Genomic DNA, 59,260 nt, shown 5'->3' with positions numbered 1-59,260 from the left:
TGTTTAGCAAGAGTTATTTAAAGAAAGACAGATCAATACTTGCACAAGTCAATACAGTGTTATCTGCCCTGGATCTGTTCATCTGTCTTGAAGACTTTCTTGTTTTGGTTCTCAGTGCACAGACTATCAAAGAGGTTGCAGTTTACTGTGGTTTTACTTGTTTTAAGTTTTGGCAACATGGTTTGAAAAGAGATTTTGGAGGTAGCAGGGCATTTTGTTTCAGGGAATCACAAGAGGACATTTTTATGATATGGCTACTTGTAGATACTTCTACTTTGTTTTGAGTTGAAGACAGTCATTATCCCAAGATATTGTTACATGCAAGGGTATCATTATTGTTTTTACACACACTGACTCATCAACTGACCTTTCAGCTGACCCACAAACTGTCATTTCTGTGTTTCGCAAATCCTGGCCTGGTTAAAAGGCTGATCAGCTGCTTTTATGTCTAATCTTCAGAGCTCATGTAGAGAACAGCTGTTAATAAAGCTATGGTTGGATGTCCATTGTTGGGGTCAAAAGGCCTCATACACCTAGCACAAATTGAAACTCTCAATCAAGCTACTTCAGCTCACCTTCATTCACACTGAAAACAGCTTTACCTTCATAGCTGCTAAAGGGTTCATTCCCATTTCAAAGTGGGCAATTAGCAGGTTTAGCTCAGTTAGAAGAACCCATGCTCGTGTACACAGGCTCCTCAACAGAACATCTCTGGGTTCAACTCTTTATTATATATTATATTTATATAATATATAAAGTAAGAGTAGTTGACATAGAGAGTAATGACTAAAACGTTTGTTGCAAATTGAATGTTTTTCGGCAACAAGGGGAAAGAGGGCTAATGTTTAGCTAACTATGACACATTTCTCTTGCACAGAAACAAATCACATTTTGGAAACGTGTACATTAAACAGTGACATGTTATGACCCAATACCTAAAGCACTGACACATCAGACATGTAGAAGTTATGTACAACTACAAGAGTAAACAGCCAAGTGATCACCTCTGCATTTTTAGCCTTTAGTCAGCGCTGAAGCTTTTCTATCAGCTTGTCTGTACATTTGCTTTGCGTGCTGAACCGCTCGCGCTCCCCTGCTGCAGCTCGGCTTTGAATTGAAGGCTCATGGAGATAAAGACATCAGATATTGTTTCGACTTGTGGAGCCTGCAGTGGTGTAGCCTGTCATGCATGTCTGCACATACAAATGATCTGCACATATACACACAAATCACTTATGTGTGAATAGAAAAGATGTGCACACACAGATAAATGCACTTTACATGTACAAATGGAAGCACAAACGTGTTCATATACATGTGCAGGCATGAGCACTTTTCTTTGTCATGGCAGGGAAATGTGCACACATTTCAGTACAGGTGCCCACATCATTACACGCATGAACACATACACACACTTGGCACATTGCCCAGGCCGTGTCATACCAATTAAGTTCAGAAACTAAAAGCGTTCCACCTGGGATTTCCACCCCCGCCCACATTATTAACCTTGTCCCAAACTGAGACCAAACACACACACACACACACACACACACACACACACACACACACACACACACACACACACACACACACACACATGCATGCACACAAACACGCACGAACACACACACTTTAACCTGCAAACAGAGAGTCCTTAGCAATGTTCGCCATGTGAGACAGCCACACACACACACACACACACACACACACACACACACACACACACACACACACACACACACACACACACACACACACACACACACACACACAATGTAAACCAGCCATCAAATTCATACAATTTACCACCTCAAACAATAACCTACTTTCCGCCTCACATGCACCCCTCCTCCAACATCACTGTTCTCCAAGGCAACCGTATCCATGATGACAAGGTACAGAGACAGGAAATAGCCCCATAAGGAGCAAAGACAAATATGAACCCAAAAGGACAAGATTGTAGAGGAGAGAGAGAAGGAGGCACACATATGAGCACAGGAACTTACAGTCTTTGTTCCCTGGACCTTTTCTAACAGTTGTTTAGACCTGAACTGGGGAAAAGGGCGTTTAAGTTTGCTGCTCCCATTACTTGGAACTAATTTAGAAAAAACAAGAAACTTTAGGAACTGGTCTAATTGTGTTTTTAAGGTGATTATAAATTACTTGAAAGCACGCACATCTGATGCTCTGCCTGGTAAATTTATGATTGTGGTGGATTTTGAAAAAGAAATCCAGGTTTTACTTGTTACTTCATGTCTTCTTAATGCTTCAGGCGTCTTGTATTATGCTTTTTAAATGGCTGCTTGTTGTTTGTTGCAAACATTGTACTGCTGCCTGCCTTGGCCAAGACACTCTTGAAAAATATATCTTAAATCTGGACAATCTTGAATAAAGCTAAATGATTGAACAAATGAGTAAATAAATAACTCTTTTTGGTGAAGTGACCCGTTAAAGAACTTGTTAGGATGGTTGTTTTCTGCAGGCAAATGGAGCTGAGCAACCCTGTCTGGCCAAATGACACCATCTGGCAGGAGGCTGGGACAGCATGGTCAGCCAGGGAATGTTTGTCTGTCAAGTATGTGTGTGTGTGTGTGTGTGTGTGTGTGTGTGTGTGTGTGTGTGTGTGTGTGTGTGTGTGTGAATGTGTGTATGTGTGTGCTCACGCCTGCATGTGTGTGTGAGTCTGTGTGCTTCTGTGGCTGTATGCATTATAAAGTATCTGATGAAAAATTATATTTGCAGTGTGTCTGAAAGATAAGTGAAGAAGAAAGAGTTTATGTGTAAAAATAATTAATTAAATTATCAATAAATGTGTGTTACTGTTTGTGTGTGTGTGTGTGCGTGTTTTCGAGTTTGACAGAAAGTGTTGCTCTGTGTCTGCCAGGAAGAGTTCTTTTTGGCAGCAAACATAGGACAGCTAAAAATGGTTTTGCAATATGTTCCACATCCATCACTTTGAAAGGAGAAACTATTAAGAGATCGCGACGGAGATGTTAACTTTTACCTTTAGTTACACAAACTGGAAAAGATGAAACATAATGTACAGTTAATCGACTTGTGTTTCCTAAGTGTGTTTGTGTTTTTTCACTCCAGAGTAAACTTAATATTTGCCTTCATTTTTATGACACATCGTCCTCAGTGACAGCAGCGTTCCCTGGGAGAGTAAATGTCAAAGTGACATTGAGCGAGCGTCGAGCCTGTGTGTGTCTGTGTGTGTGTGTGTGTGTGTGTGTCTCTGCATGTGTGTGTAAGTGTGTACGTGTATGTAGGTGTGTGTGGCAGAGAGTGAGAGAGAGTGTGTGACCTAGTATGAGCGTCCTCCGGGACTGGAGCTGGCTGGCTGACTGTTCCTAAGCTGTCACCAGACATTGACTCAGACCGTTATACACTCAGCATTGACACACTGACTCGCCAAGCTCCCTCCATCCATCCATAAGAAAGACGTAAACATAGTCACAGGAAGTCTGCATCGCACATTGAGCCAAAGTAAATTGCCTTTTCAGCTCCCACGACTGAATTATGTTAGAAAGCAATATTTTTCAAATCTCTTACCTGTTACGCCTGGAATTGGATTTGTTTTCAGGAAATATTTGCTTATTGAACTTTCTAGCAGGAAGCATTTGGTTCTATTAAGGTTTCAATGATTTCACTGGGAGCATTGTGCGTTAAAGCCACAAACATACACACTGCTGCAGCACTGCTCTCTCTCCATCTCGATCTAATAAATCATTGCTTGTTGTACACTTTGAGTGTTTCTTGATAAAGGTGATACTGTGTAACTCATATGAACTGTTCTGCATCACAAAAAGGTCTCCTATTCTTCAGTCTTATCTTTGGTACAGATTCTGAGTGCCACAGTATGCTCTAAATTAAGTGATTTTAACTGCCTACTTAAATAGACAGATAGATGACTTTATAAATACCCGGGTGAAACTAAGATTGTCACAGAAGCCAGTGACATTGTGATAAAAAGATCAACAAGAAAAAGGTGCAAAACAATATCCATAAGAATATAAAAAGTGTAAAGCTAGAGAACAATACTTCTACTGTCAGCGACTTCAATAGAATACAATCAAATAATACAATAAAAAAATTGGAATAGAAAATTAAACAAGGTAATAAAGTAAAATGGAAAGGTTTGGGGAAAATTGCCCCCATGTTGCCACTACATGGTTAATTTTCTGAACTTTATGGAGTTCAGGAGAATGGGTTTATGGATGCACACAGACTGTTTTTGTCAAAAACACTTCTGATAGTTTCTTACCTCTGTACACCTGGCCAGTCACTGTTTTCAACTCGTGATTGTTTAGCAAAGTCTCAGAATATGTTTGTCTCCCATTTCCAACTTATTAGAGGAGAGTGTTTCTGTTCACTTCATGCTGCAAGCGTCGTCAAATGGATTGCCAAAAAGCATTTCCTGATTACCTTGAGGGAGAGCATGTCCCATATCTCCTGTCAAACACCTTATTGAAAAGACCTGCGAAACTCATTCAAAAGAAAAACTTCTTGAAAGACACGAGGAAGGAAGCTTCCTCATGAAGGAAGGGTTTATTTTCATTTCACAACCATTCAGTGTGGCTGCTCAGTGTGGCTCATCAGGACATCAATCAAGACAGGTTTATGCTTAGTTCTAGAAATAAGTGTGTTGGATTTTGTGGTAGTCACGCACTCAACTTTACAATGGTAAACATTGTAAAGTTGCAGGTAAGCAGAAAAGTATCCCCCCTTTGCTCATTAATATTTACCTATCAGTCTAACCTTCAAGCAAGCGTCATTAACTTCATTTTCAGCCTAAGGGAAGTGTATGAGAACTTCCTCAAGTAGTTATTTTTCCATTTATGATAATGTTTGTTTTTCTTTATTTTTTTTTACCTCACCTGAACAAACCCTGGACACGTGGATGAATTTAGTATGTGTGGCTGACGCACAGTGCTAATCTCTCAAATTACTTGGTGTACCTTTTTTAAAAGTGTTTTTAGAGCCCAATCCCAGGCCTCCCGTTCTCCCAGAGATCTGTGTCTGTGTTGTTAAAACTCAGCAGACAGCACTGTACAAATATAGCTGAGTAACTAGGCCTACTGCAAATAGAACAGAACTGAATTTAATCAAATCAACACAGCATGCTCTATGTTCCTACATTCACCCTCTGGCAGCACCCCTCCTTCTGCTTCCTCTCCCTCTCACTCTGTTTCTCTCCCTTGCCTCCTTGCATTGAAACACACACGCACACATACACATTCAAGCACACAAACACATTACCTTATTTCCCACTTCCCCCAGTCTGACCCAAAAACTCTTATGCTAACTTTTTTCTTTCCCTCTTTCTTCATTTCTTTGTTCCTTTCTTTCTTTCTCTCTGTCATTTTCTATTATTCTCCTCATCTTTTGCTCATTAACCACTCCAGTGTGTGGAGATCTACCTCAGAGAAACTCAGGGCTAACAAATGAAACCAATGGGAAAGTGCTGTTCTCTAATTTGCCACTTGAGGCTGCTCTAAAAGGGAGTCATTCCCCTTTAAATCTATTATTAATGAGCCCAACTTTGAGCAGAAATATACATGTTTACATATGTTTTATAGTCATAACAAATTATGCAAAACTTGGGGCTTTGTGACTTTGGGTAACAGGTGTGTGTTGCTAGCTGCCCAAGACGTCAACAAAACTTATTCAGTCACTAAACTTGAACTCTTGGCTGTAATTTTGTGTTATAATATGGCTTACTTTGCATTTTGTATTACTAACAGACCATCAATGCAGTCGGTTCTCTGAATTGGTATCACGATTGGGTATTGTTGTTGTCTTTTCACTGCAGAGAAAACTAGTAGACTACTTTAAAGTCAGCGGGTTGTGCTGTTCACTCAGGTGTTTAGGGGAGCTTAACTATTTAATTCACCAGCTAATGAATTAGCCAAAGATGTACAGTTTAACTTGTACTCCTTTTCAGAGCCACAATCTATTTCCAATATGGTATTTTTTTTTCAACATGGCAGTGGCCAAACATCTATTTTCAGTCTTCAAAAAGCAGCTGATCATTTTGTGGGTAACGCTGTAGCGTCCTGGTCCATTGTGTATACAGCTCAACAAGGCTCTCTTACTAACTACAGACTTTTACCTCCCACAGTAGATGTTAGTTCCCGTCAGTCCAAGTCCTGAGAAGAGCAGCAGCATTGCGACACTGATGGCTGGCCTGTGTCCTCTGTGACACATGGAGATAGTTTATGACAGGCTTGTGGTGGTGGTAGTGTGCATTTACACCAATGCCTCATTACACAGCAGTCAGTCAAGCATCCGGCCAGGCAGCCAGACGGGTCCAGACGGGTTGAAACAGCAGCCTGCTAAGCAAAAAGAACCACAGTGGCAGAGCAAACAGACCACAGTCAGACCACATCACAACCACACAGCAGCCTGCCATCTACAGCACGGCATATGGACGTCTGCAGGGAGGGAGAGAGAGAGAGAGAGAGAGAGAGAGAGAGAGAGAGAGAGAGAGAGAGAGAGGGGAAAGGAATGATGAGCGATATTACAGGACTGAAGGGAGGGAGGACAGGTGGGAAGGTAGGTAGTGGGATTAAAGGAGCACACGTGAAAAGGAAAGGATGCAAGGCTGTAGGAAGAAAGGAAAGAAAAGAGGATGAAGTGCTGCTGTCTGAAGTCTGTCAAAATAAAGTAAGAAAGACAAGCAGAAACGTAAAGACAAAGGACGTAGACATTTACACAGGCTGAGAGCTCAATTTAAGTATTTTCATAAAATGTAGCCTTCCGTCTACATCCTGCGTGAAGGCTGCTATATTTACGACTGACAACTAAGTAATTCAGCTGACAGTGAATTCACCGTGGAGAAACGATTTATTGTAATAGCCACCTACATGCAGTCCTGACTGTTACATTTCACAGGTGAGCTATCAAGCTACATGAGCAGAACACTGCATTCATTTTTGATTTGATGGTTTCGGTTTCATGAAAATCTACAGAATTTAAAAGTAAAATATGTGGTTCAGATTTGGCACAATATAAATTCAGAAATTTGCTCTGGTGCTGTGAAGTCTCGCCCCATTTTGGCATCTCTCGCTGCCTTTTCGAGCGACCCCTCTCTTTGCAAGTATAAAATCAGATTCTAATTTCTAATAACTCAAATGAATAAAAACCCAGACATTCAACTATAACCTTAATAAAGTCTGTATTGTTTAGGTCATGAACTTGAATAATGATTTAAAGTTTCCCAAAAAATTATTCAGTGGTGCTGTTTAATATAGTTATTAAATCTTGTCAGGGACTTAAAACTCAGAGACATTAACCTGAGAGGGTGTGTCCCTTTATTATACAGAGAATAACCAACAACCATTCTGTACAAACGTGTTAAGGACAATAAAATATATTTTTAATTCAAACATCTACCCAAAATTTAACCAGCTATCCCAGCATTCCTCTTCTCCATACAGAAAACTATTAACCAGATTTCCATAAAAACCATATCCTACCGGGGCGCTGGTGATGCAGTGGTTAGTGTGCGCGCCCCATGTCTGGAGGCTGTGGTCCAGGTTCGAGTCCCCACCTGTGGGTCGTTTCCTGCATTTTCATTCCAGGGAAAGAGAGACTCCCTGATTTCCGACTCTATCCACTGTCCTATCTCTCCATTAAAGGAACAAAAGCCCAAAAATAAATCTTTAAAAACCAAAAAAAAAATAAACATATCCTACTGAATGTTTATCAAAGGGTTTTAAAAGATATTAAATCTGACGCAGGAACAAGAAGCTCAAATCTGATCTGACTAGCAAGCAATAATACCAAATCAGTGCAGATTATCTTTACATACTGGTTACATACTTATTATATTATAAAAGACCGAGGAATTAGCCTGAGTGGAAGTCAGCTCTCTCTTTTTTGTCCTTCTGTTATCTTTTCTGACAGTGAACATGAGCTGCATCAAAGGTCCCACTGTTGTGTGACATCAACTCAACCCCTAAATCAACTTCATGATCGCACAGGTCAGGGTGTCACCAAAGCTTTCCAATTCATCCTGATGATGACATAAATGTACCAAATGTGTTCTTCCATGGACAGCCAATACTATTAAGACTTCTCACTCAAAAGCATAACTGTGAACATCGTGCTGGTGCTAGAGGAAAAGTCCCAGGATCAACAAATTCATTACAGTTCATCCCTTTTACACGGTGGTTATCTGCACACAATTTCATTTCATTCAGCAATCCTTTTGATATTTGTTGAGTCATTTACTTCTGGATACATTTGGGGATCAACTGATCAACAAAAAGAAACACATTTAAATCCCTGGATTGGGATTGGTTGGGATGTGGGCTGGCAAGCTTACACCCAGATGACAGCTGAAAACACTTGTATCACAGAGGAATCAGCATTCTAACAACTGAACAATCCCTACATTTTACAGCATTAAAGACAGCCAGAATTTATGAAGACACTTAAAAGATTCTCTGTGCGTCACACAGGGATGGCAAAAATAAGACTCTTTAAAAAACATTGAAAGAAAATATTTCCTGTTGTGATATATACTAAAATGTAAAACATGGGCTGCAGTTCGGACTGTTTGTTGTCTTAATCCTTGTGCCACCCAGCGGTATAAAAAAATAAAAAAGCCACATACATTTTTAATATGAAAAAAAGAAGAAATAGAAGGCCACAGAATAAGATATTTAAAGTACATGTTGTGCAGAAATAGACTTGTGAAGCACACAGGCAGGACAAGAGGACTGAGCATTAGCATTACTGTGTTTAGGAGAGGAACTACAAACAGCCCATTATCTTGTCATTGGCACTCACTGTAATGTGTGCTTTTAGAGGAAACTTGAATTAATGGAGCCAGAAAAGAAAAGCAGGAAGTAGGAGAAGAAAGCAGCAACAGAGCATCATAGACAAAGATGAGTGGAAGAAGAGAGAAACAGAGACTGCTGAAGAGATATTGAAGAAAAAAGTCCAGTGAGGTGGGAAGATGGATTTTTCTTCAGGTATATCAAAGAAGCAAAGTGGGTTTCATGGCGCGAGAAAAGGAAGCCAGGCCACTATTGTTGTGAGATAGCCTAAGGTGTTTTCATACTCGAGCTGGCATTGATGGATGGAGGTCGTAAACGGATGAATTAGTGATGAGGATCGGGATGAAAGGGCTTTCCAGAAACAACAGGGTCGAGAAGACAGAGCTGGGGCACATGGGATATGTAGGTACGCCGGGGGTGTGAGGCTGGGGTGATAGACGAGATGAGGTCGGCCATGAACCCACGAACTGTCAACACACATCCCATATGGCAACAACTCTTCAGTACTCTATGTCGAGCTGTCAGTGTGAAGGGTTGCTCATTTTAATCCCATCTGTGTTTTCACTTTTCAAAATTTGATCTTGACTAAACCATCAAATCCTTAACTTGAGTTTCATACAAAGTTTTCAGCTTGAAATTGTCAGTTTTGTGGATAAAAAAGCACATTGACAGAGGAAAATAACAAAGCTGAAATGGTAAGAGAATAAAGGAAAGGGAGAATGGATAAAGAGATGCTAATGTAAAAATCAGATCCTAAAATGAGGATTCTGACCCAGGTCAATCTCTTTGAAAAAGTTGGCCCAAAGTCTAAAAGACCCTGAGGATGGCCTCCCAAGAAAGTAAACTGAATTGTTCTTGGACACATTTACATCAGAAGGGCCTGTTATGTCAATAATACGTTGTGCTCTGCTGTTTTTATTCCACTGACATTTTTAAAAAATGGTATAAAGCTCTTGATAAGTTCAGTATGATATTAAATATTGGGATTCGTTTTGGTTACCTTTTCACTGATTATACTACACACTGTTGGCCTTTCCACACATGCAAAAGACTGTGGGGAAATTTTCAGGATGAGCTGCAAACAGACACAAATACATCTCATATCAAATACGCAAAAAAGAAAAATCAAGGAGAAAGTGATGTTTGAAAGGTGAAAGAATTATCTGATAAAATTACAAGAAATATTGAAAATAGGAGAAAAGAACCTTTGTTCTCCTCCGGTGGCCACGAGATAAAGAGGAGGAAGAGGAGCAGGAGAAAGAGGATGAAGAGGATGAAGAGGATGAGGAGGAGCAGAGTGGCAGGCTGCAGGAGGGAAGAGGAGAGTGAGAGAGAGAGCACTCACTAAATGAATTTGGCTTTCAGCGACAGGGAGTCTACTCCACTGCTGTGCCGGTAGTGTGTGTCTGTGTGTGTGCTACTGTATGTGCTTTTACACACGTATGACTGCCATGAGTGTTAAAGTGTTGCATCCAAGTGTGTTGTATGTGTTTCCCTGCATGTGTGCATCTGCAGCTATATTTGTGTCTCTATATGTCTATGTGTGTGTGTGTGTGTGTGTGTGTGTGTGTGTGTGTGTGTGTGTGTGTGTGTGTGTGTGTGTGTGTGTGTGTGTGTGTGTGTGTGTGTGTGTGTGTGTGTGTGTGTGTGTGTGTGTGACCAGGATTGGTAGTGACAGGCAGGAAGTATCAGAGGCAGCTGTGTAACAGCCCACTAACCACACAGGGGAGTGCTCTACACTGAACAACATTAGCAGTGGGGGAAGAGAGACTGTGAATAGAGGAAGAGAGACCCGGGGTGGGGGGGGGGGGGGGGGGGGGGGGGGGGGGGGGTTAGATATCAAGAAGGAAATTAAATACAGATATATTAATATAAGCCTCTTACATTTCCTGTCTAAAGCCTGGCGTACACACTTTACGATGTAAGAAAGGTTGTTTTGGAATGTCAGCTCACAATGTACAACTGAATCATTAACCACATGACCAAAGCTCACTGTTTAAGCTGAGCATAAACTGTATGATTTCAGGCCAATTTTGACCGATTTTCTCAATCGTACGATTCATTTAGCAAATTCAGACCCAAGGTGGGACTTTTGGGCCTTTGTTACACCTGGTCTGCAAATGCATTATTATTGTTACTATTTTTTTTTATATCAAAACACACTCAGTCATATGTTATTCATAGCCGTGTGTTGGGAAAGCGTTACTGTAACGGCACTACAATTTGCTGTTACTAGTAGTTACAATTACAGAAACATAAAAAAACATTTGTTACTTTAGGCTACGTGAAATATCCTACAGAAGGTTAAGGCATGTGAGGTTATGCTAACGTCAGCACAGTAGCATGCTGGTAGAAAGAATGTAATGCTTAGTAAACAAACACACACACACACACACACACACACACACACACACACACACACACACACACACACACACAAACATGCTGATGATCATTCAGGCCTAAGATTTCTGTCTTGATTATAGCAACATTATTTTTCCCTGCTCAAGTAAAACAAAAGAATATAGTGGTGAGTTTTAGTCTGTGTGCAGGAAGGAAAACTTTGTCCTACACCACCAAGAATAGTGATGTCACCGTTGTATCATAGTTCGCTACAAACACATGTCCGTGTATAAGCTGGCGTGGACTGTGACAAAATACTCGGCTGTGCTTCCACTTTGTTTTTGGAGAAATGTAGCTTAGGACACATACACACTATTTGATGAATAAAACAGTAAAGCTACTGAAAGGCTAGGCTTTTTGTGCTGAGCTAACTCGATTTATATTTACGTTTGAGATATGACAGAAAAAAAAGAAAGAAAGAGACGAAAAGGAAAGCAATTAGGAAATAGGTTGAAAAAAATGAAATCCATTAGGCAAAAAAACAGGAAAGAATCCGAGACAAACACAAACAACACAGACCGCATGAAAGTAATAAAAGATAAGGCAAGAGGCTGTATCAGTATCAGTAAAACATGAAGAGTTGATTGGAGATGAAAAGACAAAACTAAAAAGAGACAGAGAGACAGACAGAGGAATGGGGTGAGATGATGAAGAGAATAAAAAAAGCGAGGAGGTGAAAGAAGAGAGAAACAGAAGGTTAGAGAAAAAATTTAAAAAGATGAGAATAGGAGAGAAAATAGACAAAAAGGTCAGGAAAAAAAGAGGAGAGGATATATAGAGGGAGTGAAGACGAGAGGGAGAGAGAGGCTAAACACACTGCATGTGTTTGTGTGAAGAGAGCGAAAAGATGAAATTAGAGAAGAGGTCCAGGAGACGGTTTCCCATGATGCCTATCTGGAAGCATCTGTATTAGGATGGCTTGTGTCAACACTGACTGCTCCTCCAGCTGAGACTCAGGAAGAGACATAAAGAGAGAGAGAGAGAGAGAGAGAGAGAGAGAGAGAGAGAGAATGAGAAAGAGAGGAGTCAAATTTGTGTTTGTTTTATTCCATTTCTGTGCATGTGCCTACACACAGGGAACGACAGGTCAATCTGAATGCAGAAAAAAAAGAGGATGAAGATAAAGAGAGGAAGCCTTTGAAGAGAAAAAGTGAGAGATGTATAAGTGAAAGAGTGTCAATGTGAAAGGAATGAGTGAGACAGAGAGAGAAAAAGAGGAAAACGGGTGACAGTGATGGATGAGACAGATAGTCGGATGGATGGATGGATGAAGAGGAGGGTGGAGGGTTAGAGGATGGAGAAGCGACAGACAGAGATTGACAGCCTACATTCCCTGGGAACGGATGAATAAACTAAAGCTGCAGAGACAGAAAAAAAAAAAAAAGATTGAGAGAAAAGGGAATGATGGGTGGAGGAGGTGGGGGAGGTAATGAGAGAGAGAGTACGTCTCTGTAATCAAGCCATAAAGGAAAGCGGGAGCGAGGGAGCGAGGGGTAAAGACGAGTGGGCTCTGAATGAGTCAATCATGATTAATCAAGATGCTTCTCGCTCTCCGTCACTCTCTCCCTCCGTTTCGCCGTCTCTCTCCATCTCTTTTTGCTCAGACACACCATCATCATCATCATCATCATCATCATTACACAGACACAAAAAACCTTGTTTTCGAAGTGCATTCCTATCAGGGCTTTGTACCCATACACATTTCACATGAATTCATAGTCAGAGCAAGAGTCTTTAAAGGGGTGGTTTCCAAACTTTTTAGCTTGTGACTGTTTACAATGAAGTACAAAAGGTCAACGCCATAGACTCTATACTTAAAGAAATCATGAAATCATGCACTGGTTAATCAACTGACTATTTAAAGCCTCAAGTTTAGCATTTTGGTCACCATCATGCCAGTTTTCCAAAGAAAGAAGTGAACATACACGGAAAAGAAAGTTGAACTGGGCCGAAAACCCCCACTGTTACAAAATACGGTCACTTTAGTTGATTCCCATAACTGACTTTAAATTGTTCTTTGGAATAATGCCAGCTGGATGACAAACTAAATGAGCTAGACGGACACGTTTCAGCAACTGAGATATTCATTTGGCTCGCCTCAACTCCACTTCTTTGCCTGCTTCTCGATTAGCTTAAAGCGACAATATGTAGGAATTCAGTGTAGGCGACGATTTCACAAAAGGTATCGGAGTGCAACTGCGTCGTCTTGAGGCGTCGTTGTTACGCCACCCCCTCTCAGACAACGTGCATTTGTTTACAAGCAGATGGTGCGAAGCCGACAAAGAAGTTGCGAGAAGCTTAACAACCACGTCGACTGACAAGCTACGGTAATATTAGTGGAGTTTTTCGCAAAATGTCGCTGCTAGCGTCCTCAGTCGCTTGTCATCGCGTGGAGCATGTGGATGTGTATTAAACTGTTTCCATGATATGTATGGGCTGCGGCTTAATGGCTACATACACCGCAATCTGTTCTTCGTAAACTCTGCAGAATTGTACACTCTGCTTCTTGCTATTTCACTCTCTCTTTTTATCTTCTTAGCATCATCCGTCACCTTCTGAAGCTGAACACACTTCTTGCCAGATGACCTCGACCCGGCTGCCAAAGTGACATTCTGCAGCAAACAGGCGATCGGGCGGGGCTGGGAACATCGGGGAAACCAATGGGTGCTACCACGTCTGTGGTTTGCACAAGTTTAGTTCTCAAAGCTTAATAGTGTGTTCCTCATGACTAACTCATTAGCTGGACAATTAGCTAGTTTTAAGAAGGACATTTTATTTTTGGTGTTGATCAGAGTTGTTTATTCGTCCGACTAGAGCAAGAGAGCAGATGGAATGTAAGGGACTTACACGTTCATAGTTTAGAAAAACTATAGAGCCAACTACTGACTCCAGTGCACTGGCCAGCAAAGTAAATCAATGTCTGACTAAAACTTAAAAAGCTAACAAGCCAGGTATGGTGAGCTCAAAAAAAGGAAAGTCCCTGCACAGTTGTGATGAATAAAGAATGTAGCTATGCAGATCTGAACCCATTGTCTTTAATAGGCTGTAAGAATGTTTATTTCTGCTGTAAAGTTGGGCATGCTGTTTTTTGGCACTTCACTTTGGCTCACATTTCAGACTTGAAAAAGTGCTGCTTGGTAAGCTCACGTTTAAAGGGTTATAATATAATACTTAACAATAATACACCATTTCTATTTGGTCTTTAGACTCTGAACTGATCACTCCAAACAGAAGAGCAACACACCCAGAACAGCAGGAAGTGAGAGTCATACTCAGAGCCCATACAGGTGGATGCTAGCTTTTTAGTTGTTATATGAACATTAGCGTTGATAAGTGACAGTGCAGCTCTCAGGTGAGTGGTGTCAAGTGCACGGCATGAAAGGAGTGAGTACAACACTACTTGCTTCAGTACTTCAATACGACACCATTGAAGAAAAATAAACTATTTAAGGATAGGGGCTGAATTAAGTCCACTGCTTTAATGAGCTTTAAGGGTTTCCCTTCATTAATGACCTTTCAGAATGGTTTGTTGTGCCTCAGACAAGAGTCGTAGGCAAAATTAAATTAATCACACCTCTTGGATAGTTTCATTTGTAAGAGTCAAAGAAGCCTCCAAGAGGTGAACGTATGGAATATGTCATTATACGAACATAACGGAATTATTTGAGTGGAAGCAGCTCAATGTTTGGCAGCACTGAGTCCAAGACTAATTTCCCCAAGGGGACAATAAAGTGTATCGAATTGGGTTAAATAAACTACAGTGCCCAGCATGTGGTTCTCATTGAAGTGTTTCAATATTTTATTAATGACAGTGGATGTCAGACGGTAGATATATCAAGTAATAGATACCAATAGGATTGTATTGTTTCATTGGCTTTGTCAATACTAAAACACAGAAGTGTTATCCCTTTTTTTATAAGCACTGGACGAGAAAATATCCTCCCCTCTGCTGCCTCTGCTTGCGAGGAGTGTGTGAATCCTCAGACAGAAAGAGTGGGGGGAAAACGAGGGCACTTTAATATTTATTCAAGTGTCAGATCCAGAGCCGTCTGTGGGGAAAGAGGAAGAGAGAGGAAGAGAGAAAGAGAGGAAGGAGGGCTGAAACCACAGGAACTCTGAGGTTTCAAAAGGCCTTTCCCTTTTTTTTTTTTTTATCTCTAAACACAAACACAGAAATACACACACAGAGTCAGGTATACTCACTGCTCTGTCTGCATGAACACAGGGGAGAGGAAGGAAGGGGGAAGAAGAATGTGCAAAGGAGACAGAGGAGGAAGTTTTGAAGAAAAATGAGGCTGTGCTGTCATTCACGGAGAAACACAGAGAAGACAAACATCCGTTGCATGTGCATTTATCTGAATGCTATGAGCGTGTATGTGTGTGACAGCAACAACCTGTGAATCTAACAGACAGAGCATCTAAATGAGGATTATGTGCAGGTGCCATAAAGGCCATGATCCTGTCTCAGAGATGTCACATAAATCCCGCATGCAGAGCTGAATAGATAAACATTCATCAACGCCGTCTTACGACACAAGAGGCTCCATGTCAAATGTGACACACACACACACACACACACACACACACACACACACACACACACACACACACACACACACACACACACACACACACACACACACACACACACACACACACACACACACACACACACACACACACACACACACACACACACACACACACACACACACACACACACACACACACACACACACACACACACACACACACACACACACACACACACACACACACACACACACACACACACACACACACACACACACACACACACACACACACACACACACACACACACACACACACACACACACACACACACACACACACACACACACACACACACACACACACACACACACACACACACACACCTGGGTGAGAATGCCTCAGTGTAAATTACCTGCTGGCTTCACCACCACTGGTAAACGTAAATCAACACTTCCTCCTGCTGGATCTGCTGTGAACTACAGGAACCCTTCAGGTGGCCGAAAGGTGGAGTGGTGTGAACTCTGAATCCAAGATGGTCATAATATATATGTATATATGTAATAAATATGAGACATCTTTGCTCTCAGGGTTAATTTCAGCCTGGCAAAAACCTCAAAACATTATGCTTATGCATTTTAACGCTGTGAAGTTTAAGGAAAACCATTGAGAGTTAATCAATCCAGACCTGACACTGAACTCTTCAGTCAGCTTACCATGTTGTAAAGTAGGATTTTTAGTGTACTGATTGTTTATTCCTGTTAAATTAACATAATGATTAACAATTTTTCTAACACAATTTTAAATTAGCTTAATTATTTAAAGTCAACATAAATCAATGAATTTAACCATATAGCGCCAAATCACAACCATATTAATCAAATGACTCTTTGCATAAAGAGCAGGTATAGACTGTATAGACTGTTCTCTTTCTTTTCAAGAACCCAACTTTAAAGGCAGGGTTGGTCATTTCCTCCAGATACACTTTTTAAGATTTTGATTGAAATTGTCTTTAGGTCCTGACAGACATTAATAATTAATAAGGAATGAAGAAAATCTGTCATCTGTAGCAGTTTTAAGCCTGTAATAACTTTGACCAATGTCTGCCACGAGATCCCAATCTGATGAACCAATCACGCCTCCCTGTCTCCTTGCTCGTTCTCTACCCCTTGCGTGCACTAGCCCACACTCAAAGTGATGGTGGAGTTTATACTGTGACTTTGTCGTTGGTTTGTGCATGTAAGTGAGGGGAGTGGCTTTTGAGGGAGCACAGAGGGGAGGGGGTGGGTGGGTGTGGACGGAGCACTGACGGAATGCGACTTTCAAAATCATGCTTGTTTTCCAACCAAATGACCAAACCTGCCTTTCATCCACCAATGAAAAAGCACTTGGCAAAATTGATATACAAGACTTCTTTTTTACAGGCAGAGACCTCAAGCACAACCAGACTCACAGGTAGACAAAAGTCTGCTGCAAACGAACATGAGTGAGTGAAGTGATAAGTTGACTTTAAAGCCTTCAAGATATGAACTGGAAACAATGCCTGCCTAAAAGGTAATCTAACAAAATAATATTTGTCCTGCTTTGGAAGAAAATGTCAGAGTGGTTTATTCTTTCCTGCAGCGACAGCAGTATTAATCCTTTATCTGGCGATTCTGCGTAAACAATCAGTAGTAAACACTTCAACATACCGGCTGTGACCTAAACGTGGACAGGTGTCTCTTACTTACAGGGAAACATCACTTAAAGAAACAAAGGTGATTAGGTACACTGACACAGTTAATCCATCAAAACCAGTGGACAATCTGTATTAACTAACAAGCAGTAAGGTTTTCACACAGAAACTTTCAAAGAGTCATAGAAGAGCTGCAAGGTTTCTTATGATTTGATTGACTTTATTTGTAAGGCACCAGAAGTCCTTCCTTACTGCAGAACATTTCATATTATTTATAGTAAATGTTTTTTTTTTTCAATACTTTCTTTTTTTTTGTTTCAATGAAGCTATGGTTTCAGACACAAAACATTTTTTTTTCCAAAGTACACACTTGGAGGTTTTACATTATGCACAAAATAAGTATTTAAAAAAAGACCTTTACAAAGCTCAAAACGCTTACAATGCTTCACGCTATTGGGGCAAAGAGTTGGACAGGCAGGATGTAGGATGGGAGGAACTGGGATTGGCGAATGGGAGTCAGAGGAGAGGTAAAAGTTTAAAGGATCAATGTACTGCAGTTTCTCCCCTGGTGTCACAATTTTGTAACACAAATCACAAGAATCATCCAGAACAGACAAGAGAAGATGCAGCTATATACACATAAAGCTTTCTATGTATAACTGTATGTGGAGGCGAGCACCTCCAACTACTAACAAATACATAGAATTTAATTTGTATGTTTATAACGACAGCTTTGTAATTCTCATTCTAGCTCATATCGATTAATACTTCAAAACAAAGTAGAGGAAGAAAAAAAAAAACATTAGACAAGTGCATTGATCACAGAAAGTTTAGACTTAACATATTTTTCAAAATGTCTCCACCAAAATAGAAATCAGCCTGCGTTCCCCTGCAGACATGCACTGGTGTGTGTGTGTGTGTGTGTGTGTGTGTGTGTGTGTGTGTCTCTATACTGTCTTCTTATCACTAAAACAAGAACAGTATGTAGCTGGTTACATACAGTCTGTGGCTAGACGGGAAGATCCATGTGCTGCTACCTTAAGTGATAAGCAGAATAGTGTGTTTTAGTTACTGAAAGTACACAAATGAAATTATTGTTCAGATGTTTACACACACACCATGGTAGTGCTCTTTAAACTAACACTCAGACTGACCGAAACATCAAATGTTATGTGTAGATGGACAGTGGCAGTCATTTAAGACATTTAAATCACCACTACGGTGACATTTGTAGGTATGAATTGATGAGAAAACAACCTAAAAATGTTGACTGAATGTGTAGAAAAGGACATTTAAAGGGGCCATTAAAGCTGCTACTACACTTGCTAGAGCTCCCGAGTCCACACACGTGTTTTCACTAATGTTGGACTGATCTAACCTCTTCTTAGGACTCTGGGGGTGACTCTAATCCTTGCTTTCCTAACATCTTCCTCACACTTCTAGCAGTAATTAGTACTGGGAAATCAGAGCTTTCCCATACAGGGAAACTGGGGAAGCTTTGATATATGGGATTGCCTGAAAGCCAAATGAACATGGATGCCTCACGCCAGCCACAGTTATTCATTAAGTAATTAAAACCCCAAGTAATTAAAAGGGGCATTAGCCGGCAACCATAATCCGCTGCTGGATTCAGTGTGCGGATGCTGCTATTATACAGTACATGTTTGAACTAATGAGGGAACAAAATTCTCGAGTTTGTTGACGCTAGATTATTTCCATTATAGTTTCACCTGACAAGAGGCCCAATCAGACAAACTGAAAACACCAGAGTAAGTGTGCAGGGCATGTGAGCCTGAGGGGAGCTTTTACTCATGGGAGTAGCTCCGGTTTGTGCTTCATTTGTGAGATGGACGCTGCTTTGATTTCGAGATTTCCTACTCTGTGTTGTCTGTAGGTGGGAAACCATCTATAATAAGTAGTGGGATGTGACGGGCCTTCATATGTATAGTATTTAAATCTGAACGTACAGAGGGATTGAAAGCATGGGTCCAGTTGTGTTTCTCTTCAGTGCTTCCTTAAATAGACCAAGAACTGGATCATGACACAGTCTGACTGCATGCAGAGGATAATGTCTGGCTGGACTAGTCTTTGTATATGAAGTTTGTACACACACAGTGAATGAATGCGTCTTTTCCTTTGTGACACAGCCTGTACTCTGTGCGTGTCCCCGCACTGCTCAGGCCTGAATCGAACGAGGACACACACTGCCCTCTGCTGTCAACACACAACATGCACACTCTCTCCCCTCTGTGCCTGCTCTCATATCAGTGCACATACAAAGACAAAAAAAAAAAGTGGTGGGAGGAAGCAGGAGTCAAGTATCAGCTCTGCTCATTTAGCTGCTGATGAAAATGTTGTCTGTCAGTGAAGGTTCTGGGCTGGATTTAATCACACATACTTCAGAGGATCAGGTGAGGATCAGGATTACCGACTAAGGTGGGTATAATATCTAGTCTGACACAGCATGAAGCTTGCTCTAAGAAGGTGCTTTTTCTTTCCACATATGAATGTAGGATTATACACAACGTCTCTAGTTTGTCAACTGGAGAGGTCTTCTTATAACAATGTCTCTGCTCTAAACGCACCAGTTTTTGGTTAGGATGTGTGTGTGTGTGTGTGTGTGTGAAGCTTCAACGATGTTTTTTTTTTTTATCTTTACACAGGACATGAGGGCATCAATTTCACTTTTCTTTGATCCATTTCAAACCACTGTTTTAACTCAAAGCCAAATTATATCTTCAAATGAATGCATGTAATCTGGATTGCAAAAATATCAGCATTACTGGGCCCTGCAGGATAATGAAGTTTGTAGGACTCTTGTTTTGTGCCTGAAAACTTCTACACCTCACCAAAATATTCTCTAGTTTAACATTTAGCCTGTTACAACACCTATAGTGTGGTGTGTCACATATGAGTCCTGGATGAGAGGGGGTGAAGAGGTGGGGGACATAAGGTAGAAGAGAAGCTTATTGAACAAGAAATGTAAGAAACAAAACAGGTCTAAGAGCTGAGGGGAAAGCAACGGGGGGGGGGGGGGGGGGGGGGGGGGGGGCAGGAAGTACAAAAATAGAAAGTACTCCTGATTTAAAAAAAAAAAAAAAAAAAAAACCCAAAAGAACATGCAAAAAACTGAAGCCTAATCATATAAAAAAGAGACAGTGCATGAAGAAAAGAATCGGGAAGCGTAAGAGGCAGTCACCCTGCTGGGTAAAAGACACAAAGCAGGTAAAGTAGATATGAAGAGATCAGGACTAGTCTGATATGAGGAGATGGTGTCAAAGCTCTCCCAATAACAGGAGTTGGTTTGGGGTCTGTAGCTGGAGTATTGGTGACAAGAATGAAGCTCAAGTTAGCTTCAGTCAGAAGAAGAAGACCAGGGGAGAGGCTCTAGGCCAAAAGGAGAATCAGATCTTGGGATTCAGGTCTCTGGATAAAAGCAGAGCTGAAGGGGTACACCATCTAATCGGACTTGTCTCCGTCCTCCTCCCGGTGGCTGTCTACTCCGTCGCGTGATGCCTTTTCCTCCTTGGCCAGCTGGGCTTGGGAGGCCAGCAGGGAGGAGAGGGAGAAGAGACCGGAGGAGGTGGTGACGGCAGGAAGGGCCGGCTGGCTCAGGCCCAGAGGCAGAGGGGTCATGGGCAGGGCCAGGCCCTGGAGCTGGGACAGCTGGTGAGCCTGAAGCTGCTGCTGCATGGAAGACAACCACATACAACTTAGACACAGCAGGGTGGAAACAGCACACAAATCACTGCAAAACACAGAGGGAAATACGGAATCTGCAATGCACAAAGCCATTATAGATCACAAATGATGTTTAATATAAGACCCTGAGGTACAGCACTAATAGCTCTAGCACAAAAGGGATTGATGAAATGTATGCATCACAGATAAAATACATGCTCTGTAAGAAGTGAAAACTCCGCAGCACACAACTTATTTATTCCAGATGCAATTTTCAATGTATACAATCTCAGGAAAGCAAGTAAGAGAGGAGAATACAGAAGAGACGAGAAAGTGTCTCACTGAGGACAGGCTTGGGGCTCAGTCAAACATAAAAATACAAAACCAAACACCTTCACGTCATTAAAATGTAAGGAAGACATATTGTGCCTGCCAAGGCTTTTCATTTTCGTTGTGCTAAATCTATACAAAAACAAAAAATGAAGGAATGTCAGAGGGTTGATTTTAAGGCAATCTAATGACACAAACAGACCAGGTTTGCATAGGCTGCTTGTTTCTTGTAGGTATGTTAGATTAGTTAAGTGTGATATAACAAAGTAGAATGCTAAAGGTTTAACGATGAATGAACATGTTCTCTGTACTAAATAGAAAAGGTCCAATTCTATAAGCAGACCATGAGCAGCCCAGTATCCTCAGTATCGAAAGCAGCAGACACATAGACAAAGGCAAAGCACCTCTTTGAATCATGCATCACAGTGATGGAGTGGCTAAGCTAGCTAACACAAGACCCATAGGAAAATGATGGAGGGGCTCGTCAGGCTAATACTAAACCTCTGTTGAAATGATGGAGGAGCTAAGCTATCTTATTGCAAAGCTTCCAATGATAAAGTGTATCCTTCTAACATTTAAGCCACAAAGCTAAAGGATTGTGGCTTGTTGGCGAGAATTACTTCTGATCCAATATTTAAGTTACATTTTTAATATCCAGATTTAATATGAAGCTATTCAAGCGAGCTAATCATTCATTTCTTATTATCAAAACTGAGCTAAGTGGAGCATAGACTATCATCTTATTTATCCTTAAGATGGGAGTCAAAAATAAATTAAAAAATAATTATTCAAATATTCATTTTATTTCAGCACTGTTGTAATGGATTGCATTCTCATCTTCGTTCTGTTCATATTTTAAAGTACATGATTAATGAGAAGGATTGACTAAATGGACATTATTCTTTCAAAAATGACTTTACTTCCTTATTTGTCCAATTAATTTCCAAGCACAGTCTTAAAAAGATGAAATAACCCCCCCCCACCCCCTAAAAAAAACAGAGAACAAATTCATCATGATTATTAATAATTGCACTTTTTGGCCATCACAAGACCATCATACCCTTATGATGGAGTTCATCTCTGGGGGTGTGACCTGCTTGGCCCTCTCTATGGCTGCCAGGACCTGCTGCTGGTGCTTGAGACGGGGGATGGGGGGGAGGTCAGGAGTGGGGGGGAGTGAAGACGGGGGGGGGGGGGGGGAGTGAGATGGACAATAAAAGCAAGACAGAAACAAGGGGAGGAGAGTTTGGGGGGAGAGAGGTGGAGAGGTTAGATCAATATCGATAGTCCCAACAGAGATCCGACAACCTTCACTGGTGATGCAGCCCTCCCTCCAGCCATTCATTTATTCTTCCAGTCATATATATAGACACCCCCCCCCCCCACACACACACACACACACACACCACACACACATTCAGAAAACCTTTGTGTGACACCGGTGAATGGATGGTTGGCTGGTGTGCTGTAATAGGTGGAGGTCGACATCCTGGTGGGCAGATAAGATCATGGCTTATCTGAATCACACAACCATTTATTACGCTGACACACACACACACACACACACACACACACACACGCACACAAACATGTACAAAGGAAGAGAGCAGAAGGATGGAGGAGGTTGAGGAGGGAGTGATAAAGGGAAGGAGGGGATTTGAGGAGGAGTTCAAAAGGGTCTGAAGGAGGGAAACCTGGAGGGACAGATTGAATGGGGGAGGAGAGTGAGGGGGAAGTACAGCGAAAGTGAGGTGGTAAGGAACACGGGAAGCGAGTGATGATGAACGTTGGGAGGACAGAGGTGGAGAAGGAGTGAAGTGGAGGAGGGATGCTGAGCGAGGGGTCATGGAGGTGGAAAGGTAATGAGCCGGGAATGGAAGGGTGATCTCATTCCAGGATGTAAGAAATAGGTCTGAGGGTCAAAGGGTTAGTGACGTCTGTGTGTGTGTGTGTGTGTGTGTGTGTGTGTGTGTGTGTGTCTTTGTGTGAGCTTACCTCCTGAGACAGGTAGGGGAGGACTTGTGCGCAGATCCCGTTCAGTCTCTTCACTATCTCAGCCTGTGGAAGGACAGCTTTAATTAATACATTTAAAGATTGAATACTGGTGTAAATATAAACTTCTGTTACAAATGCCTGGAAAGAGCAAATCCAATGTTAGTCAGTACGTTTACATCAACAGTTAAGTTGAGCTACGGTTATAGCTCCATTAGGCCGTTTAATTGGACTACTGTCCTTGTCCCAGTATACAAGCACCAGGGGATAATGGATTTATTGTGGTAGTATGTACGAATCCGCTACGTAAGGTGTTGATATGGCACCTTTAGGTAGTCACTATTGGACCTTCTTCCGGTTGACCTTGCTTACATGTTAGCAAGCGGCAAACTGGTTGAATGTCGAGCCGTGAAAACATTTTGCAGCACTGTACATTCTTTACATAGTCTACACTTTACTTTTGGTACACGCTATCCCTCTACCTTATGGTGATATCCTAAGGCAGACGACAACACAACTTCCGTTATGCTACATGTTCTTGCCGTTTAACTTCCAGGTAAACTGTGGAGCATGTGCAGAAAGCCTTGACCAGTTTAGATCTGATTGGGGTGTATGCAAGAGTAAAGGCTCAATTCTGCTCTGCATCCAACACTCATTGGTGGGACTATTGTCAGACGTGGATGAATTTACAATCTGGGTTCAAGTGACTATTTCAGCAGCAGGGCCTTTATTTGATAGGACAATGGATAGAGTAGGAAACAGTGGATAGAGTGGGGAATGACACGCAGGAAAGGAGCCACAGGCTGGACTTGAACCTGGGTCATCCGCTAGGAGATCTATAGCCTCTTAAATGGGGCGCCAGCTAACCGCTAGGCACTATTATTTTAGCAGTTATCACAAACTGTTGTGCCAGCATGGCGCTAACCTCATAACAGCAAGACAAATCAAGTTGCAAAATATGTTTATACCTCTGAACTGTCTATGATGCTAAATTTACACTAGGAGTCACAAAGAGATATTGATACACAACATGACTGACATTTGTGCTGTTTTGTGAGTCAAATGGAAATTGAGTTGGAACCACCCCATCTCATGCAGACTGTGTCAGTCAGGTTGAGAGCACAACATCACAGCTTTCTTACATAAAAATCTATATGTGGAAAAAATGTTGTTTTTTTTGCTGTTGGTCGAGAAATTGTTGACTGGGAGAAAATGTAGTATATCACAAGACATATTCCTATAATTCCTATAATGAAAGTGTAAATTCAAGAACACATTCATTTGTATGAGAAACATCTAATGTGTCCTTCATAAAGAGTCACACATAGACTTGTCTCAACCACTCACATGTCACACATATCAGACTCCCTTTTTATCCCTTATTTATCAAGTTGCTTCAACTTAGGGCGTCAAAACAGCTTGACACGCACAATGTACATATATATATATATACACAAGCAAACACATGGGCAACTATCACCTACACAAGCAAGAACACACTCACGGGCACCTTTTCCTCTTCCTCATCATGCACATTCCCTATCTTTCTCACATTCAGGTCTATTATCACATTTGGTTGGTAATCATCCAATCCGTCTGAGATATGCAAAGCAGCAGTAATTGTGTTAGAGCGTAATTCGTGGCACGTTGAGGAGCGAGGGGCCCTCTAACAGTCATTAGGCATGCAGAGCACAGCTCCCCATCAAGCGCTTCCCTCCTATCTGCTCATCATTACACACACACACACACACTCCCTGACATCTCTAAAATGTCTCTCTAAAATGTCCCCTGTGGGACTTGCTCCATGCTAACTACGGCTCTTCCTCTTTTCAGTGCCCTTTATGCTGTCTTCTTTTTCTAACCTAGCATCTGTCATCTGCTCTCCATTATCCTTCTCTATGTGTCTCCCTTTTTGTCCTGCCTTTACATTTTACTCTGTCTTTCTAGCTTCTCACGTGCTACTGGAAAAATGATTTAATAATAAAGAACACTAAGTGTGCAAATAAAACTTACATAATACAAAGTTTGCATCAGACTGGATGAATACATTAATGATCTGCAAAGGACTGAATTAGTTGCTGTTGGAGATGTCTTTGGCTTTTTGCCAAATTAAATAAGCTTGATCTAAATAATCAAACGGGGAAGCGAGCTCAGAGACAAATGTGTTCAAGTTGATTTAAAACTTGTTTGAAAGAAGCATGGAAGGCAGCCTTAACAAATGTAACATTTCACAGACTTCCTCAGAGTGTCCTGCTTTTGTCCCGTAGTAACAGTCTTATGTTACTGCTTCCTGTCAGACACACAACAGGACATGATACTTGTGCAGTGTTTTGTTATTTAAACTAAAGAAGGACTGAAAACAAAACATAATACCCTTCCCTAAACTTTCATATAAGGCTTTCACGCTTGCAGAAAACTCCTGAAAAACTTCTGATATTTACACGAGGAGTTGCATGTGTGAATGTAAATAGCCACATTTTTCACTTGGGACTTTACCCAGCGAGTTTCTCCTGCCAGCCCCCTAGTATTTTTCTGCATGAAGTAAGAGTGAGCTGATATGAGAATACAGCAGGAATATAATCCGGAGAATTAACCTCAAGTGAGTGGGAGAGGGTGGTGAGGTTTATATTCTGTGACCAGAGCACGGTGCATTGACTGTATGCACACGACACCCATGATCTCTGTGCATAATTTAACAGCATAATTATTTTTTCTGTTCTCCAGTTTGTTTTTCCTACGCTCTTTTGTTGATATTTTGATTCTGTTGAAGTACGCAGAGCATTGATATAAAGGCAGATATTCCAATTACAGCATCAAAAAGCCGACTCTGTTGCGCCAACTGTGAGGTGCAAATGTGAACAGCCAGGTCAGGGGAATTTAAGGAGCAGTCCTCCTGAAATGATCTAGATATTTTCAGGAGTGAATATGTGAAAATGGCTAAAGAAAGTGAATTTGAAACATGTCACAGTCGCTCTTTGTTACAATTCTTTTGTATCAAATAGTAAAAATTGTTTTCTCAGGTTCAAACACAACTGTCAATGAGTACTTAATAAATAATCAATGCTCAAAAAATAAATGTTATACTTGATTGTGTTTTATCTAGGTGTCATACACACAAAGGACCAAACCCTCATGGCTTAACTAGACACCAGAAATACAGTTACAGTGGTTCAAAAACTCATTTATGTGAAAACTGTCATGGAAACATGTGGGGGAAATGCAAATTGAGATTTAACATAAAAACATTTGATGAGCTTCACTTGGAGAGAAGTCTAAAAATCTGCTGCTTGGCTCTGGTTTGTTTTCTAACCCACAGATGACACTTTACTATCACATTAGACAAAGAAGAGCAGCAAACCCTCAACAGTTGCAGTTTAATAGGAGAAATGCATTATTGTATACTGGCTTTTACATTGATCGTGAATGATGAAAAATACTAGACAGGACAATGAAAACAATTCAGACACAAAAGAGGAGCTCCTACACTTAACAAGAGAAAAAGCCAGATACATAAAAGACTGTATACAGTCAGGCAGAACATTCATTCAACAGTAAATATAGACGAGACAATAGACAACAATAGAAAGAAAAGGAGGACCCAGCTATAATAAAGCTTCTTTCAACATATTCTCAGCATAACCCAGAGCTCAACCTTGCTTCTCCTCACAAAAAGACAAAACAGATAAAACACAGGAAGAAAGAGGAGAGACAAGCGATGGAACAGACAGAGAACAGAGACGCATTTGTGAATTGAGTAGAACAGAGTGATCAAGAGGGAGCAATTGAATGTGGGAGAGTGTGAGAAAGAGAAAGAGAGGGAGAGAGGGAAATAGAGACATAGGTGGAGAGGGAGGAAGAGGAAGAGGAGGAGGAGCGACTGGCGGTGCACAATGGGCCTAGACATGAATGCTCCTCGACACTGGTTTCCACACATCCCCTTCAATTTCAACTCTCTAATAGAACTAGCGACTCTCTGCACCCACTCTTGATGTGCACAAAGAGAGAGCGCACACACAGGACACACACAGATGCTTATGAACATGTGCTAAGACACACAAAAACACAAGCACACACACACCACCATATTTGCTGATACACGGCTACATTTACACACAAATGTTCAGGCAGGTAATCTAAATCCACATACATATAAAAACAGACAAATTGCAGACTGCCAGTAGAAAGTAAATGAGCATCTATAACACAAACACAGACAGACTTCTGGACACACAAAACACACACCCACTCAAGCACACGACTGCAATCGTGACTGTGAATTTCATCCCTGTCAGATAAAGGAAATGGGGGGGAGATGAGCAGCACACATACGGCTCAGCATCTGTGTGTGTCATTGCTTCCCTGGGACATTGTGTGTGTGTGTGTGTGTGTGTGTGTTTGTGTGTGTGTGTGTGTGTGTGTGTGTGTGTGTGTGTGTGTGTGTGTGTTTCTCTAACGTGCGTACTACCTCAGAGTTTGTGTGGGCGCATAAATGAGAAGGTCTTTAAATCATAGAAGCTGCTACATCTGTGTGTGTGTGTCTGTGTGTCCATTTGTCAAAGCATGCTCGCTTCTCCCAATATGACTGTCAGTGTGCGCCGTCAATCATAATGGTACACGTGTGTGTTGGTGTGTGCGTGGACTGGCTGTGCCAGACGAGGTCACAGATAAGGGCTGGTCCTTTCGAGACCCATCGCTCTCTCCCTCAAAAAGGCTGAGCATAAATTATCCCCCCAGCTTCAGCCACACAAACTGAGGTATGGGTATTGCTCTCCCCCCCCCTCCCTTCCTGAAAAATGGCTTCCTTTTCTTTTCTTTTTCAAAATGGCCTTCTGATTCTGACTGCACAGTCTGCACTGGTTTGAAATGTGGGATGTTGCAGGTATGATTTCCTGGCTTTTTGCAGAACTTTCAGAACAGGCGTTTGCATTTGCTGCCACATAAATGCTCTAAATCGCACTACTACGTAATATCTAAATATTGAAATACAAGAATATAGAGGAAGCTTCACAGGACAAATGCAGTCTGTTATTCTTGTACAGTTGTATAGTTTTCAATTGAACTTTAATCATTAAAGCTCTCCAGAAGTTTGTCCTCGTCTAACAAAAAACCCCTCTTTCTTTTAATTCACTTGTTTTAAATAACTTCCAGCAACAGGTGATAAATGAAAATTTAAAATAAAAACATGTTAATGAACTCTACATGAGGTATTAAGTGTTGCAGTTTTGTGATTTACCTGTGACTTTAAATGTCAAACTATCCTAATGCTTGTTTAAATGTTTGCTTGATCGACTTTAAAAACTCAAGAAAATGATAGATTTTTCTGTTTACCACGAATATGCCAAATATATATCTGCTTTGTACAAGTTGTATTTGTGTTGTATGGAACCAGCCCAAGACGTTTTAAAACATAAGCCCACCGCCTTGTTTTACCTGTCAAGTCACATTTCAAACTTCCTGAAGGTGTAGCTGCTAGAAGGATCCATTCCACCACATACAGTCTGCGTATGTACGCTCAGTTTGAAACCTTATAGATCCAAGGCATTTTTTGTCTAATAATTTATATATAACCTCAAGCCTTTCAAGCACAATCTTGCCATCTTTTTTAAGGCAATGATGTCAGATAAATGTATGAATAATTATATGACCATAAAGACAGAATAAAAAACAGAAACTGAATTACACAGTTTACTCACATCACACACAAATCAACAATAACCGTGCCTTTCCTCTTTTAATTATTTCAAATCTTCTCTATCAGAAGAAAAAAAAGGAAATACAACATGCAAACAAACTCCACATGCGCGCTAGGCCCCTGTCATGTTATGCTCTCTGCGTGTAAAGCTCTTGCTCATATGTAGTTGAAGGCTCTGTGTAACCGTTTGTCTTTATTTCAGCCGTGGCAATTACTTATTTCTTTTTGAGGCTGGCAGATAACTATCTTGTCTCTTGTTGTTGGCTGCTCCTCGGCAGCTGCTCACCCCCGAGAAACAAGAGAAGAAGAGAGCATCAGATTGGACTGACCGGAAGTTACCGTCATTTCCTCCTGAGAGTGTAAATTGAGGTACGCTAACAAAGATACGTTTTCATCATGAAAACAAGTAATCACATGATCACAGATTTATCATTGTGAATGTATTTTATAAAGGACCAGAATAAACCCTTGCACTTCAGGGCTGGATTAAAAACCTTCTGGAAGGGCTTTGATTACATGGAAACCCTCCTCAGAGCCGCAAAAAGGTAGCCTTCGATAGCAATTGTCCTGGCAAAAATCTGTTGTTTGGTTCCAGAGATATTCTGAGCAATGTAAGCAGTGTCAGCCCCTCTGATTAGGGAAAATACATGCACTAATATGAATCATGTAACTATATGACATCATCGAGGATCAAGGCTAGATGAAGTAGTAAAATAAAACCTGACAGTTAAATTGCCATACTTTGACGGTACATGCTTGGAAATGGGACTCTGTGTACAGTACACAGAAAGAGCTCAAACTGCAATTACAACAGCTGGAAAAAAAAAACCAAAGCTCTCTGGGTTTAAATAAACACAGCCTCAGGTCGCATCTTTCAAATGTCTCTCAACAGTCCCAAAGTGATTGGAGATTATCTCTGCAATTCACACCTGCCAATCAGTGAGCTGCAGGTGTACAGTGGTGGAATGGGCTTGGGCATGCACAGCTGTGTCTACATCTACAGAGTAAGAAAGCGTGAGGAGTGACTTTTACTGCTCAAGGTTCAGCAAGAAAGTCTATTCTTTGTGCATAGATGATTATAGTTGACTGACAGCTGGGGCACAAACAAAATCAAATGTGGTGAGTGATGAAATATATGTAGACTCTAAGCCTTCTTCCAACCATCAAAATACAACTGATTTCAGTTTTCTACTATTACTTGAATTTAACAAACTTTGTGTAGTGCTCTGGTGGTGATTGCAACATAATCTATTGGAAATAGCTGAAGCCCAAGTTCTTGAATCTTGCTGTTGTCTTTATTGGATGTCCAATAAAACCAACACCATAAGGTCAGGTTTGTGGGAGAATCAAGCAATGACGAAGCTTTGAGCAGAATTTCCAAACTATTTTGTGAAAAACTATTAATTATCTTTGGCCTCTCCCTACCAACAGCAAAATCTGTGCTGAATAATGAACATGCTTCATACAATAGACATGTAGACGTTAGTCTTGGGAATACTGTGAAAGAGAATTATACACTTTATAGTCTAAAACAACGATTACAAACCAACCATGTTAAACACAACGACAACAGGAGCCAGCAAAGGTCATTATTCTCACCAGCTGTGAGAACTGTTGTGAGGGTTGACTGAACAATACATATATCTATATTATTAATATATTATTGTTCTTTCGGATAACAAGACTCTTTTTGGTCTGAAATAAAGGTGGACTCACCTGTTTGTGCATTTCAATATTGAGCCCGTAGGACATCTCATAGTACTGAAAAGAAAGAGAAGAAAAACAGTCATCGGCTTTGTGCGTACACTTCATTTTACACCCCTGACTGAGTATGTGCTACACATTTGGATAAGTCAGATTTAATTATTGCTCAGTGCTGTTAATTAATACAATCAAATTGAGTGTATTCATCAGCCATTTTAATAAACATTATGAGATCTCAGATGAAAAAAAATTGTTCTCTCCACTGGATCTAAAGAAGTGATAAGTGCTTATGGCAGACTAGAAATACAACAATGTGAACGATTGAAGCTAACATTCTAGGTAATAAAAGGTTGAAAATGAAATACATTATCTTGCAACACCCAGACCTTCAACCCTGCATGACTCATTTTCAATATCATAGAGACTGCTGAGATTCCAGATTTTAATCTACCAATGAATGTAATCCCAGCACAAGACACACAGACAAACGTACCTGCATGCACACATACACAAAAAAGTAAAGGCAAACATTTACAAGGAGGAAAAGGAACTGAGAGAGAAAAGGAGAGATGGTAGAGAAAGAGTCTCTGTTTTGTGTGAGTGTGTGTGTGTTTGTGTGTTTGAGTGTGTGTTCAGTGTTAATGAGAGGGCCACCCTCCAGGCGTCAACCCTGTTAATCACCCACTCTGTCTGCAGGGGGACTGGCTCTGTCACTGGAAAACAAACAACACACAGATCCCTCACACAGAATTTTGCACACTCCTACACACAAACACACGCACACACTTCTGTCTCTTGCTTTGTTGCACTCACACACAAACATTGTTGTTTTCCGTTGATCACGTGCTAACACTGCCATGTTAGTGAATGCATGTGCACATGCAAACACACGCATGCCTCTTCTGTAGCTGTGCAAGCTCCCTAAAGTAATTACAGCGCTGGGGAAATGGAGGTGCTGCCGCTGGCCAGGGGAGTGGGGCAACCTGATATGCTATTAGAGGAGTGTGAGTTTGTGTGCGTTTGTGTGTATGGGTGGAGGGTTGTCGGTGGGGGTGGGGGTGTACAAGGCTGGGCCTGCCACTGATTGAGTGGAAGTGCGATTGAAAGCCTGTGTGCGTAGACGCTTGGTGTGCATTTGTATCTGGTTGTGTTTGTGTAAGAGTGAGCAAGTATAGAAGGAGCCATAAGCAATATTGCAATTATAGTTCAGTTTTATCTCAACATTCGCACTCAATTTGAAGGATTAAATTGTGAAAAATTCATTTCAAGTCCAGAGGAAAATATAGAGATTTGATGCTGTAAGAGGAGTCACAGTTTAATTAAAAATGAAGTAAATATACCCGGTTTGAAATCACATCTGCAATTAGAACAGAGACAATTAACTTTGAATAAAATCCTGAGTACATTGCATTATTATCAATTATGTTTCAGATTTATTCATGTGCCCTTCACTTGTGTTGCCTCCAATGCCTCAGTGATCTTCTCAACCTTACAGGTGACCACAGAGATGTTGAAATGGCAACCGTGCTGCAGGTAGTTGTTTCTTTAGAGAGCAAACAACATGCAACTTATCTTTCATTTCTTTAGGAATTTACTATCATTTCTTTTCTTTTTTTTTTTTTTTACTAAGCAGTGTTCTGGTGTATGTTTTGAAGTGTTGTCCAAATTTTGGATCTACTTTTTACAATTCAGTTCACAGCCAGCATGTTTTCAAACTGGCAAACGGGCATCAGGTTTGAATACCAGAGCAGCTGCCGTTATTTTGTCTTGATAACAAAGAGTAAACCTACATGGCATTAACAGAGAACAAAAAGTAGGCAGGGAAATTTACACTTATGACGTGCATCATGTACAAAATATCACCATAGTCTAAAAATGTTTCACCTGTTTTGTTCTATGGTGATCTTTTGTACATGCACACCTCTGCTCAGAGTCTCCATATGGTTGATACAGCCTACCATGCATCCTTAAGGTTCATAACAAAGCTCTGACTCACCATTGTGAGTTGCACTGAGTGGATGGCCTGTTCTGGTACACCTTTATATATAGGGCAATTCTTGCTCTGCTTCCACACTATTTGTTTTATTATGCAGAATAGTAACGGAAAAATAACTGCCGTCCAGGTTACTGTGTTGGAGAAGAAGAAACATGTCCTTTTTGGAGGGCAAACTAATTATGGTAACGGGGTTGGTGCAGACTGGTGTAGTGATATATATCATGTGGTATTATTACAAAATCAGCCGGTAAGCTCACACACACTTCCTTCCTGACGTTCAAAATCTCCTATAAACTTTAGTAACTGGGAAAGTTTGTAAATGCCTTATAAAACTTAATCTGGATATTTTGATGTAGATGTCACAGAAGTAAATACAATATACAAAAGCAATAAGTAAAACATTTCAGAAGCTAGATATTGTAAAAACACTGTAATAGGCCTTTCTACATTTTAAACATTTGGCTCTTTTTTTTTTCATAATACATTTGCAGGTTCTGCTTCTTTGTCAAAATGTGTGTTTATGTGTGTGTACACTACAGCTGCTTTCAGCCAATGTCTGAGTGATTGTGTGTGTGTATGTGTGTGTGTGTGTATAATTGTCAGCACTCTTGCTGTCCTGAAATAAATAGAGAGGAAGTGTGTGTGTGTGTGTGTGTGTGTGTGTGTGTGTGTGCCTGCTGACTGATGGTGGAAAGAGCAGTGCGGCGGCACAGATTAAATGAGATTAAAGCCAGTCAGAGGATCAATTAGAGGCAAAACATCAGACGGCTACACAGCCACGGCCAGCAACAATGAGATTAGCCCTGAGGTGGAGCAGAGAGCGGGCATGCACAAAGTGTGGGCAATGGGCATGCGCATGTGTGCGTATGAATGTGAACATGTAAGGAGGTAGAGGAAATAAAGGGTTTATGCAGAGAGGAGTGACATATATCACTCCTACAGAAACACAAAAGAAGTGAATAAACAAGGCCTATTTTCAATTATTTCATTTTGACGGTCTAGGTATAAGAGGGAGGGTATAGATGCATATTAAATTGGTTGAATTCTCACATTTTTAATATCCATTATTTCACATTTCTAATCATTTGTGACAGACAGACAGAGAAAGGGGGTCTTAATGTGTGACTATTCGTCCCTAAAATACTTCAGATGGAAATAAGGTTCATAATAATCTTGGACATATTTTTAGTTTTCTAAATCATCCAGACACTGACGAGGCGGGTTATTATTTGTGTTTGAATTTGCATCTAAAAACATGAATGAAAGGTTTGTTACAAAGCTGACTGACGCATAAGCCTAAAAACAATGCTTCATTCTCTATTGAGTCATCCATAGCCAGTTTTGATCCAGATTTTCAACCTAATTTTTTAAACCTTTGGTGTTGTTTTATAACAAGTATAACTACTGAACAGATAGAGGGTTCAGTGTTTTTTTCTTGTTGTGTAAAATGTTCGTATAACAAACAGATTTCAAACCTCTGAAAATAAGATAAACCAGAACAACATAATTAAGAGAACATTTTAAAATGAGTATGAGACTTTAGGGACTATCTGCACTTCAATGAGACGGGGGTGGTTGAGTGGGCACAGAGGGTAAAGAACAACAGCAGTTCATACTTTTCATGCATGATTTTGAACATTTGCATTCTTTCATTTCTCAAAAACAAAAAGATGATTTACAAAAAGAAACAAATATTACATCAGATAATTTCACTCACCATGATATAATGGCGCTGCATCTCCGACTTCTCACTGGCCAACTTGTCACACTCAAGCTTCAAACTGAGGAGAGAGAGAGAAAGAGAGCGAGAGAGAGAAAGAAGAGGAGCACTGAGTCAGACCTTGTTAGTCAGCTTGACAATCCTCCTTCTAAAGTGCTGACACCATGTGACTTCTACCCCCTTCATCATCATTACCTCCACTTTCACCAAAGGCACTGTCATCACTTTCACCCCCACTTCAGCCCTTACCACTGCCTCCACCTTCATCATCAACATCATCTCCATTGTCATCACTTCTGCTACCATTATCTTCTTTATCATCGTCATCACAACCTCCATCATCATCATCATCATCACTGCTGCTGCCATCAAGCTCACCTTTTATTAGTGGCAGTTTTTTGACGAGGTGTCAATTGACTGAAGGAGGTCAAAGTCATCCTAAACTCCAGATATGAGCCAAATTGTCTGCTTTCTAAATCAGAAGAGGCAGTGCAGAAAAAGTCTAAATATAGTGATGGAGCTTTTCTTTTGACCCAGTCCGTGCGACAGCTATTAGTTGCAATCATGTCAGTGTTGATGTCACGCGAGGCGACAGGACAAAGGAGGACATGTCAACCAGATCATCAAATGGAAAAGACAGTGGGTGGGTTGTGGGGTAAGAGATTCCCCTTCGGTGCGTTTGACTGAAGCAGTCAGTTACATCGTGTCGTCTCAGGAGGCATCATCCGATGCGAGGACTGGATAAGACTCAGATCAAATAAAGATATGCACAGGCACACTGTGGATAGTTTCAGATTAAGGATAAGTCTGAAACCTGTTTGATGGTGTGTGTATATTTATGCTGGGATGTTCTTTTCTGCTGTCTGCTAGAGTGACAGCTCGATTACAGCGTGTGCTGGCTGAATCTTCGTTGGTGTTAGTCTTAACTGGCAGACTGAACTCTGTGTAATACAGGGCCAATAATGTGAGCTTACTCATACACAGTATTGGGCTTCTTCTTTATTATTATCACAGCAGCAGTGTTAGACTGGGTTTCTGTACTGTTAGTTTGTTATTGATAGACATAACAAGAAACAAACATTTTTCATGTTATTTGATATTTGAGGGGTCTCAGCATCTTTTAAAGACAGGATGTGCCTGATTTTTGCAACGTTACCAAGATAAGAATAAGGTGTGTTTATATTTTTAAGGAATGGACAAATCCTGTTTAAAGAAAACTCCCATATCATGAGATAATCTTACTTGCAATACACGAACACAATGCCCAAGAGCACACGAGCGTAAGCTATCACGTAACAGTCAAAGCAAAACATTTCAATCATGGATGTGGATGTTATTAATGCATCACTATCTTCACTTTGTAAAACATACTAATAAGCTTTGTTGAGTGAAAAATGTGTTCCCGTTAGACACAGCCTGTGCCTTGTAGAGCCCCCTCCTTCCTCGCCCATGTCTACACAAGCGACAGGAATGAAAATAGAAACGGAGCGTCAGGGTAAAAACAATTCAAATAGGAAACAGTTGAATCAAGCTCATTTTGTCGCTGGTGAGCGCTTGCATTGCATGCTGTTAGGACACGGTACAAAGTAAAAATATGTAACAATCTCAAAGCATGCTATATCTAATCTGGAGCAGTTATAGATAAAATATGTTTTTAAAAGTGGTGACATCATTGTTTTTAATGTGTAATGCCTTTTCTGACTTGATTGCCAGACATGACTTGTCAATGGAGGAATGAATCAAGTGTTGTTAAACATACGGAATACTTAATCGTGGACTCTGAAGGCTATCCTTTACGATTATTCTGTTTATTTTTTGCAGCTGACAACAAGGAGATCACTTTGTAGTAATGTGCATGTTTTCTCCCAATGCTTCATCCCTATAGAATAATTTAAAAAAAGTAAACAAGCAGAGGGATTTTGAGCTTTACATGAGAACACTTGTGAGAAGAATACTTGTTTTGGAATATTTTGGCGTTGTGGCTAACTATTTTTTTAAATGACGACTACCAACATCCGTGTGTGTGTGTATATATATATATATATATACACATATACATATACAGTATATTTATCATCTTGCAATAATGCGGGGAAGAAATGGTGAACAGAAGTAGCCACTAGTTTTGATGAAAAAAGGCTGGCAAGAGGTGATTGGATGAGGCCCTAAGGTTAGAAAGAATGTGTAAAGGTAGATATGTGGTAAATGTCGAATCTGTAAAGACACAGACAGTCCAAGGTACAGAGTGATCACGGAAGCTTATGCCTTGGCATGCAACAGATATCAAACCTGCCCAGCAGTCACAGGGAATGGGGGATGCTTCTTTGTTGGGGTAATGTGATGTTTTATTCTGTCTCCAATCCTATTTGTGTATGAGCAGCCTCCACACAAAATGCTCCCCTTCCCTCCTACACAAAAACCCTTCCTACTATCCCCATGTACATGCGTAGGTAGTGTTGTGGGTTGTCATGACGACCGTCCTCCCTGCTGCCAGCCTACCTGGGATTGGCTTTGTGCCTCCTCTGATTGGTGCTCAGCAGCCCCTGGGCCTGCACTGCTGCTCTCAAACGACACTTTGATGGAGTTTTATTGCCGATTCTTCCGTCTCTAAATCGCTCCTGCTGTCATCTTTATTTTGATTTATGTATTCCTTGATCTATTTATGCATGTAAGCGAGGGGAGGGGAGAATAGCTTGGGAGAAGAGGAGGAGGAGGGCGGGAAGAGGAACACAGCAACAGCTACAATGCTTGATACTATACCCGGGGGAGCGCCTGCGGTACATTTGCCTTTTAAAGTCTTCAGCAACAGACAAGTAGAGCGCAGCAGCTGAGCTACAAAGCCTCGTCTGTGGCTCCCAATCCCACCTCCCCATTCCAGCCCCCCTCCTGAGTCAATAGACACTGTATGCATGTTCCATATGCTCAGACAAAAAGGTTTTCTTTCAACTGTGCCCTGGCTCTCTGATGAGGGTTAAACGTGGCTGCTTCCCATTGTGGGAATTACAAAAAACCAAAGGCAAGGAATAAGACGTGCAGTCTGCCTCAGATTCCCCCCTCAAACAAGAGCGATCAGACCAGAGCAGAGATTTTGCACACAATTTGCCAAGCTTTCATCTGCCTTTGCCTGTCTCTGTAACCAGCAGAGGCAAGCCTCTGGAAGGTTCTACGAGAACAGGTACTGAGGAACAAACCAACTTCCTCATGAAGGAGGGCAGGCTTCAAAGACTCCACTCTCTGAGATGCAGACCCTGTGGCGTCCCCTCTCTTTATAACTGCTATCAAACAGATCAGTGGAGGTCGAACCAGGAACTTTGGAAGTGCCTCCAGCACCGTTGCTGTTTGTAAGCAGTAAAGGGAGGAACAAGCCTGATTTTGGTATGAGTCAAGAATAAATGCTTCCTCCATGTGCATCGTTGTGATAGAGTTGAGGAACAAAGGAACAAATGTAGACATCTTTATTTTATCACAGCTGACCTTATCACACTTCAGGGTTTTTCCTGCATAGAGAATTCTTTGGCGCCCCCCAAAGAGGTTTTACCTAGCGCCAAAGGAAAATCACGAGCGTCAAAAGAAAAACAAAAACGATTCAAATTGCAAATCAAATCCTCTCTGAATGTATGTTAAATATCAATACATCAAATGACTGTTGAACAAGCAGAACATAAACTTAAATACGACGTCTCTGACTTATAGTAGTCACCTCCCCTCTCATACATTTACGCATGTGGCTCGTGCTGGATAGCCAGCTGATTGACTGTTCGTTTCTTTTGACTGGTTCCGGACACTCCGCTGACACCCACAAGCGCTAAATGCGGGTTGATTTTCCGTTTGGCGAGTTCATTTCAAAGAGTAATGCTCTTCATGGCGGTAAATATTTATCCCAACAGTCATGTTAAAACTATACTAAACCATGTATGATGTAGGCTAGCTGCGGCTACTTGTCCCTGCTCCTCTGATGTCTGCAGACGGGTCATCGCGGGGGCACGCCGAGACGAGACACACCAACATACATGGCTGCAAACGCGCACACACACCGGAACGCCGACCACCGCGCGCACCTGTTTACTTGTAGTGCAAATGTGCAACAGAACACGGTTGATCCGCTATCCGTATGGACCGAGTCGGGAACGCACGTTCAACTTTTCTTCGTTCACTTCCACCTTGTCTGCTTTTATCAACAATCAATAACTTAACGATCGTAACGTCAGCCAGCTGTAGTCTGTGAACTTCTCCACACAGACTGTCAAACAGCGCTGTGTTACAGCCAGCAAATATATTTTTATTATTTCCTAATTTCCTGATCTGATCTGGTGAGAAGGGGGAGTGGAAGAGTTTTTCGACTGCAAAAGGCAGCTAAGATTAAATGATAGCGACCTGATTTGTTTGTTTCATCTTGTCGAGTTTAATTTTTTATGAAAGTTTTTTGTTATAATAAATTCACAAGTTGACTTTGGATCTGCAGCTGCGTTTTGTTTTTTGATAGCGTGTGTTAAAGTCGCTCAGCACTGGCTTACCTGAAAGTTTTGTTGAAAGCAATAACAATTAACAAAATACTACCTTAAAATCCGGAATATAAGTCGCACCGGTATACAAGACTCACCCTGTTTTTAAGGTCTCGTTTAAAAAAGTTTAAACTGTCTTACTGCGTGACGATTTATATTGTGTTCAGCGATGTCTACAACGTGCAGTTTCTGTACAGCTGTGTCGTTCTTTTAATTCCGTTTGCTTTCACTTTGGGGAGTTTGCACTCCTACTAGCTACAGTACAGTAGTACAGACTCCTAGCTTGCGAGCTGCGCTGCCCGACTCCGCTGGTCACTCTTTAACTTTAATATAGGACTCTTTCAATCAAAAGAGCACTCCACAATGTTTATTTACGGAACAATATACCACTGTTTTCTGTAAATGCATGATTATGACCTCGTGAGGGAGAAAAGATGTGAAAAAAGTCGCGCAGCCAGACTGGTCTGAGTCGCCGTCTTTCCCAGCACAGCGTGCACTCAGCTTTCAATACACAATGAATGGGGGTGGCTTTTTAATCACGTCAGGTCGCAGTGATCGGGGCTGCTGCACCCGCTGTAATGAAGGCACATGTTTCAGTATTTCATACTGGTATATTGGTCGCACCGGTGTATAAGACGCAGCCAACTTTTAAGACGAAAAAATTGGTATTAAAAGTGCGTCTTATACACCGGATTTTACGGTAAGTGGTATATAAAATAGCCTCAAGATATACTCCCTGTTACAAAGACATACATTAATCCACCAGTGGATTTTAAATGCTTCTCTTTTGTATTTGTGTGTCTCTGAGTGTGTAATGTGTTTTAGTTTTGTACCTATGGTATTGTGCTTGGAGGAACTGGAATTCATCCTTGATCCTGTCGCAGGAGTCAGAGGTTGTGAATTTCAGCTGCTGCGATGAAGCCTGCAAAAGAATAACACACAAGAGGAAAAAAGTGAGAAATAAGTTAAACTCAGATAAAACATACTAACAGTGAACAACTAAGAAAGAGAGCAGATTGAGAGAAATAACAAAAAAGTTTCGAAACAATGCAGTCCAGCCGCTCAAAAGCAAAAAGAAATGGTGGAGGTTCCACACACTATGGGCAAGATTTGTCCTCTTATATGAACTCTATTATGAACAAAAGGGTATATTTTGAGCTATAACGGCACAATGAAAACTTAACTTTGACAAACAATTCATATTATGACCTGAAATTGTGTTACTCCAATAGTCAATTTAGTTGAGAATACATTGGCCTACTCATGCTAGAGTAAATCAAAGTATGGTGTAACAGATATTTTTTGGCAGACATCTTGGTTGTGTTGGTGTTCAATTCTTAGAGTTGTTAAAAAGCTTTAGCTTGGAGAAAGTTTCTAAAATCCCCTCTTTGATGAAATCTAAACTCGGCCAAATAGCAACATCACTAATGATGTTGACATTATTAATTGAGTAACATTTGTTTGAGTGACCAAGCTTTTTGGATTTGACTGACTGATTATATATAGTAAGAAAGTACTCAACTGTACACAGAGGTATAACTTCTCCAGCATTATTCAACATACACATAAGAGCACCGTGAGTCAGATTAAGGCAACAACAACTGCTTTATACAGCTACCCTCTAGGGACACATTACATGTCTCTGTGTCTCTCCTGGCCCGGCCCTGAGTCAAGTCAGGCTCGGGCAGAGAATCTAACCTCTAAACTATGAGTACTTTTTAACTAGAAAACGTAACAAGTTCTGCTTTTATTTGGTTTGCTCTCTGTTAGATCTGTGAATGTGTTCTTAGAACTAATTACATGAGGTTTTTAGGAATTTGCTGAAGTTACATCATCACTCTAGGCTGAATGCTGCTATTAGCTCTTATTGTAATTCTGCCCACACTACATTCCCCAGGCAGCGGTGGACAGCCTGGTTGTGTGTTAGAGCACAGCATGCATCAAACCCAAATAGGGACAAAATCTCATTATTTCTCAGCAGGCTGCATAATGGGTCAGGTGGGAAGAGGGATCGACATTTTCCAACTATGATTGAGCAGGCAAAGGAAACCATCAGAAATCAGATTGCAGCACTTATGGGAAGCTAGCCGGGTGCAGTTAGGAGTGACCTGTCGCTTTGTAGCCTGCTCCCCACAGTAAACCGCTCAGTTTTACTTTTAACTACAATGCTACACATTCACAGAACCTTGGCCAGAGAATAGCTAAAGAACAAGATTGCTTCAGTTTTTTGGGAACAGACCTGCATGCTTCAAAGTCTGAATTACTTTTTGTTGTGCAGCTCAGTAGGCACCGCTTGGCTGTAACACAATTTTGTGTTTGGGATGACTTCTTTTTAAAACCTCCCACGGTGAAAACATGATTACCCTAGGTGTCATCAGTTTGGATTAGATACATTTTACATTCTATGCATGCATTAAATAAGCGTTGATGAATTAATGAAGCATTGAGATTGAAAGAAAATGACAAAAAAGGACAGTGCTAAACAGGGATAGTGAGTGACCCACAGCCATTACCATTTCAAATGTCATGAGAAGTGATAAAAAATACACACAGAAAGCTGAATCCACACAAACCAAGCTGCTGCGAAGAGACAGAGGCTCCAACTGTAAAGCACAATAACCCTTTCCATTATCTCTCCAGCCAGTATGGCCTGGACCAAAGTCAGCAAACAACTGCTTGGCTATATGGGTCTGTGCCACACACGGTATGTGTCAACACAGCGCACTTAGCTACAGGCAACTATCACTGCCATAACCGTTCTGTGCACTGGCAATGTTTCTGAAAACTGTGTGTGTAAATGAAACACAGAATCAAATCAAGTCAAAACTAACTGCCTATTGAATAATATAGAACTTCTTACACCAACTGTAAAACATGATGATATTAAGAATATTAAGAGTGGCAGACACTCAGTGATCAATGATCTTGATGCCAGAACTGGTAGAGAACCAGACTTCCTTCCAGAAACAAACACATATTTGGACATTCCCCTTTATATCAAAACCACAGAAACGAACAAAGACACAGATATAATAATAGTGCAATAAAAAAGCTGGCAAGCAGATACTTTAGCTGTGTAAGGACTTGAATCTGGACATTGTTGACGGCAGAACCAGACAGACTTGCATACTGATCTGCCCATGGACTCCACCCCCCAGCCTAGAACAAAACCTTGGCGCCGGTCTGCCATTTTTATTCGTGTTACAGAGTAGTGATGTCTCCCAGGAAAACTCAGGGGGGCTCTTTGCATTTAAAGAGACACACACACCAAAACGGAGCGCTCTGAGAGAGCTGGTTTATACAGGGTCACAAACTTCCTCTGGTGATTGATTCATGTTATATTTTGACAAAAGCACAGCACATATTTTTAATTTAGACCACAGGGGACTGTTTGAAAAGGTAGAAAAGGTAGAAAAGGGGTAAAATATGTCCTCTTTAAGACTGGTAACCTTCTCGGGTCAAAACAAAAATAAACCATTCCTCACCAAATTAAAACTTAAAAGGAAATACTGGCTGCTGCATTGTTGAGAGAGAAGACAGACCTTCAACACAGCATGTTTCCTTAATGTTTGATGATATAATAAGGTAATTTTATGATTTAATGCAGTAGATATCTTACATATTGGTCTTTTAATCAAGGAGGGGGCGAACATCAGGGATGCAACTACAAGTCACTTAAAAGGTTTTATCCAAAGCAACGTACATCAGAGTAAGTACAACACAAGCAAGGATCTAGAAAAGATGAATCAATATGTGCAAACAAACAGCTTTAACCCCTACATACATAAGGATGGGTTGAATAATGTTCCTGAATAGTTGAAGTTTTTTGCGAGGTTGATGTCAAGCAGTGTTTCCTCTACCATTATATTAGGGGGGCGGCCCGTCCGCCCTTGAAGGTCAAGTTAATATAAACTATATATATATAGATATATATATTTATTTTATTTTTTAGATTTTTTGGGGGCTTTTTGTGTCTTTATTGTAGAGATATAATAGTGGATATAGTCGGAAATCAGGGAAAGAAGTCATTTAAGGATACCTTTCCAATAGAACAGGACAGCTGTCATTAAAAGTAACGCATGAACACCAAAATTCCTTAAAGTGTTTGTGTCGGCGTCCGTCTGCCCGCACCCCCCACCCCCCCAAAGCTGTAAACCTAGGAGAAACACTGTCAAGTGCCCAGTTTTGGCTGAATGTTTCTGGCAGTTAGAGATTCAGCTTAAGACGTTCTCTGTTGGAGAAGTAGAACCAGATCATCTGAATACATTAGAATTGTTTCTACCTTAAATGTGTAATCCAGGTCTTGAGGACTGTTGTGGCTAGTTTATAAATACATATTTTAAAGAGAGAAGGGAAGTGTGGGGCCCTTAAAAGAATAAATGGCAGACATCTTGGGACACGACCCCAATCGAAAATTTGAATCCGCTTTTCTGTAAGGAAATCCACAAGGTCTGCCCAAACCTAGGATGCAGATCTGAGCTGGGGGAATTCTCTCAGTCTCTCCAGATGACCAATAGAGTGATCAAATTCCAGGTTCATTTAGCACAAGATGATCCCGAATCATACCATCATATGGCCTTTCTAAGCCTAGAGATGCAAAGAGAAATAAAATCCATTGCAGCATTAGAATGCTATTGTTTACTGAAAAAAATGTTAATTCTTTAGCTAGGTACTGTATCTCGTGAGTGTTAACCATCGTTGTACATTCTTAATATGCGTCTCTGTTTCGTTTTTTTGTCTCTATTCATGGCCATTAAGCATATTGAACTTGAACTTATGTGCGTATGTTTGTGTGTGTGAGTGTGCGTTTGTGTGATGTGTCCATCTGTCTACAGAGTAGACCCTGTGCTTAAGGGTATAGTTTTTGCCCTAGATCTGATTTCCTTACTGTGTAGCTCAGTATGCAAACATTAAACACATTAAAATTCTGATTTTCTGTCAGTCGACAGCCCCAGGCGGGGCATCCTGATCCAGGGGGAATACAGAGAGAGAAACACAAGACACGGCTGAAGAAGACAACGACAAGAAGCAACAACAAGAAAAGGAGACTATACATGTTCTAATGCATGAACATAAGGACAGACAAATGCTAACAGAGGATATAAATGCCTGATAAATCAATTTTACATTGATACCATACACGTTTAAATCATGCAATTTAAACGTATGCAAAATGAAATCAACATTAGCAAGAGCACATTCTTAAAGGCTATGAACAAATTCAAACGTTTGAATATGCATGCACCATTCATCCACACTCATGAAAGATTGGTTGTGACAGATGGCGCCTTGGCTACATGGCAGGGGTTGACATTAAGTTAAATTTGCCAGTGGACCTCTGGGCCACTAGTTTTCAAAGATCACTGGCCCAACCATTGTAATCACTGGCCCAGGAATGTTACTTTTGATTAGAAAAATAACAGTCACCAATTTACTCTTGAACCATTCTGATGCAAAAGTCAATTACAACTTTTATTTAATTAATTGAGCTCTATTTTTATTTTATCTTAAACTCATTATGTGAATAAGGAGTATGCTTGGCCCTTGTGTGCCTGTATGCACTCCCCACAACGTCTGGAAATAATCCGGAAGAGTCAGTGGATTTGAGATCTCCTCCCAGACCTGGATCAGGGAATCAGTGAGCTTCTGGACAATCTGTGGCAATACTTGCCAGCTTCAGATGCACCGATACAGAACATCCCATAGATGCCCAATTGGATTTAGGTCAAGGGAAAGAGAGGGCTAGTCAATGACATCAATGCCTTCGTCATCCAGGAACTGCCTACATACTCTGGCCACATGAGGCCAGGCATAGTCCTGCATCAGGAGGAACCAAGGGGCACCTGCGTAAGGTCTGACAATCACCCTCATGTTGTCATCCCGGTATTAAATATGTTATAAGAGCAGGGTGGAAATGGTGGACCTGCCATTTTTTGTGCTTTCTAATGAATTCCCATAGATCTGCACACTGGGCTGTGAAAACAGGTCCAGCTAGGGTACGTTGGGCCCTCATGCCACCCTGTAGTCTTGTTTCTGACAGTTTGGTCAGAAACATGGTCATTTGGTAGGTCTCTGGCATTGCTCCTTTGTGGTCTTCCTTGCACAAAGGAGCAGATACCGGTCTTGCTGCTGGATTGATGCCCTTCCAAGGCCCTGTCCAGCTCTCCTGGTATCTCCTCCATGCTCCTGACACTTTGCTGGGAGACACAGCAAACCTTCTTCCGACCACACGTATGGATGTGCCATCCTGGAGGAACTGAACTACCAGTGCAACATGACTGGGCTGCATGCAGTGCTTCATGCTGCCAGTAGTGACAAGGACACTAGCAGAACACAAAACTAAACAAGAATCAATCAGGAAGGATAATGAGAGAACATTATCCATGTAGCCACCAAATGCAAAAACATTCCCTTGTTTTTGAGTTGGTTTGCTTTTGCCTCTCCATACACTCTGTTGTCACTTTCATTTGCACCAAAGCATGTGAAATTGACTCAAAATCCCTTAAAATAAATAAAGCCTACACCAAGGAAAAGACAACTTGAATTAATCATTATTTAATTGCTAATTTTGCTAAATTTCAGATGGGTACTATTATTCCAGTGAATTCTCACAATAAAAAAGGTAAATGCAGGAGTGTGAAGGACAACTATCACATTGTTGCCCTGATTTTTCTTTTGCCACAACACAACTAGGCTACACAGGCAACTCCTAGCCCCATGTACTAAAAACTAATCACAATGTTTATCTTTCTCTCTGTCATTGACCAAAACAAGGTGCTCTATGGGGGCCTGAGAGTCCCCAACAGATGGATGCCCATAATGTTAATGAAATACTGCTATAATATTGTGACACATGCCATCTGCTGTGACAAAAAAGCTACCTACATGCTGTGAGTGAAATTGTGTTTGTTCAAGAGAGAGGCTTGGCTAATATTTGAACGTGTGTTTTGTTGTGTCCATGCTAAGCATGTATTAAGAAGCATAGAAAGTGTAAATGTGACACAGACAAGTGTGTTTTAAACCAAAACAGAGAACCGTAATGCTAAATATGTGTTAGGGACTGATTTTGTTTGTGCTTCTGTTTGTGTGTGCTCGCATCTGTGTGTGGGGTGTGACAATTCTCTATGTATGATGCTTGGCTGCCATAGAGGCAAAAATTCACTGCCATGAATCATACACAAGGATACCAGCCCACACACACACTACCTCTAATGCTAAATTTGCATAGTGCACACACACGCACACGCACACACAGCACCTAAATGTAGGACAATCTCTAATTTGATTCTGCCCTGCTCCTTTGAGACGTAATTAAAGTATTAAAAAGCTTTGTGCGCTGCTGAGGCAATTGAGACAGTCTTCAGCGAATAAATGGGATTCATCGTTTCAGGAAATTGCTGCCCCTCCCCCATATCCCCCTCGCCTACCAACAAACCCAAAGCCTACTCATTGTCACCCTTCCCTGCAAACACACAGACACACACACACACCCTTCCTGGCCTCATCATCTGGTCCAATCCATGGGAAATCTACTGTGAACCATAATGTCTGTTTTAAATAAGAATCTGGCTGCGGCTGTTTCTCTCCATAGATCAGTCAACAAAGGGAGTAGAGGAAGGGATGGAGATTACAGGGGGGCTTCAAACATAGACCACAGCACACAGTGATTAGGCATACCAACAATACATGACTACAGTACATGAATGCTGCAGAGCACACACACACACACACACACACACACACACACACACATACATACATACATACACAATAACAGCAGGATATGTTAGAAAACATCCTCCTCAGTCTAAATCCTGCCTGAGGGGAAAAGCAGTGTGGGGATTGTATTTCCTGGAGCACCGCCTGCCTGTTTACATCTCAGTTGGAGTGTGTTTGTGTGTGGTATATATGAATGTGTGTGTTGGGGGCAGGGATGGTGCCTTGGCATTGTAATCGCTCACTAATGACTGGATGTTATCTTACTCCCACTTTTAAATGAATGCAGTAGATCTACGCCGATGAGCAGTTGGCCTATTTCTCAACATTAGACTGACTGTTTTTGCCATAGCAACCAGTCCCAAGGATGCCATTTAAGCAATCCCCCTGTTCTGTCCATCACAAAGTCACTATTTTCCTGTAAGTTTGATAGTGGAGGATTGACAAATTACATTAATATTTGAAGATACCACAATAACAAGTATTCCTGCTGAGAGCGATTGTTTGCCTTTTTCAGTTTAGTGGCAAGATAAGAAATTGTATGGCTAAATTTAAGCTTAGATTCAAGTGGAGTGTGAAGTTTACAAAAATGCCTTCACAAGAGGTATAACACCGGTATACAAGGTTATGCTTAATTATTACAATACATTTGGAATAGTTCTATTAATGATTCAGTATACGGAAGGGGATAAATGTGCCACCGATGTATTTAGAACACACCACATGCAGAATGTGTTGACAATGGAGGCAAACTTCTCAGCAAATAAATCCATCACGACTTGATTTTTTTTGAGCCAGTCGCTGAGGGCTTAAGCCTTTTGCTAACACAACAGCAGCAAACAAGATCACATCCTCCATCTAAGAATAGCTCAAACCAAACAATTCGATCTAAATATCCCAGATTAGTGTTTGGACTAAAGCGTATGTGCACAGTGATCTGAACAAGCGACCGGGCTAACATGCACGTGTCCAAGCTCACCCAGGCCAACTCTGTTTGGGCCAAGCATGCCTTGCTGTTAACTGCTCAGTGTGCAGTGTGTGTGTGTGTGTGTGTGTGTGTGTGCGCAAGAGGCTGAGGAATAGGATTGTGTCTTCAGCCACTCTGGACAGGGGCTTTAGAGCGTAGGGAGAGCCTAATCCTGTTTGGGTCAGGAATTTGATTTTGATTATTATCTCTCACGAACCAAGCCATGGCTTACCCCCATTTCTGCAGCGTTATCCCCACAACACACACACACCTCCCCTTAGCAGCCCCCCAGATTTGACCTCGTTAAGACGCTTTAAAGAGGATTATTCTACTTTTATCACTTCGAGTGAAGTGCTCTTGCTTACATAGACTTGGCATGGCTAGGCCTCCCTCCCCAGAACTATCTTGACCCCCCCCCCCCCGTGCAAGGCCAGCCAAGCGCGCAAAACAAACACACACAAACATGACACTTAAGGGACTGTGCCCCACACATGCACAAAAGTGTAGTCGTCTTTAACCACACATACACGATATGTAGGCATGTACTCAACCATAGCAGACACAAGGTGGGGGATGGCATACTATAACTCAACACACACATGTTCACACATACACAGGAAAATAGTGCAGAGATTGCAAAGCCAAGGGAAATGGGCAATTTGTCAAGAGTGGGGAAAGTGGTGAGGCCGACAGGGCTGTGGGTTTGGAGACCATGGCTGAGATTAAAGCCAGCCTCGCAGAAGGGGGGCTTTAAGATTACACCCAGTACGGTTGTGTGGATGATTGATGCCTGCTTGTAAAACCAAGGTTATTACCTACACCAGCCAGAGTGGGGGGGAGGGGGCAGGAAGAAAGATTAGTCCCAAAGTTCGCAAAAATAAGTGGACAATCAAAGCAGAAAGCCTGAGTGCAGGCATGAGTCTCACAACAGGGAATTTCTGTTTTATTTGCTTGCCTAATGAATGACTGTGGAGCTGCCACTTAAGTTGTGATGTGTGCACGAGTCAAAAGTTTTAAAAAGGAGCATCTTTTTCCCCCAACACGACAATCCAAGTCAATTAATTTCAAATACTTGTTCATGAGTCCCAATCTTACCTTTATGTTATTTTACGCTGCAATAAAATTTCAGAAAGGCTACAGTTAGAGTAAGAAAAACATACTTCCTCACTTATTTTCAAGCACTGTCTTTGACAATGTGCTTGGTGCTCACTGTTTGTTAAAGGCCCTGACACATCAAGCAGACGGCGAAGAACTAGTTTCGACGAAGGCTGACTGTGGCGTCGCCTCACATTGTCTTTGTCTTGGCCAAAATTATTTGAGGCCATACTTTGTTCCACCTGTATATATACTATTAATGCCTTCAAAAAAGTAACTAAACCTGGCTTATCTTTTGCCATTTTAACCAGCAACACACTGCATTTGCCCCATTGAGGCAAGTACATGTTTCAGGACACTGGTGACTGTGCAGCCTTCGATTACATATATATTTTTAACACTTTTTTTTAGTCTGACACGCCAACATTAAATACATTTCAGTAGCCAGTAAAAAACAATTAACATGGTGTGCTGCTGATTCAATCCTCTATAACAGTGCTTCCCAAAGTGTGGGCCGCGCCCCCCTGGTGGGCCGTGTGTGTACTACAGGTGGGCCGCGAAAAGGCCTCCACCTGGTATAAAAATAAAAAAAATATCACAATATTCAGTGTTTCCCCTACCATTATATTAGGGGCATGTCACGACGGCATGTCATTTCTGTCACTACATGGTTGCGCATTTACAATTCTCCTCTGCTCTCTGTCGCGCACGGAGGATGCGCACACACAAATCCAGAACGATAAAGCCGTGGACATAATATCATATTTTACTATCTGTTTTAATCAACTTTTGTGTCTATCTTCGCATAAGATCATGTTGTCATGTCCAATATTTAACCCTTACTGAAAGTGGGAGCTGTAGTCATAACTTTATAATTTTGTATTTCAAAGTGGGCCGCGACAGTCTTAAGTTTGGGAAAGGCTGCTCTATAATAAGGATTGAACCGGCTGTAGTCAGGACTAGTTGGACTCCGACCTCACAGCAGGGTGGTGACAATACCTACCAACATGTACTCTGAATGCAACACAAGAGAAAGCAGTCCTGTCTTGTGGGGCACTTTTGTCCTCTCCTACTCCTCCCTCCTGCATGTACAGACTAAGCAAGGGAGGTTGTCATTGCCGTGCTGTGAATCCTCATGCTGCCTGAATGAGATTTTAGTGGACAAGAGGAGGCATACTGTTTCAGTTCAGGCTTTTCTGCTCTTAGGCACACAAATAGAGCAGCTAATTCTCTTGTCTGGGCTGGTGCAGTGCATTGCATATTGGCAGGTCTGTGGGGGTCTGGGTCGGTCCGGGCCAATCAAGCAGCTCCCCGTCGTGCCGCTTTGTTCCAACCCATTGCACCGTTCTGCTCTGGGGAAGGGCTGCCCTGCCCACCGCCATCACCCTCATTCTTTCCCAACTCCCACACACTCCTCCTAGGGACCCGCTGTTGAATACTGATGCAGCCGCTGTACTCCATGTACCCCCAACTACACTTTCACAAAAAAAAAACATCCATAAACACACCACCCACTTCACAACTTCATGTGATGTTGGACATAAGCTGATTTTACACATGTACTCCTGAGAATTTCAGGAATGCCCCTGAAATCCTCCTGATCTAGTTGTTCATTTTCTATTTTGGAGATTTATGCCCTTATTGGATAGGACATTGGACACAGGCTGGACTCAAACCTGGGTCGCCCGCTTGGAGGACTATAGCCTCTGTACGTTGGGGGGCTATCTAACCACTAGTCCATCTGTGGCCCAAATTCAGTTCTTACAAAACAACATTGACGTAGACTTTTTTTTTGTTTTTTTTAAAGAAAAGAAAAAAGATAGCTTGGTTATTTTATAGTAATGGAAATAGTATAAATAATAAAGTAGTATTAAACATTATAAAGGGCAGTCTTGTTTTCTCTTGGTATTTCCTGTACCTTGTAAAGTCAATGTTGGATTATTGTCTTAAAACAATTGTTTACCCGCAGAAAATATACTGACTGTTTTCTGAGTACTTTCTTACCTTTGGACTGGCCAGTAATTCTGCATTGAAATTTCTGTTTAACTGACAAGGAAATCAGTTGCCGAGGAACATCCCTAATTATGATTTGTGCAAAATTTGTATTGGCTTGGTTGGATTTAAGGGTTAAGATGCAGACCAAAATTCACTAAATTAACAACATTCATGGTTAAAGTCAAGCTGGGTTCATCTAGTGGATTTCTTTTGGTGCGTTTTTGTTAGATCTCCTGTCACCATCTAGAAAAAAAACATAAAATGGCCCAAGATTTAAAAGCGTGCACAAATATAAGTTATTATTTGTGAATGTGTTTTGCCTTTCTCTGATTGACCCGAGGTCGAAGTGTCTGTTGAAGAAAAGAAGGGATGCACCAGTCTACTCCCCTCCCTTTCAACTGACCCCATCGCATTTCAACGATCATCCAGTGTAGCCCTTCACAAAAATCAACATCACCTGTGACCCATGGCCTCGACTCATCCACTCAAAAGCGGGCCTCCTGCAGGGTGGGGCTGTTTGGGGGGGCTGAGGGGCTGTTTGTCATGCTAATCAGCTGGCCTAACCTTAACGACCCAGACATCTGCTGCCCTGCATGTGTCAAGCCCCACATTCAATTTGTCCCCCAGATACAAAAAGCAGGTAAGACCCTTGAGGCTGCTAAGAATGTCTTTCTGTGTGTGTGTGTGTGTGTGTGTGTGTGTGTGTGTGTGTGTGTGTGTGTCCTTGTTCATGCTACATGGGTGAAAGGGAAAACTCTTTATTTTTTTTTTCATGAACTAGAGCAGTAATTATTAGCTGAGTATTTTTGTGTATGTTTGTGTTGTATTGCATACACTAATGTATAGAACCCCCCCCACACACACACACACAGCCAAACGAACACGTGCGCACGCGAGTGTGTGTGCAACAGAGCAACAAAGCAGGGGTGGGGGTTGTTTAATGGGCGAGACAGGGGACCATGGGGATTAAGCTCCCCCCAGCTGGAGGCTTTAGAGGAAAGGCTGGGGGCTGTCCTGTTAATTCAAGTGGGCTTAATAATGCCTGTGCACCCTCTGCCCCTGACCCTCCCACCACTACATCAGATCAGAGAGGAAACTCATGATAAAGGGAGACAAGCAGGGGGAGGAAGAGGGAGTGTGTCTGTGTGTGTGTGGAGGGGGGGGGGGGGGGGGGGGGGGGGGGGGGGGGGGGGAGTACAACCTGTAGCCATCTCTACAGTCGAGCATGGGGTCAGGGGACTTGAGAGATTTCGCCTCCATATTACTTGCCTTCTCTCCAGCTTTGGCGCTGTGCCTTTCTGTTGCTCCACTTTTAATCCACAGTCAGCTTTGTTGAAGCTGCATTAGGATTAATCAACACCCAAACAATATGGCAAATGCCATCAACTGGGTCAGGCACTATGTCACTAACAAATGAGGCTTTTCCCTCTTAAAACCAATGAACTGTGTCTGTGACAGTGGATGTGCTAGTGACTTAAAAAAAGAGACACATCCTCTGTTAAACCTTGATTTTCTTGTACCTAACTTTAGTACTAAAACATAATTATTATGAGGTTTACAGATATGATAACACCATTGCAATTAAGTGAATTGATAAAAACATAAACCCTGAAGCAAAACTTAATTTTCACTTTATGAACCGAAAATAATTATCCTTAAAAAACACAATTCATAAGTGAAGCTAGTGCTCCACAAATTCACAAAAATATTGATTTCCCCCCCCCCCCCCCCGACATTTTTCAGGTAAGTTGCATGTGTGAATGAAAACAGCCAAGTTTTTCAGACGGCACTTCTCCAGCCAGCACCCTATTAAAATTCTAAATTAAGTGGGGTGAGCAATTATGTGAACATAGGCAAGGCAATATTCAGGAAAATGATTCGCAAGCACGCGGGCAGTGGTGATGAATTGTATTACAATGCGACAGGTTAGCAATATATATAGCAACTGGTGTGATCATTGTTTTTGTAGGGAAGGTGTCTCATACTCTTTTCTTGAAAGTATGATCTGCACCACTCATTCGTTCATACTTGAAATATAAAATACAACAACGCGTTGATATACGGTTACATCTTTTTAACTTCATGTCCTGACTCCTGACACCCCTCCCGTCCAACAGGGAGAGTCTTCTTCTGAGAATAGGCAACTCAGGAAGATTTAAGGGGCAGATTTTCAAGGATGCACGTGTGAAAAACTTTATGACAGATAGCCATGAACCTGTATTTATCTTGGAAAAAAAAAAGTAGAAATCAGGAAATTGCCTGGCCCAGTGTGTGTCTGTCTTAAAATCTTCTGTGATATGTCTTTATATAACAGTTAATCAATAAAATGGATTATTTCCCTTTCATTTAACAATGAAGTGTTTATCCAAAAAAAAAATTGTTCATAATTCACAAAGATTAAAGCATTATTAAAATACAATGTATTAAACATATCCAACATCACCACCAAAACAGCAGCTTCTCCAAACCCTGTGCAGCTTTAATTAGATATGAAAGGACATCTGATTATGCCCTTCTAAAGTTGAGATTACGCACATTTGTTCATCTCATATGCCAGTAGAGATTCTTCACACTAATACTACCACAGAGTGCAAGACAGGAAATAAAAGAGGGCAGATTCTGTGGTAACTGAGCCAGTCTGAGAGATTCATCATCTGTCATTACGAGGCAGTGCTGCTGTTACTCTCTCATCCTCCACCTCCTTATCTTTGACACTCATATCTATACGGGTGTCACACATTCTCTCATCCCTGGGCCCCTGTGACAGCAGCAGCAGCAATGGAGGAGAAAGAGGATTTAAGAAGGGAAGATGTGTGTCTGTGCACAGTGGGGGTGGGGAGGGGGTCAGTACACAGGTGTATTATTTGTTGGGGGCTGCCGGTGGAAAGTGCTTGTTGTAGCAGGTTAAGGCTAAAGCAGCTGTAGGCATGCAAAATTTCCAAAACCTAATTTTTTTAATCCCATGTGTCTGGTCTTAATACTCAAGTCAAGATGTGTAAGGGTACTCAAGGATTAGGAAAATAACCTCCTAACAGGCAGGCATGCAGGCAGCCAGCCAGCCAGGCAGGAGTGTAGTGGCCCAGATGCTCTCACCCTGGAAAAGGTGAGTTGGTTCTTACACCATCGGGAGATGACTGCTTCTTCTCTTTCCTCAAAGAGTATTATGAAAGCAGGGCTCTACAGTTACATCTTGTCGAAGTGATTCGGAAAATTATTGTTGGTGAATATTATCTTTTTTTTTTTTTTTTTAAGATTTATCTTTGGGCATTTTGTGCCTTTATTGGAGAGATAGGACAGTGGATAGAGTCGGAAATCAGGGAGAAAGAGAGTAGGGAACGACATGCGAGAAAGGAGCCACAGCTCCGATTCGAACCCGGGCCGCCCGCTTGGAGGACTACAGCCTCCATACATGGAGCTTGCGCTCTTATTATCTTATATATTATCTTAACATTATCTAGAATGGGTGTCTTTATTTTCAAGGATCCGGCGCTATAAAGACGAATATTGCCTTTCTCGATGCGATGTGTAGCGGTGTGCAGAAAGAAAAATAATGTCAACCTTTTTCCCAATATCGCTTTGCTACTGTACAGATGTCACTTTTGCCACACTTACTGCTAATATTCTAAAAAGCTAACCAGTGGGTTGACGTTTGAAAGCATCGTTTAGCAACATACTCTTTACGCTATAATGTAGACGCTATAATGTTAATCAACTAGCTCGATGTTCTAAGCCTTAAAATGGATCCTTCAAAAGTAATATCAACAGAAATGCACCCTAAGACCTTTACCTTTCACTGTTAACAAATTTCCCTTTATTTCTACCTGCTATTATCTTGCATTACACTCTTAATGTGCAGTAACATTGTTACTATAGTGACATGTAGCTACTTTAGACAACATCTACCCTCATTGTCCATGTCTCCAGAACTTAAGTGTCTCATATATAATACATGAAAAATCAAATGGATATAGCTTAGATATTGTACAGACGTATGAAGAAGAGCACAAAATAGTACTCTTTAAGTCAATGTGTTAACCCATTTCATTCAAGGTACATTAAGTTGGTCTTAGTTATTGACAGACATTTAATCAAGGCTAAGTCAACAGAAAGGATAACAAAAGCTGTAGCTGTAAGATATACAGCTTTTCAGATTGACCATCTTAGTACACAGAGGCTGAACTCAGTGGAACACACTGCCTTGCAAGACTTCACTCATTTGACAAGCCAGGCAGCAACCAGAGGTTCACATATCTCCCATCCTGCTCCCTTGTCTGCAAACATACATCAGCTGGCTCAGATCCGCAGCAGCAGCAGCACACCACAGCCACAATCGGGCTTCCACACAGGCTGACTGCCAAAGGGCAAAGCATTCATGTCACATAAGACATTCAGGTTCTAGCTTTAGTAGACACTTCTTTGCCCTTCAGCGGCTAAAGAAAAAGTAAGACAGTACCAGAGAGAAACACAGGTCACAGCCCCTGGCAACTAGGGCTGCACAACATATGACACTATTTAATCGTTATCGCAATGTAAGTGCCAGTCATACTTTGACCAGTCATACTGAATTAAATACTTTGGATGGTGTAGAACAACACATCCACTTTTAATAACAGTGATTTGGATTCAATTGCAGGTGAAAGAAGATCTCCTCTTTGTGGTGATGTGGATGGATTTTTATTGGTTTATAGTTATAGCGGAGGAAGAGAGCTCCTCAGCGGGCAATCTGCATTGGCTTATAACGAGAGAGTCTCTTGACGGGTTTCCTCAACAGAAACAGTCTGTTTGTGCTTTTAACATAATTTAGAGACAATAAGACCAGGCAGGCACTTTCAGCACTATCTTCTAATTTTTCTATGTTTGTTTCTAGGAATTCTCGGTCTCAATAGGAAATGCTTTACAGCCATGAAACCAGACAGTGACTTTCTCAGTCAGTCCTTGCGGATGAGATCGTTGTAGAATAGATTGAAATGCTTAAGAAGTTGACTGTCTTTGACCTGGGTGAAAGTTGAGTCCCTGTCCTTCACTTGTTGCCCCCTCTGTCTTGCTGCTGGGCCAAAGTAACATGGCAAGCTTGCAAGAGCATCAGATCAACAAGTGGGGCGAATCCAGACTTTTGTGACTGGGGTTGCCCAGCTATGGCCCTGACTAATGCAGGAGTGGCATGAAGTTTGAGTGCATACACACAAAGGACATCATTATTAACCCTGTCCCCACTAATCATATTTACCGTTTACATTATAAAGTTAAAATTATACCATGACATATTTAAGATCAATAAATGTTAATGTACTGTTAAAAAACAGTAAACATGTCTCCAAGACATTTGTTATTAAGTAAAATTTGAAGGGCATCCCTTCAACATAATAAATAAATGTACGTAAACCAGTTTAATGAACTCAAAGTATGATGTTTGTTTAGGCCTTGTAATAAGACAAGATGAGATAATTCTTTAGAAGTCCCACAAGAGAGGAATTTGCATTGTTACGGGAGTAAAGGCAAACATACAGCAACAATTAAGCAAAGGGGTTCTATGAAAAAAGGAATTGATTAATCGCCAGAATAATCAAGAGAATACTCGATTAAAACTTGATTACTGCGGCCATAAATCACACATTCTGTATTCTCCTCATAAAGTGTTCTTACTGTTGTGTTTTCCTGTGCTGCATTAACACAAGATCTTAAAAGCAAGAATAACGATGGGATACGAAATGGGGTTTAGTGCATGTTCTCATTGAACCAAAATGAACTAATTACGATGGGATCTATATATGATTAGAGTGGGTTCTTAATCAGTAACACATTTCTTGTGTGAGCCCTTAACTGGAAGCACAGACATTATCCCTTAAGTGACAAAAAAAAACCACAGTTCTTCCAGTCACTTAACATAAATGTTTGACCAATGGGCTGAGAGACTTCATCACTGATGAAGGACTGGACTGAGTTTCTGTTACCATGGAAACTTGAGATTTAGGGGAGCAGGGGAGATGTGTGCTTAAAAAAAAACAAAAAAAAAACCCACCTGCACATAATAGTGTGCAGTGAACTTTGATTGGTTCAGTATCCATGCCATGACCAGAATGACAACATCTCCGTTTAGTTACAACAGGCCAGCAGCTAACATGAGAAACAAAAAAAATGCTTCTTTGAATTTTAGATTGTGCAGTCTAATGAGACTAAAGTGACACAAAGATGTAAAAAATCACAAGGGTGAAACACGACGCATCCACAGGAGGTGTTTGATTTAGAGGATAATCAGAAAATGAGTCTTACATTAAAATAGTTTTTTGTTTCCAAAACCTTCTTCTGCAGAACTTAAAGACACTGCAGTCACACACTGTCGTACAATACATCTCATGTTATCTCTATTTAAATGAATACAGGGGTTGAATATAAAAACAGGTAGCATACATTACAGCCTACCAAACTAACCTCGGTGCGTTCAGTGGAGAAAAACACATGATTTTCTTAACAAAAGTCAAATTAAGATGCACTTACTGAGTGTCTTGATTGTGGAAACATCATGTCAATTCCTTGTTTGTTGCTGTCCTCCCAAACACAATCAACTGAGTGCCCTGTGTTTATATTTTTCCTTGCGTTTTGGTCCTTTGTCCAAAGCTAGCCTTTAACTGGAGCTGTCCAGCGCTAGCAGAATCCTAAGCTAACGGTGGCTAGCACTGCCTGCAAAAAAATAAAAAAATTAAGCTGAATATGAGCGATGCACTAAGCAGCCGTACGCGAAGGTTTCTAAACGAGTCGGTGGCTTGTCGAGGTGATAGAAGACCATTCGCCTAACGCCTGTCTGAACCCTGTATTTACCGTGAACAGAAAACTACCATCAGTTCTGGTTTCCTCGCTGGCTAAGCTAGCTAATTCTTCAAAAGCTGTCAGTCAAAATGATCCATCGCTGTTGCTGTTCAACGCACACAGCGTGTAAATTAATTAATGTACACAGCGCCGTGTGGATGTAGCTAGGAAGGCGCAGGGTAAATGCTTTCTTCCTCCGTCGTCTTGTGCTCCTTTCAAAAGCGTCTGACTTCACCGTCTTCAGCCAGCTGCGACCTGCTCGGGAGTAAAAAGTACGATGCAACAAAAAAAAAAAAAAAAAAAAACGGTCTAAATCTCAGAAATAACAAAATGTCTGCGGGTTCGTTTAAGTTGAATCCCGTTTCGTCCAAACCACTACAAATAAATCTCGCGAGTGGAAAAAAAAAAAAAAAAGAGTTAATCTGTGTCGTCGCTTTAAGGCAGGCGTGCTAATCAACTTCAAAATTAAAGCAATCCTTGGTTTGAGTTAAAGTCTGAACGCTCTTCGGAGAAAACAGAGGATTTGTCAGTGTTGTCGTGTTGAAGCAATAAAAGTCAGTCCATTCCTTGAGCTGGAAGGTAAGGCGCGACGCTGCTGCTGCTGCTGCTGCTGCTGCTGCTGAGTTGTCCGCCCCACACAGAAACACAGCGGATAGATGAGCGCTACAGTGTAGACCTACACCCCGCAGATCTACCTCATGAGCAGGCTGATGTGTGAGCATCTAGCGCCTCTAGTGGACAGGTCCCCACCCTGCCACAGACACAAGTGTGTGACTGCGTGTACTAAGCAATGTTTCATTAAGTTGACCACTTAGCAGTATGAACAAGCGCCCATGTGTGATTCATCTTTTTAAATAACACAAAATCTGAAAATGTCACGTTTCATACATTCATGTCTAAATTCATCTTTTCACTCTACATTATTGCCTTTGTTTCAGTCTTGTCTATATTGCTGTGCATGAAATTATATGAAGATCACATGTATCTTTAATTTTACTCTTAAAGTATTTAGAATTCAGACTTTCAATCCTGTTTTTATTTTTAGCCACTGAGCCCCTTTCCAACACATTTTTTTAATCACGTGACCGTGAATTAATTTAAAGATTGCTCTTTTGACATTATATGATGCATCAGCAAATTGCACATCACAGAACCAGCCTGTACAGAGCTTGTTTATTTGGCCTTAAGTTTCTCTGAAAACTCACATCAACTTGCAGAGTGCCATGAAAAAGAGAAAAAAAAAAAGATGCATCTTTTTGAAAAGCTTGTCTGTGATTTGAGTTGCTACTGAGTTACATTTTCTTTCCAAGCATGTTTACCATATTCTGTCTATTACTGTTACTTGGGGTCTGTTAAAATCACAATTGATATCTGCATTCATTTGCAAAAAGAGTAGATTTCAATGATTTGTTCAATGACTTTAATCCTTTTATGAACTGATACCTGTCACTGAACCAGTAAACCTTTAATAATCCCTGCATCCATTTCCTGGAAGGCTTTTATCAGTACGTTGATGGGCACCTTGTAGTCCACTTAATACAAATAGTAAATATATTTCAAACAGCAATTGGTTGCAGTTGTGGTATGAAGAAATAACTTCTTGAAGTTCTCAGCACAATGTTTATCACATCTCTCAGGGTGTTTTTTCTGCAAAAGTTTAATTCTTGTC

The 59,260-nt window shown here is 41.2% G+C and overlaps 1 protein-coding gene across 3 annotated transcripts; it reads right to left on the bottom strand.

Annotated features, from left to right (window-relative positions):
* Positions 1-17,596: 17,596 nt before the first annotated feature.
* On the bottom strand, positions 17,597-57,829 carry tle5 (TLE family member 5, transcriptional modulator). Of its 3 annotated transcripts, none has more exons than XM_061033147.1 (7): positions 57,283-57,829; positions 39,848-39,936; positions 34,510-34,573; positions 30,809-30,853; positions 23,404-23,466; positions 22,469-22,543; positions 17,597-21,081 (listed from the first exon to the last, which is right to left on the bottom strand). In XM_061033147.1, the coding sequence occupies exons 1-7, from the start codon at positions 57,307-57,309 to the stop codon at positions 20,857-20,859; spliced, it is 588 nt and encodes a 195-aa protein (XP_060889130.1). In that variant the 5' UTR covers positions 57,310-57,829; the 3' UTR covers positions 17,597-20,856. The 3 variants fall into 3 exon arrangements, with proteins under 3 accessions (XP_060889130.1, XP_060889129.1, XP_060889131.1); XM_061033146.1 differs by having other exon boundaries at positions 17,597-21,084; positions 57,283-57,828; XM_061033148.1 differs by lacking the exon at positions 22,469-22,543 and having other exon boundaries at positions 17,597-21,084.
* Positions 57,830-59,260: the final 1,431 nt, after the last annotated feature.

The sequence above is a fragment of the Labrus mixtus genome, chromosome 3 (assembly GCF_963584025.1).
Source record: "Labrus mixtus chromosome 3, fLabMix1.1, whole genome shotgun sequence".
Taxonomy (NCBI): Eukaryota; Metazoa; Chordata; class Actinopteri; order Labriformes; family Labridae; genus Labrus; species Labrus mixtus.
Note: the sequence above shows the minus strand (reverse complement) of the source record. Positions and strands in the feature narration are given on the sequence as shown.

What these genes read in the sequence shown, in the direction of transcription:
- tle5 (XM_061033146.1), bottom strand. Translation starts at nt 57,309, where the DNA reads ATGATGTTTCCACAATCAAGACACTCA. An exon ending in TTCCACAATCAAGACACTCA is followed by an intron (nt 39,937 to 57,282) that starts GTAAGTGCATCT and finishes ATTCTTTTGCAG; the next exon opens with GCTTCATCGCAGCAGCTGAA. An exon ending in AGATGAACTCCATCATAAGG is followed by an intron (nt 21,085 to 22,468) that starts GTATGATGGTCT and finishes TCTTCCATGCAG; the next exon opens with CAGCAGCTTCAGGCTCACCA.